At 47.6% G+C, this 71,431-nt stretch overlaps 1 long non-coding RNA gene across 1 annotated transcript; it reads left to right on the forward strand.

The window, feature by feature from the left end:
- Window positions 1-34,704: 34,704 nt before the first annotated feature.
- On the forward strand, window positions 34,705-46,563 carry LOC120638211. The gene is made up of 3 exons (XR_005659742.1): window positions 34,705-34,806; window positions 44,463-44,746; window positions 45,760-46,563. It is a non-coding gene; the product is annotated as an uncharacterized LOC120638211 (long non-coding RNA).
- Window positions 46,564-71,431: the final 24,868 nt, after the last annotated feature.

The following is a 71,431-nucleotide window of genomic DNA, read 5'->3' on the forward strand; positions in this document are numbered from 1 at the left end:
ATGCTCATTTTACAGATGAGGTAACTGAGGCACAGGGAAGTTAAGTGACTTGGCCAAAGTCACACAGCAGACAGGTGGAGGAGCTGGGATTAGAACCCAGTTCTTTATTCATTCAATCGTTTTCATTGAGCACTTACTGTATGCAGAGCACTGTACTAAATGTTTATGATTCCCAGGCCTGAGCCCAATCCACTAGGCCATGCTGTTTCTCAATTTGTAAACTGTACCTCAGAAATGTTTCATTCGTAGCCAGCATGATGCTGTGTGATAATAATTATGACATTCATGAAGCATGAACTTTAAGCCAAGCACTCTGGGTTAGACAGATAATAATCAGATTGGACACAGAGTTCCGGTACCATCAAGGACTCAAAACCTAAGCAGGCAAGAAAGAGGAATTTTATCCATATTTTAGAGATGAGGGAGCCGAGGTACAAAGAGGTGAAATAATTTGTCCGATGGGCACCTGGTGCCCAGAACCATGCTGTCTTTCTGCTAGGCTAAGCTGCATCTTCCCCTGAAAAGATGTTTTGTATCTTTGTTTTCATAGAGATGTTTTCATAGAGACAAACAGAACTGTAACCCGCTGCTTCAGGACAATATGAAGGCCTTTTTTTTAATCAGGAATTTGCATCTAATTCAATCCAGGACCCAGCCCCAAAGGCTGAGATCAACTATGATTGATTTATAAGAAAATCTTGCAGGAAAATCAAGAGAAAATGGTGTGGCCTAATGGAACGAATGAGGATCCGGGAGTCAGAGGATCAGAGTTCTAATCCCCGGTCTGCTGCTTTTCTGCTGTGTGATCTTGGGGAAGTCACTTAACTTCTCTGTGCCTCTATTCCCTCTTCTGTAAAATGTAGACCGTAAGAAGGTGTCCGATTGGATCAGCTTGTGTCTACCCCAGAGCTTAGTACAATGCCTGGCACAAAGGAAGCACTTAACAAATACCATAAAAAAGAAAAACGAAACAAAGAAACTTAAAAAATGTCAACAAAAATGAAATAGTGACAGGATCAGAGCTAAAACCTGCGGAGAGAAGTCCCATTCCATCAATCGCAATTGGTCATGATCAAAGCTAGATGACAGCAAGACAGGAATTCTCAACTTGGTGTCCTTTGAGGTACTCAGCAAGTTCAATGTTCCCTTTCCCTGTGAAATTCCCCATTTTGTCCCAAGATTAAAGCAAGTTTGCCAATAGTTCAGGCTCACTTTGTGAAGTTTCTGATTTTAGGTTCACAATTCTTCCAGGACAGGGACAAAATTGTTCAGTCAATGCCATTTGAGTGCTTACTGACTGCAGGATACAGAATAATCTCTTGGCAGTGTAAAACTCAATGAAAATCCATTTTCTCGGGTCTCAGGGAGTTTTCAGCCTCAAGGGAAAGACAGATGGACAGCAAATATTTACTGAGAATTTCAGTAGGAGAGGATTTAGGGTACTGTAATATGCCTCCCTGGGCTCTCTCTCCACAACGCAGATGAGCAAAACTACTGGCAACCTGCCACCTTCATATCATGACATCCAAGACTCTCAGCTTCTTTCTCTATTGGACCATCACACCATCTCCTTGGCATCCCACACCGCACTCTTCACTGTGACCGAGGAGCCTCCATCCCAACCAGTACCGCACCACGGGGAAAGAGAAAAGAATCCGCAGCATGGCGGTGTCTCTACAAAACCTCGGGGAGACTGTAGTCACGCCTGAAGGTGTAATGCTCACTTTGGTTGCAGTTTTTCTGTGGACTCTGAGCCATGATATTCTGCTCCTCTAGCCAGAGAAACTTACTGATCTTTATGGTCTTCATGTTCTCTCAATGGTGTTTCTCTGAACCGCTTAAAGACCCTCCTTGTGAACAAAAAGCAGAAACTGTGGTTCATTCATTCCTTGGATCGTATTTATTGAGGGCTTACTGTGTGCATAGCGCTGTACTAAGAGCTTGGAAAGTATAATTGGGCAACAGATAGAAACAATCCCTACCCAACAACGGGCTCGCAGTCTAGAAGGGGGAAGACAGACATCAAAACAAGTAAACAGGCATCAAATATAAAGAAATAGAATTATAGATATACACCTATATAGGTAAGTGCTGTGGGGCCTGGGGTGGGGGGAAAGAGCAAAGGTGAGGTGTTGAGGTGATGCGGAAGCGGGTGAGCTGAGGAAAAGGGGAACTTAGCCTAGGAAGGCCTCTTAGAGGAGATGAGCCTTCAGTAGGGCTTTGAAGGGAGGAAGAGTGATCGGCAGATTTGAGGAGGGAGGGCTTTCTGGGCCAGAGTTAGGATGTGGGCCAGGGGTCGATGGCTGGACAGGCGAGATCGAAGCACAGGGAGGTTAGAACCAGAAGAGCGGAGTGTGCGGGCTAGGATGTAGAAGGAGAGAAGGGAAGTGACTAAGAAGCGGCAAGGTGATGGAGAGCTTTGAAGCCAATAGTGAGGAGTTTTTGTTCAAGAAAGCAGAAATTTACTGCCAGAGTCTACCAGCAGACTGCCTGACCCAAGTTGTAGCCCAGCCTTATATCCACACCCTTATCCCCAGCTTCAGGTTATTACACCATGGTAGTGGCCTTATCTGGATTTGGTTGATTGTGTCTCAACAGTCTGTCTGGCCCTGCTCGAGATCACAGGTCCCTTCTCTTGACTCAGAAATCCTCTACCTCAACTCCATCCTCTCCACTGAGCAAAAGTCCCCAGCTCTCCTGTCCCTCCATACTAGCAGCTTATAGCCCTGGAAGCCCTCCACAGTATGCTTTTCTGCTGGAGCTGTCAAGTACTACTGGTGGAAATCCACACTTCAAGTCAAATGTTTTCCATCTCAATTTCATCCTCACTTGCTTTAATTTTATCTTCTTCCCTGCTCAGTGACAATACTTCTCCATTCTTGATTTCCATGCCCACTGCCTGCACTAGCTATTTGCGACTTTCAACTCCCTTCTCAAATTCTCTATCCTCCAGTATCCTCCATCCCTTTATGATCTTGCCACCTACTTTGTAAAAAAAAAAATAATAATTGACACTGTCAGCTGTGATCGCCCTAAAATCTCCCCTGGTCCTCCTACCTCCTTTTCTATCCTCTCATCCTTCCCAGCAATAGCTCAAGAGATCTCCCTCCCCCTGTCAAAATCCACCCCCTCCATCTTTTCTTCCAATCCCATCTCTTTGCACCTTTATTAAAACATCTTCTCCCTCCTTGACCTCCAGGATCAACTTCTCACTCTCCAATGTCTTTTTCCTTACTGCTTTCGAAGAGATTCTTTCATTCAATCGTATTTATTAAGCACTTGCTGTGTGCAGAGTGCTGTACTAAGCGCTTGGGAGAGTGCACTACAACAATAATCAGACACGTTCCCTGCCTACAATGAATTTACACTCTAGAGCGGAGAGACAGACATTAATATAAATAAAGCACAGATACGGACATAAACGCTATGGGGCTGGGAGGGTGGAAGAACTGGAGAGGAAAAGGAGGGTGAGTGGGAGAAGAGGAAAGGGGGGCTTAGTCAGGGAAGGTCTCCTGAAGGAGATGTGATTTCAATAAGGTTTTGAAGTGGGGAGAGTGATTGTCTGTCGGATTTGAGGAGGGAGGTTGTTCCAGGCCAGAGGCAGGAAACGGATGGCAAGATAGGTGAGATCGAGGTAGAGTGAGAAGGTTGGCATTAGAGTAGAGAACTGAGCAGGTTGGGTTGAGTAGGAGAATAGCGAGGTGAGGTAGGAGGGGGCAAGGTGATGGACCGCTTTAAAGCCAATGGTGAGGACTTTTTGTGGGACGCGGAGGTGGATGGGCAACCACTGGAGTTTTGAAGAGTGGGATATGTCCTCAACATTCTTGTAGAAATGTTTGGGATGTTTGGGATTACCACAGTGTGGAGTATGGACTGGAGGGGGAGAGGCAGGAGACTGAGAGGGCAGCAAAGAGGTTCATGCGGTAATCCAGATGGGATAGGATGATTAGATTCTAAGACTGTCATGGGGCAGGGATTGTCTGTATGTGTTACCGAATTGAATATTCCAAACAGTACAGTGATGTGCACATAGTAAGTGCTCAATAAATACTGTTGAATGAATGAGCGATTGGATTAATAGAAGCAGCAGAGAAGCAGCCTGGCGCAGTGGAAAGAGCACGGGCTTTGGAGTCAGGGCTCATGAGTTCAAATCCCAGCTCTGCCACTTGTCAGCTGTGTGACTGTGGGCAAGTCACTTAACTTCTCTGTGCCTCAGTTCCCTCATCTGTAAAATGGGGATTAAGACTGTGAGCCCCACGTGGGACAACCTGATCCCCCTGTGTTTACCCCAGCGCTTAGAACAGTGCTCTGCACATAGTAAGCGCTTAACAAATACCAACATTTATTTTTATTTATTTTTTTTATTAATAAGGTAGCAGTTTGGATGGAGAAGAAAGGATGGGTTTTAGCGATGTAGTGAAAGTGAGACTGACAGGACCCATAAATTCGTGTAATCTCTATCCTGAAAAAGAAGAAACCCTTCTATTACCCCAGGGCACCCTCCAGTTATCACCCTCCTACCTTACTAAACTCCTTTACACCTATTATCTCCACCTCCTTTCCTCCAGTTCTCTAATTGACCCCTTCCAAAATAGCTTCCTCCCCCTTCACTCTCTACCATTATGATGACCTTCTCCTTGTTCAAACCAAAGGCCACTGCTCCCTCCTAATCATTCATTCATTCAATCGTCTTTATTGAGCTCTTACTGTGTGCAGAGCACTGTTCTAAGCGCTTGGATGGTACAATCTGGCAACAGAGACAATCCCTAACCAACGGGCTCACAGTCTAGAAGGGGGGAGACAGACAACAACAAAACCAAACAAAGCAAGTGGATGGGCATCAACAGTATCAATGTAAATAAATGGAATTATATACACATCAATAATATAGTAAATAGAATGATAAATATGTACACAAGTGCTGTGGGGTGGGGAGGAGGAGCAGAGGAAAAGGGGGGCTCAGTCTGGAAAGGCCTCCTGGAGGATGTGAGTGCTCAGTAGTGCTTTGAAGGGGGTAAGTGTGCTAGTTTGGGGGATGTGAAGAGGGAGGACATTCCAGGCCAGAGGTAGGACGTGGGCCAGGGGTCGCCTCCTCGACCTTTCAGCTACCTTTGCATAGTGGACCACTCCCTTCTCCAACATTAGCTTCACTGTTTTCATCCCGTTCACCTCCTTTCTCTGTTGTAACTTCTTCTCACTCTCTTTCACCGGCTCCTCCTCTGTCTCCCACCTGCTCTATGTGGGAGTTCATCAAGGGTTAGTTCTAAATCCCCTTCAACACTCCCTCCCTTGGAGAACTCATCTGCTCCCACGGCTTCAACTACCATCTCTACGTGGATGATTACCAAATCAACTTCTCCAGTCCCAGCCCCTCTCCTCTGCAGACTCGCATTAGCTCCCGCCTTAAGGACATTTCTACTTTCCGAAGCAGTGTGGCCTAAGGGAAAGAGTGTGGGCCTGTAAATCAGAGGACTGGGTTCTAATGCTGTCTCTGACAGCTGTTTGTTGGGTGACCTGGGGACACTTGACTGCTTTGTGCCTCGGTTTCCTCATCTGTAAAATGGGGATTCACTCCCTGTTCTCCCTCCTACTTAGATGGTGAGCCCCATGTGTGACAAGGACTTAGTCCTACCTGATTAACTTCTATCTACCCCAGGGCTCAGAAAGGTGCTTGACACAGTACATTTTACAGAGACTACGCACTGAGGTTTAGGGGCACTGTGGCTGATACTGTGACACTTGAATTATCTACTCATAATAATATTATTGGTAGTTGTTAAGTGCTTACTATGTGTCAAGCACTGTTCTAAGCGCTGGAGTAAATACAAGGTAATCAGGTTGTCCCACGTGGGGCTCACGGTCTCAATCCTCATTTTACAGATGAGATAATTGAGTGACTTGCCCAAGGTCCCACAGCACACAGGTGGCAGAGGTGGGATTAGAACCCACGTCCTCTGACTCCCAGGCCCGGGCTCTTGCCATTAGGTCATGCTGCTTCTCTGTGTCTGGGGAATACTGGAAGGAGCAGGAGAATAGGGTGGAGCAGGCCGTCACTGGCAATCACACAAAAGGCAGCTTACTGGGCGTTTAAGTAGACAAGAGAGTCCACTCTTTTCTTTGGTCTAAAAGCAAGTCAAGTCTTTATTTGAGCAACTGTGGGGAAGGAAGAATCACACAGTGCTCCCCTTTTGGTATGCTCCCCCCACGAAATTAACAAGCAGGGATCTCTCTTATATGTGAACAAACAAGTCTTCCAAGGTCCTGTGGTATGTGGAGGGCGGTTACAACCAGTTACAAGAAAACAGGGTGCAGGTTCAGATAATGCAGATGTGACAGGGATTGGGCCATATCGTTGCTCGTGTGGAACAATGGACCCCTGAAGTGTAGGGGGCAAAATGAAGGAAGAAAACAGTTGGCTCAGGCTTATATACGTTTCCGTCAGGGGCGATTTCCCCTTGACAGCAGCTGGGGATGGGAGTATCCCCACGGTCGGCCTTATCTGGCCCCCAAGGTCAGCAGCTGCAGCCAGGAGTATCTCAACGGTGTCTGTCCGTCCTGAACAGTTCTCTGCTAGCTAAAGAATTTGAACTGAACCGGGGCGTTTTCTGGAGTTCAATGGAGTTCAGCCTCAAAGTGGCGGGTCATTAGCTTTCACACAAGAGCCACACAACAGTAAATAGAAAACAAACGGAGGATGGATTTCAGAATAGTTACCAGAACATCAGAGAAGGGGCAACGTGACTACAAGAAAGAATCGATAATCTCAACATCACCAGGGTAAGTACTGATTTGGGCAATATTGAAGGGGCAGAGAAACATTCCCCAGACAATCAGCCCAAGGACGTCATACTAGTGGACCCGACCATGACCCATTTACAAGAACTGCACAGACTCGCATCCAGGGGGCTCCCCAGAATATGCAGACCCACCTCAGGAATGCCTTGGACCACCCAGATTGATGCCAGAGTGGGACTGTCCACCTCCAGGGCACAATCAGGGAAGGGGAAGGAGTGTTGGAAAAGGATAATAGGGATCCAGGGAATAACGGTCTTTGCTCTGCAGACTGGAGTCCACTGGTTCCTCAACCAGTGTATAGGGGAGCTAGTAAATGGCATTTTTGTGGAATGTGATGTTTCATCTCATTCTTGGACTGGCAATCATACCAAGGCAATGGGAGGGTTCATTCCCTTTCCTCAGGGTGTTCTCTTATAGGAACACCCGTACATTGCTGAAGGGAGATGGTTGTCGGCAACTTCAAGTGCTTAGTAAATTTAATGATGATGATGATAATTACTACTTGGATGTCCCATTGACACCTCAAATTTAATGTTTAAAACAGAACTCATTTTCCCACCCAAACACTGTTCTTTCACTGACTTTCCTGTCACTGTAGGCAGCACCACTATCTTCCCTATCCCTCAGGCCTGTAACTTTGGCATTACCTTTAACTCCTCTCGCTCACTCAACTCACTCAAATCCTGTCAATACTACCTTCACACAATTTCTAGAATCGTCCCTTTCTTCTTCCTCCAAATAGCTACCATCCTGATCCAAGCACTCATCATCTCTTGCCTAGACCTCATCAGTCTCCTCATTGATGTCCTTGCCTTCCGTCTCTCCTCACTCCAGGCCGTACTTCACTCTGAATACCGACCTTTTGCTCACGTCCTCCCTCCGATCTGGGACTCCCTCTCCCTTCATATCTGACAATCAACCAGTGGTATTTATTGAGTGCTTACTGGGTGCAGAACACTCTACTAAGCACTTGGGAGAGAGCAGAGCATGGGCTTTGGAGTCAGAGGTCATGGGTTTGAATCCCAGTTCTGCCACTTGTCAGCTGTGTGACTGTGGGCAAGTCACTTAACTTGTCGGTGCCTCTGTAAAATGGGGATGAAGACTGTGAGCCTCACGTGGGATAACCTGATTACCCTGTATCTACCCCAGCGCTTAGAACAGTGCTCTGCACTTAGTAAGCGCTTAACAAATGCCAACATTATTAATACAACAGAATTGGTAGACACTTCCCTGGTCTACAATGAGTTTATTGTCTAGAGGGGCAGACAGACATTAATGTAAATAATTTACCACCCTCGCCCCACCTTCAAAGTCCTGCTAAATTCATATCTGCATTCATTCATTCAATCAATCATATTTATTGAGCGCTTATTGTGTACAGAGCACTGTACCAAGCGCTTGGGAAGTGCAATTCGGCAACAGATAGAGACAATCCCTACCCAACATCGGGCTCACAGTCTAGAGGGGGGAGACAAACAACAAAACAAAACAAGTAGACAAGCATCGATAGCATCAATATAAATAGAATTATAGCTACATATACATCATTAATAAAATTAATAGAATAATGAATATGTGCATATATACACAAGTGCTGTGGGGTGGGGAGGGGGGTAGAGGGGAGGGAGGGAGTCGGGGTGATGGGGAGGGGAGGAGGAGCAGAGGAAAAGGGAGGCTCAATCTGGGAAGACTTCCTGGAGGAGGTGAGTTTTCAGTAAGGCTTTGAAGGGGGAAATGTGCTAGTTTGGCAGATGTGAGGAGGGAGGGCATTCCAGGCCAGAGGTAGGACGTGGGCCAGGGGAGCCGGATGGGAATGAGGCCCTGTGAGGAGGTTAGCGGCAGAGGAGCGGAGTGTGCGGGCTGGGCTGTAGAAGGAGAGGAGGGAGGTGAGTTAAGAGGGGTCAAGGGGATGGAGAGCTTTGAAGCCAAGAGTGAGGCCTTTTAGCTTGATGCGGAGATTGATCGGCAACCCGTGGAGATTTTTGAGGAGGGGAGAGACCTTCCCTGGCGAAGGCTTCATCTCCCCATTTGCCCTCCATGTTGCCTGTGTACTTGGATCTGTAACCCATAAGCCCTTGATATTCACCCCATCCCCATCCCCACGGAAGTCCCGTTACAGATCTCTAAACTAACTCTCCCATTTGCACTGCTATTTATTTTCATCTTTGTCTCCCTTCTAGAAGGTATGATCCCTGAGGGTAGGGATTATGTCAAACGATTCTGTTTCATTGTACTCTCCCAAGCACTTAGTTCAGGTCTCTGTGTTACCCTTCCCCTCCTCAGGCTTGTGGTCTGAGGCAGAGAGGGGAGCCCTACCTGGTCTCCAATAACCCAGAGCCCCATGCCTAGATAGAGCCTTGGCTGCCTCAGGGCATCCCCAGGCTGCTTCTAATACAGAGATCTGCCCAAAGGTAGTTTTTCTTCACTGTTCCTTCCCCTTCCTGGCTCCAATCAGTCATCTGGGTTGAGCTCTGCTGAGGTGTGGGGAGGGAGATTCAAGCTGCCCTGTTGCCCCCACGCTCCAAGGTGGCCCCGCATCCCAGAGAGGGGGCTCCCCACTGACTTGATGACCCACCCAGGCCACATGGCTCTAAGGATGGCGGATCGGGCCATGAGGCGGAGAGCAATGGACCGCTGGAGGCGGGACTAAGAGTGATGAATAGAGGCCATGTGACAACAAGGGATGCCGACTCCGGCTCCACCGCCTGTGGGAAGCCCCGGAACCTGATGGACGGAACGGGGACTGACGAGGGTTCGCTCCTGTGGGAGCATCTTCGGGAAGGCCAAGGGGAGTTGTCTGTGTCAGCTGGGGCGGGATTATGCAAATGAGAAGATGTGTTAAAACCCCACCCGTGGAAGCGGCCTGCGCTCAGTATGTAGACCGCTCAGTTCGTGGGCTGGTCCATACCTGGGCAGGCGGTCATGTCCTGAACCCTCCTGAGAGGGAGTGCGATTAAAGGTGCCTGATTTGGAGCAAGCTACGGTCTTTGTGTTCTCTACACTTCAACTCCCACCCTGCCTAGATTACTGCATCAGCCTCCTTTCTGACCTCCCAACCTCCTGCGTCTCCCCACTCCAGTCCATACCTCGCTCCGATGCCCGGATCATCTTTCCACAGAAACCTTCAGGACAGGTCACCCCTCTCCTCAAAAGACTCCAGTGGTTGCCTATCCACCTCTGTCTCAAACCAAAACTCCTCACCATTGGCTTTGAAAACCTCCATCACCTCGCCCATCTCCTACCTCAACTTGCTTCTCTCCAACAACCCAACCCACCCGCTTTGCTCCTCTGATGCTAACCTTCTCACTGGGCCTCCATCTCGTCTATCTCGCCGCTGACCCCTGCCCTACGTCCTACCTCTGGCCTGGCACGCCCTCCCTCCAGACAATGATTCTCCTCCCGCTTCAAAGACTTACTGAAGGCCCGTCTCCTCCAAGAGGCCTTCCCTGACTCAGCCCCAATTTTCCTCATCTCCCACTCCCTTCTGCATCACCCTGACTCTCTCCCTTTGCTCTTCCCCCCCTCCCCGCCCCACAGCACTTTTGTATCTATCTGTCATTTTCTTTCTTTCTATTGATGCCTATGTATTTCTGTTGATGTCCGGCTCGCCCCCTCTAGGCTCCGACCTCGTTGTGGGCAGGGATTGCCACTCTTGATTGTTGGACTGTACTTTCCCAAGCGCTTAGTACAGTGCTCGGCACACAGTAAGTGCTTAATAAGTGTGAATGAATGAATTAATTAATGAATGCTTCTTCGGGACAGTCAGTCTCGCTACTGATGGCATCTCACCGCTGCCGCCCAGTGGCTATGGAGGGTGATGCACCCTCGCTGGTCTCACCGCTGCCGCCCAGTGGCCATGGAGGGTGATGCACCCTCGCTGGTTTCTCCGTTCCCGTTTGCCCAGGGCAAGGCCAAGCCTCCTACCAAAAACCTCCCCAAGCCAGTTGTTTCTTTGCAGCCAGCCCCGCCGTAAGCCATCAATCAATCAATCAATCAATCAATCAATCAATCAATCAATCAATCAATCAATCAATCAATCAATCGTATTAACTGAGTACTCACTGTGTGCAGCGCTCTGTACTAAGCGTTGGTTCGGCCGATTCATTGCTGAATAGAATGAGGGTGCTTGGGTGAACCTGGGAACCTCCTTCTCCGGGCCTAAATGCTCTTCGCGACTTCCTGACCTAATAATAATAATAATAACGGCGGCATTTGTTAAGCATTTACTATGTGCAAAGCACTGTTCTGAGAGCTGGGGTCGATCCAAGGTAAACAAGGTGTCCCACGTAGGACTCAAGGGCTTCATCCCCATTCTAAAGATGAGGGAACTGAGGGCCAGAGAAGTGAAATGTCTTGCCCAGAGTCACACAGCTGACAAGTGGCAGAAGCGAGATTAGAATCCACACCCTCTGACTCCCAAGCCCGGCTCTTTCCACTGATCCACACTGCTTCTCCAGCAAGCAAGATAAGCGTTAGCTCCGTCGATTAACTGCTGTAAACAAACTCTCCGGACATGTCACTCCCCTCCTCAGAAATCTCCAGCGGTTGCCTATCAACCTCGGCATAAAGCAAGAACTCCTCACACTTGGCTTCAAAGCTCTCCATCACCTGGCCCCCTCCTACCTCACCTCCCTCCTCCCCTTCTACAGCCCAGCCAGTACACTCCGCTCCTCGGCCGCTAACTTCCTCACTGGGCCTCGTTTTCGTCTGTCCCGCCGTTGACTCCCGGCCCACGTCCTACCTCTGGCCACGTCCTACCTCTGGCCTAGAATAATAATTATAATGATTAATTATGGTATTCCCTCCTCACATCCACAAACTAGCTCTCTTCCCCCCTTCAAAGCCCTACTGAAAGCTCACCTCCTCCAGGAGGCCTTCCCAGACTGAGCGTCCCTTTTCCTCTACTCCTCCTCCTCTCCTCATCACCCCGACTCCCTCCCTCTGCTTTACCCCCTTCCCTGCCCCACAGCATTTGTGTATATTTGTATATATTATTTATTACCCTATTTTATTAATGATGTATATGTATCTATGATTCTCTTCATCTATTTTTATAGTATTGATGCCTGTCTACTTGTTTTGTTTTGTGTGTTGTCTGTCTCCCCCTTCTAGACTGTGAGCCAGTTGTTGGGTAGGGATTGTCTCTATCTGTTGCCGAACTGTAGTTTCCAAGTGCTTAGTACAGTTCTCTGCACACAGTAAGCGCTCAATAAGTATGATTGAATGAATGAATGAATGAATGAATATCTGCAGCCTCCAATCATTCATTTATTCATTGTACTAAGCTCTTGGAAAGTACAACTGAGCAACAAACAACGGGTTCACAGTCTAGAAGGGGGAAGGCAGGCATCAAAACAAGTAAACAGTCATCGGTAGCATCAATATACGATAGTGGTATTTGTTAAGCACTTACTATGTGCCAGGCACTCTACTAAGCGCTGGGGTGAATGCAACCAAATCGGGTTGGCCACAGTGGGGCTCACAGTCTCAATCTCCATTTTACAAGTGAGGTAACGGAGGCTCAGGGAAGTGAAGGGACTTGCCCAAAGTCACACAGCAGACACGGGGGGCGGCTGGATTAGAACCCATGACCTTCTGAACCCGAGGCCCGGGCTCTACCCACTACGCCAGTGCTGCTTTTCAGCAGCCACTCAAAAGTCACCCTCGCCCAGAGAGCTGGATGCCCGCTCTGTCTCCGTTAAGTTGGGGACCTTGGGACGGATAAGGGTCTCGCTGAGTGTTCGTGGGTGGGACCTAGGCACTTTGCCACATGTGAGTAATGCATGGTCAACTCCCCAGTGGGAAGCAGCGTTTAGTACAGTGCTCTGCACAGAGTAAGCGGTCAATAAATACGACTGAATGAATGAAGCGTGCGAGGGTGGGAACGTCACGCTACACCACGTGCGAGTAATACATAGATGCATTCTTCAGGAAAGAGAACGAGCCATGTCGTCGGACACATCCCACACCATAGAGCTCGTCCTCTAGACTGTGAGGTCGTTGTGGGCAGGGAATGTGCCTGTTTGTTGTTATATTGTACTCTCCCAAGTGCTTAGAACAGTGCCTTGCACCCAGTAAGTGCTCAATAAACACAATTGAATATGGGTATAGTAAAAAAAAAGTCCGGGTGTCAGTTTATCTTTGATCTTTACCACTGTGTTTTATTTTTATGAGGCTTGAGAATGCTGCAAGCCTCTCTATCAACTGAAAATCAATTAAATTTATTGTACTTATTTATTGAATTAGTGCTACAAATTTCATTCACTTATTCAATCGTATTTATTGAGCGCTTACTATGTGCAGAGCACTGTACTAAGTGCTTGGGAAAATACAGGACAGCAATAAAGAGTGACAATCCTTACCCACAACGAGCTCACGGTCTAGCGGTCTAGGTTTCGACGTCCCTGAGCCCCACCTTGCTAGTTTTCTAGCTTGCTTGCTGGAGAAGCAATGTCGATCAGTGGAAAGAGCCCGGGCTTGGGAGTCAGAGGGTGTGGGTTCTAATCCCGCTTCTGCCACTTAGCTGTGTGACTTTGGGCAAGTCACTTCACTTCTCTGGGCCTCAGTTCCCTCATCTTTAAAATGGGGATGAAGCCCCTTAGCCCTACGTGGGACACCTTGATTACCTTGGATCGACCCCAGCTCTCAGAACAGTGCTTTGCACATAGCACATGCTTAACAAATGCCACGTTATTATTATTATTATTAGGTCAGGTGTCGTGAAGAGCATTTAGGCCCGGAGAAGGAGGCTGCCCAGGTTCACCCAAGCACCCTCATTGTATTCAGCAATGAATCGGCCGAACCAACGCTTAGTACAGAGCTCTGCACACAGTGAGTACTCAGTTAATACGATTGATTGATTGATTGGTGGCTCTCGGCAGGGCTGGCTGCAAAGAAACAACTGACTTGGGGAGGTTTTTGGTAGGAGGCTTGGCCTTGCCCTGGGCAAACGGGAACGGAGAAACCCTGGGCGGCAGCGGTGAGATGCCATGAGTGGCAAGCCTGACTGCCTTGGAGAAGCATTCATTCATTCATTCATCCATCCGTCCATCCATCCATCCATCCATCCATCCATCCATCCATCCATCCATCCATCCAACCAATCATACTTATTAAGTGCTTACTCTGCGCCGAGTACTGTACTAAGTGCTTAGGAAAGTACAATACAACAATAAAGAGTGACAATCCCTGCCCATAACTAGCTCATAGTCTGGGGAGTGGGGGTGGGGCATGGGGAACAGACATCAAGCAGGCATCAAGACAAAGAAATAAAATGACAGATATATACATGAGTGCTGTGGGGCGGGAAGTGGGGGGAAGAACAAAGGGAGCGAGTCATCGCGACGCAGAAAGGGGTGGAAGATGAGGAAAAGTGTGTTGTTCAGGGAAGGCCTCTTGGAGGAGATGGGCCTTCAGGATGGCTTTGAAGGTGGGGGGGAGTAATTGGTGGATTTGAGAAGGGAGGGCATTCCAGGCCAGAGGCAGGATGAGGGTCAGGGGTCAGCAGTGAGACAGGTGAGATGGCGGCAGGGTGGGAAGGTTAGCGCCAGAGGAGTGAAGTATGCAGTAATAATAATAATAATAATAATAGTACTTATTAAGTGATTACTATGTGCCAGGCACTGTCATAAACTCTGGGGTAGATACAAGTTGATCGGGTTGGACACAGCCCTGTCCCATATGGGGCTCACACTCATCCCCACTTGACAGATGAGGTAACTGAGGCACAGAGAAGTTAAGTGATTAGTCCAGGGTCACACCGCAGACGTGACGGAGCTGGTATTAGACCCCAGGTCCTTCTGACTCCCAGTCCTGCGCTCTATCCACTAAGCCACAGTGGGGAGTGAGGGAAGTAGGACGGGCTGCTGGGTAGGTCATTATCACCACCATCATTCTATAATCATTCTTTCCACACTTGGGTCCAAGGTGCTTTGGGAGTCTATAAACGGACCCTCAGTTTCCCAGGGAAAGTGAGGCCAAGCAGAGACATCGATAAGCAGCGTGGCTTGGTGGATAGAGCACGGGCCTGGGAGTCTGAACAACCTGGTTCCTAATCCCGACTCTGCCCCATATCTGCTATGTGACCTTGGGCAAGTCACCTTGCATCTCTTGGCCTTGGAAGTGGCGTGGCTCAGTGAAAAGAGCCCAGGCTTAGGAGTCAGAGGACGTGGGTTCTAATCCCATCTCCACCCCTTATCTGCTGTGTGACCTTGGGCAAGTCATTTAACTTCTCTGTGCCTCACTTACCTCATCTGTAAAATGTAGATTAATAATAACAATGATGACATTTGTTAAGTGCTTACTATGTGCAAAGCACTGTTCTAAGCACTGGATTTCAGCCCCACGTGGAACAACCTGATTATCTTGTATCTCCCCCAGTGCTTGGCACAGAGTAAGCACTTAACAAGTACCATAATTATTTTATTATTATCATCTCTAAAATGGGGGTAAAGATTGTGAGCCCCATGTGGGACAGGGACTGTATCCAACCTGATTAACTTCTTTCTACCACAGGGCTTAGAATGGTGCTTAGCACATAAAAGCACTTAAGTACCATAATAATAATTATTATTATTATCATTATAAGAACTCAGGTGACTGATACAGGGGCGTGCCTGGAGAGGTGGGATGACTGATCAGGTCCTTTCCACCCCATCCTACTGCTCCCCATGTCTCTAACAGTGTCAGGAAATGGGAAGATTGGATGAGGGGGTGGTCAGCAGAGCTTCCTCAGGGCTGAGGAGAAGAGCAAGAGCAGCATCCTGATGGGCCAAACTGCTTAGCCTCCTACTGGGAAAGTTGCAAGTTGCCCCTGCAGCCCGGATTTCCGGGATATCGACACGTAGTGTGCAACCCAGGTTGAGCAATGGCCGCTGTGGAGGATTTCAGAAAACAGATCTACACCAGCTCGCCCAGGGCATCCACCCAAGCTCCGCCAGGAAAGTGGCCCTGACCCTACTAAGAGGACATGACTCTCAGAGACCTAGAGTTTGCTCCCCTTCAGCCCCAGGCCCGGAGGATGGCAGTGTGCCCTCTGGGCATCTCCCCCGAAGGCCGCAGATCCTTCCCCAGCCACTCTGTGGGTCGGGAGATGCCCCAGTGCAGGTCTAGAGCCAAGAGGGGAACCCGGATCCTCTGACTCCCAGACCCCTGCTGTTTCCACCATCCAGCTAAGTTCACACTGTCAGTGTAGAGCACCACCCCCTTCGTTCTGGCTGGGCAGAGCTGGGAGTCGCCTCCTGGGCCCCTGGCTTCAGCGGGGCAGGAAGTCCTCCTTGTCTTGGCCGCGGATGGGGGAGAATCTGGGGGAGAAGCAGCATGGTGTAGTGGAGAGAGCACAGGCCTGGAGGCAGAAGGTCATGGATTCTAATCCTGACTGCTGTGTGATCTTGGGCAATTCACCCACATACATATATATATATGTGTGTGTGTGTGTGTGTGTATTTTTATGATTCTATTTATCTATTTTGATAATAATGATGCCTAACTACTTTTTTTGTTCTGCTGTCTCCCCCTTTTAGACTGTGAGCCCGTTGTTGGGCAGGGATTGTCTCTCTCTCTTGCCGAATTTTACATTCCAAGCGCTTAGTACAGTGCTCTGCACACAGTAAGCGCTCAATAAATATGATTGAATGAATGAATAGTCAAGCCATCACCAAATCCTGTCAGTTCTAGCTTCACAACATTGCTCTTCCGTTTCATCCAAACTGCTATCACATTAATAATAGTAATAATAATGATAATGATAATAATGATGGTATTTGTTAAGCTCTTACTACGTGCCAAGCACTGTTCTAAACGCTGGCATAAATAAAGGGTAATCAGGTGGTCCCACATGGGTCTCACACTTTTAATCCCCTTTTTACAGGTAACTGAGGCACAGAAAAGTTAAGTGACTTGCCCAAGATCACACAGCAGACAAGTGGTGGAGGCGGGATTAGAACCCACATCCTCTGACTCCCAAGCCCACACTCTTTCCACTCAGCCACGCTGCTTCTCTATGCAAGCACTTATCCTCTCTTGCCTTGATTATTGCATCAACTTTCTTGGTGACCTTCCTGCCTCCTGTCTCTCCCTACTTCAGTCCATATTCCGTTCAGTTGCCCGGATCATTTTCCTTCAAAAACAGTCAGATCAGGTTTTCCCACTCTTCAAGAAACTCCAGGGATTGCTCTCCTCTGCATCAAACAAAAACTCCTCACCTCTGGCTTGAAAGCACTCAATCACCTTGCCTGCTCCAACCTCACCTCACTACTCTCCTACTACAATCGAACCCGCACACTTCAGTTCTCACCTTCTCAGTGTACCTCGATCTCACTTATCTCACTGTCGACCTCTTACCCACATCCATTCATTCATTCAGTTGTATTTTTTAAGCCCTTACCATGTGTAGAGCGCTGTACTAAGCCCTTGGGAAAGTACAATACAGCAATAATGAGAGACAATCCCTGCCCAAACTCACAGTCTAGAGGCGGGGAGACAGACATCAATACAAGTAAGCAGACATCAATACAAATTACAGATATATACCTAAGTGCTGTGCGTCTGGGAGAGGGGGGAAAAGCAAAGGGAGCAAGTCAGGGTGACGCAGAAGAGATTGGGAGATGAGGAAAAGGGGGGCCTAGTCTGGGAAGGCCTCTTGGAGGAGATGGGCCTTCAGTAAGGCTTGAAGTCAGAGAGAGTAATTGTCTGGAAGATCTGAGAAGGGAGGATATTCCAGGCCCAAAGTAGGACGTGGGCTGGGGGTCAACGCCAAGACAGGCGAGATGGGGGCATAGTGAGAAGGTTAGCACCAGAGGAGTGAAATATGCAGCTTGGGTTGTAGAAAGAGAGAAGCGAGGTGAGGTAGGAGGGGATAAGGTGATGGAGTACTTTAAAGCCAATGGTGAGGAGGTTTTGTTTAATACGGAGGTGGATAGGCAACCGCTCGAGATTTTTGAGAATGGGGCGGATGTGTCCTGAAGATTTCTGTAGAAAGATGATCCGGGCAGCAGAGTGAAGAATGGACTTGTGTTGGGAGAGGCAGAAATTTGGGAGGTCAGCTAGGAAGCTCACATCCTAACTCTGGCCTGGAACGCCCTCCCTCCTAATATCGGACAGATAATTGGTCTCCCCCACTTCGAAGGCTTATTGAAGGCACATCTCCTCCAAGAAGCCTTCCATGACTAAGCCCTCCTCTCCTCTTCTCCCACACCCTTCTGTGTCACCCTGACTCGCTCCCTTTATTCATCATTCATTCATTCAATAGTATTTATTGAGCGCTTACTACGTGCAGAGCACTGTACTAAGCGCTTGGAAGGTACAAATCGGTAACAGATAGAGACAGTCCCTGGCCTCTGACAGGCTTATAGTCTAATCGGGGGAGGCAGACAGACGAAAACAATAGCAAGAAATAGAATCAAGGGGATGAACATCTCATTAAAAAAATAAATTAATAGAATCAAGGTGCAGTATATCTCATTAACAAAATAATAGAATCAAGGTGATGTACATCTCATTAACAAAATAAATAGGGTAATGAAAATATATACAGTTGAGCGGACGAGTACAGTGCTGAGGGGATGGGACGTGAGAGGTGGAGGAGCAGAGGGAAAGGGGGGAGAAGAGGGTTTAGCTGAGGAGAGGTGAAGGCGGGGGGGTAGAGGGAGCAGAGGGGAAAGGGGAGCTCAATCTGGGAAGGTTTCTTGGAGGAGGTGAGCTTTAAGTAGTGTTTCGAAGAGGGGAAGATAATTAGTTTGGTGGAGGCGAGGAGGGAGGGTGTTCCAGGACCGCGGGAGGACGTGGCCCGGGGGTCGTCGGCGGGATAGGCGAGACCGAGGGACGGTGAGGAGGTGGGCGGCAGAGGAGCGGAGCGTGCGGGGTGGGTGGTAGAAAGAGAGAAGGGAGGAGAGGTAGGAAGGGGCAAGGTGATGGAGAGCCTTGAAGCCCAGAGTGAGAAGTTTTCTGTTTTGTGTGGAAGTTGATAGGCAACCACTGGAGGTTTTTAGAAGGGGAGTGACATGCCCAGAGCGTTTCTGCGGGAAGATGAGCTGGGCGGCGGAGTGAAAAATAGACTGGAGCGGGGAGAGACAGGAGGAAGGGAGATCGGAGAGCAGGCTGACACAGTAGTCTAGCCGGGATATTACGAGAGCCTGTAGCAGTAAGGTAGCCGTTTGGGAGGAGAGGAAAGGGGTGATCTTGGCGTTATTATAAAGGTGAGACCGGCAGGTTTTGGTAACAGATTGGATGTGTGGGGTGAACGAGGGAGCCGAGTCAAAGATAATAATAATAATAATAATGTTGGTGTTTGTTAAGCGCTTACTATGTGCCGAGCACTGTTCTAAGCTCTGGGGTAGACATAGGGGAATCAGGTTCAAAGATGACACCGAGGTCGCGGGCCCGAGAGACGGGAAGGATGGTCGTACCATCCACGGTGATAGGGAAGTCAGGGAGAGGACCGGGCTTGGGAGGGAAGATGAGGAGCTCAATCTTGGTCATGTTGAGTTTTAGGTGGCAGGCAGACATCCAGGTAGAGACGTCCTGGAGGCAGGAGGAGATACGAGCCTGAAGGGAGGGGGAGAGGACAGGGGCAGAGATGTAGATCCGTGTGTCATCTGCGTAGAGATGATAGTTGAAGCCGTGAGAGCGAATAAGTTCACCGAGGGAGTGAGTGTAAATGGAGAACAGAAGAGGGCCAAGAACTGACCCTTGAGGAACTCCAACAGTTAGAGGATGGGAGGGGGAGGAGGAGCCTGCGAAGGATACCAAGAATGACCGGCCAGAGAGATAAGAGGAGAACCAGGAGAGGATGGAGTTTGTGAAGCCAAGGTGAGATAAGGTGTGGAGGAGAAGGGGATGGTCGACAGTGTCAAAGGCAGCTGAGAGGTCAAGGAAGATTAGAATAGAGTAGGAGCATCCTCTCTCCCATCCCCACAGTGCATATGTAATTTATTTATTTATGAATATTAATGCCTGTCTCCCCTCTAGACTGTGAGCTCAATATGGGCAGGGACTGTGCCTGTTGTAGTGTACTCTCCCAAGTGCTTAGTACAGTGTTTTGCACACAGTAAGTGCTCAAATACAATTAAATGAATGAAGTCACTTCACTTCTCTAGGCCTCAGTTACCTCCTCTGTAAAATGGAGATTGAGACCGTGAGCCCCACGTGGGACAGGGACTGTGTCCAACCTGATTTGCTTGTGTCCACCCCAGTGCTTAGTACAGTGCCTGGCACATTGAAAGCACTTAACAAATGTCGCAATTATTATTATTATTACTGTGGGTCATTGTGAGGAGGGAGACTCTGTTGACCGGGATGGGGTTAGGTGAACTTGTTCCTGAGGACGGCAATTGAGACTAAGGAATTGACTCAGCCTGGGACCCATTTAGGCCTTGCACTCGAGTGGTGTCTGAGCTGCACATGGTTGTATGAAGGCTTCCCTACCTGACCACTGCGTCCTCTGCCACTGGGACAGCGGGCCGGGGGTCTGCCTGGCTGGGATGCTCTCTGCCATGGAGACAGGGGGGAGAAGAGAGTCTGTGTCTGGCTGCTGTGCCTTCTGCCATGGGGAGTTGAGGGTGGGAGACAGTTCTTGGCTCAGACTTTCTCACCGGCACTTTCTGACCTTGTCACCTCCCCCAGCCTTCTGTCTGTTGCAAAACCCTGCCAACCCCGTTGCCACGGTCGGGACCACCGCTGTGGAGAAGGGAAGCAACTCTGAGATGGTCCTCTGCCTCAGAGCCGGTCCCAGAGGCCACCCTCTGGCCCATTGGCCTAATGAGAAGCCAGAGATGAGAAAGGAGAAAACTGACTAACTTATTTCCGGCTTGGGTTTTGGTCCCCAGAGGTTGGGCAAGGCACTTAACTTCTCTGTGCCTCAGTTAACTCATCTGTAAAATGAGGATTAAGACAGTGAGCCCCACGGGGGACATCCTGATAACTCTTTATCTACCCCAGTGCTTAGAAGAGTGCTTGGCACATAGTGAAGGCTTAACAAATATCATAATAATAATACTAATCATTATTATTATCCCTGGCCGAGGCTGTGTGCCTCAAGTGGGGGTCTAGAGGGATGGGAGACTGGGTCCTACCTTAGCTAACGAGAATCCTCTGGCCTGCAAAAACATTTCTTGAAGTGGAAGTATAATAGAACTTTCTTCACCAGATGACCCTCGGCCCTTATTCTGTGTCCTAAGGCCCAATTTTCATCTCTCCACCCGTCGGCTCCCTGGATCTTAGGTGGTCTTGTCTGATCCACTGTGTATTCAGAGGCCAGGAGGAGGTGACCTCCGTGGTAATAGCAGGAATCTGTTTCAACCCAGGGCTGTGGTGATGACCTTTCCAGAATAACAAGCAGCAGTATGGCCTAGTGGAAAACCACAGGCCAGGGAATCAGGGGTTTTATCATAGCTCGGCCGCTTGCTGGCCGCGTGACTTTGGGCAAGTCACGTAACTTCTCTCTTCTTCGGTTTACTCATCTACAAAATGGGAATTCAATATTTATTCTCCTTCCTACTTAGACTACTTAAATTGCGATATTGCGATACTGCGATATTTGTTCAGTGTTTACTACGTGTTAGCACTGTTCTAAGCGCTGAGGTAGAGACAAGGTGATCATGTAGGACACAGTCCATGTCCCTCATGGGGTTCACAGTCTTAACCCCCATTTACAGATGAGGTAACTGAGGCTCAGAGAAGTTAAGTGACTTTCTCAAGGTCACACAGCAGACGTGGCAGAGCCGAGATTAGAACCCATGACCTCTGACTCCCAGGCTCCTGCTCTTTCCACAAGGCCCCACTGCTTGGCATATGAGATTTCCCAGCATAAGCGTTCCCGGAGGCACACTGTCCCTTAGTAGAGGCTCAGTCTGCCCAGGGAAAATAATAATTTACTATTTATCATTTATATATTTTGATCCTATTTATTATTTGAATATTATAAATTATTTGTACTAATGCGTCTCTCCCCCTTTAGACTTTAAGCTCATTGTGGGTAGGGAATATGTCTAGCGACTCTGTTCTGTTCTCTCCCACCTGCTTCATGTAGTGCTCTGCACATAGTGAGTGCTCAATAAAGGAGAAGCAGCATGACCTAGTGTTTAAAGCACAGGCCCAGGAGTCAGAAAGACCTGAGTTCTAACCCCGGCTCTGCCACTTGTCTGCTGTGTGACCCTGAGCAAGTCACTTCTCTATGCTTGTGTGACCTCAACTGCAAAATGGGGTTTAAGACTGTGAGCCCCATTTGGGACAGGGACTGTGTCCAACCAGATTACCTTGTCTCTTCCCCAGCGCTTAGAACAGGGCCATGAAAACATTAAAAAAGCTTCTCCCAGGCCAAACCCACATGTTTCTGAAAGTTCAGCTGCTTCCACACCCCTCAGGTGGTTTCTAGCACCAGGAGCTATCTCTGCCATTCTGGGGTTGCCCGAGAGCCATTTGCTTCAGGTTGCGAAGAGGTGGCTATTGGCCGAGCGTTGTCTTACCCCTGTCGGACAAGGACCTGCCCACGTGACCGCTCGGCTCTGGGGTCTGGTTGCTCTTGGCTGTTCCCTTTGGCGCCTAGCTCCTTTGATGGTGAGCTTTGACATGTAACTTTAAGGGTCTTGGGGGGTAAGCGATGCAGCCAGAACCAACCCCGGGGGTTATGTGACTCCTGTCCAAGTTGCCAGCCATCCCCAGTCGATCTGCTGCCAGGATAGCAAAGACCCCTGACCACAGGAATGACAAGTAGACCAGGCCCCGTTCTCTCCAAGTTCTGGGCAGAGCCAAGAGTAAGTGTGGGGTCGTGGGGATGAGGGACCCAGAAATGCTTTAGTGTTTAAAACAGCTCAGGAAATTTGCCCCTTTTCTTTTCTTTGAGAATCTCTTGTTCATCTCATGCTACTCCCCTGTGTTTTCCTTTTCCGTCCTGGGATTTATGCTTTTATAGTTGTTGCCTATCATAATAATAATAATAAAAGTAATAATATTTGTTAAGCCCTTAATATGTGCCAGGCACTAGACTAAGCACTGGGGTGGATACAAGCAAATCAGGTGGGAAACCGTCCCTGTCCCATGGAAGGCTCACAGTCTCAATCCCCTCTTTACAGATGAGATAACTGAGGCCCAGAGAAGTGAAGTGATTTTCCCAAGGTCACACAGCAGACAAGTGGCAGAGCCAGAATTAGAACCCATTACCTTCTGACTTCCCTCAGGGTCACACCTTGAGAGTTTCCAGTACTCTACCAGTCAGGACTGCAGGAGGGAGAGTCAAACAGAAGCCTGTCGATTCCGTTCCTAGCTTGGGCAGTGGCTAGCAAGTGGAAGGCCATCTGCTACAAGTCAAAACTCACCTATGTTGGGCAGCAGCGACACGGAAGAGAGTCAAGGACAGAGACTCGTTTACTGTGCGGTAGGAGGTAATGGTGAATCACTTCCATATTTTCGCCAAGAAAACTCAATGGATAGGCTAATAGAATGATTGCAGATGGAAGTGGGGTTTTCTGGGAGAGACGCGTCCATAGCGTCGCTCTGGGTCGGAGGTGACTCAACAGCATAAGACAACAACCTTCTGACTCCCGGGCCGTGCTCTATCCACTTCATCCTGCTGCTTTTCTACTATGCTGCTCTACTATACTATACTCACCTTGAGGCTTCCTAAGCACTGTACTCCATGCTTGGGAGAGAACAATATAACAGACACATTCCCTGCCCACCCACAGTGAGCTTCTAGGCTCGAAGGGGAGACAGACATTATAAATAAATAAATTACAGAAACATACACAAGTACTGAGGGGCTGGAAGGGGGAATGAATAAAGGGAGCAAGCCCGGGTGATGCAGAAGGGAGTTGAAGAAAAGGAAAAGAGGCCTTAGTCAGGGAAGGTCTCTTGGAGGAGATGTGCCTTCAGTAAGAGGGGAGAGAGAGTAATCGTCGGATATGAAGAGGGAGGATGCTCCAGGTCAGAGATAGGATATGGGTGAGGAGTCGGCAGCGAGAGAGACGAGATTGAGGCACAGTGAGTAGGTTGGCATTAGAGGAGCAAAGTGAGTGGGCTGAACTGTAGGAGGAGGGTAGCGTTATTTTCATTAGGAGGGGGCAAGGTAATTGACTGCTTTAAAGCCAATGGTGAGTAGTTTCTGTTTGATGTGGAAGTGGATGGGCAACCACTGGAGGTTCTTGAGTGGGGAAACATGCTCTGAACGTTTTTGTGGGAAAAATAACCCGGGTAACAGGGTGAAGTATGGACTGGAGTGGGGAGAGATAGGAGGCTGGGAGATCAGCAAGGAGGCAGATACAGTAATCAAGGCGGGATAGGATGAGTGATTGGATTATCATGGTAACAGTTTGGATGGAGAAGGGAGGATTTTAGCGATGTCGTGAGGGTCAAACCGACAGGATTTAGTGATGGATTCAATAAGTGAGTTGATTGAGAGAGAGGAGTCAAGGATAACACCAAGGCTAAGGGCTTGTGAGGCAGGAAGGTTTGAGGTGCCATCTACAGTGATGGGAAAGTTGGGGGAGCACAGGGTTTGGGTAGGAAGATAAGGAGTTCTCTTTTAGACATGTTAAGTTTGAAGCGATGGGAGGACATCCAAGTAGAGAGAGATGTCTTGCAGGTAGGAGGACATGCGAGACTGCGGAGACGGAGACAGATAAGGGCTGGAGATGTAGATTTGGGTGTCATCCGCAGAGAAGTGGTAGTTGAAGCCATGTGAGTGAATGAGCTCTCCAAGGGAGTGGGTGTAGATGGAGAATAGAAGGGGACCAAGAACTGAACCTTGTAGAACAACTCAAGGGCCAAAGGGCCTGCCCTTGTAACTCTGTGCTCATGGATTTATGTTACCTTTGTGGACAACAGTTGCTCAAATGCACCATGGGCAATTGGTTACATAGAGGTGATGGCATCCTTTTATTTCCTCCTGCCTTAGAATATCTCTAATTCAATGTTTGCTGATATTTCCAACTTGATACACTCAAAACAGAACACCTCATCTTCACACCCAAACCCTGACCCTGGCTGATTTACTCATCACTGTGGACAGCACCATCATCTTCCCTGTTTTACGAACCCTTTAACCTTGGCATGATCCTCAAATCATCACTCTAGTCAACCCTCGTATTCAATCTGTCACCAAATCCTGTTAGTTCTACCTTCATAACATCGTTAAAACGTTAAGGAGCCCTTTCCTCTCCATCCAAACCGCTACTTTGTTGATTCAACCACTTACTCTATCCCACCTTCACTGCTGCTCGAACCTAATAATAATAATAATGTTGGTATTTGTTAAGCGCTTACTATGTGCAGAGCACTGTTCTAAGCGCTAGAGAGCTCCTCGCTCACCTCCCTACCTCCTTTCTCTCCCACTCCAGGCCATACTTCACTTTGCTGCCCAGAACACTTTTCTGGAGAACAATGCATGAAGTCAGGGAATGTCTTCTTGTTTCTCTGTCCTCCTGCTCAGTCAGTTATCCGAGAATGCTGGAGAGGGGGGCAGGCGGTAACGTTCCTGACGAACGTCATGTTAAGTAAAACATGGGCTGACAACACGATGTATTTGAGCACAGTCATTTCTTCCAACACACAGAAGTACTTTGTCCAGATAGACATGCGTTGCCGGGAGCACGTTTGCTAATTCTGCGATACTGTCCCAGCCAGAGCTCCTAATGAAAACATGCCTTCTGGAAGAACTGAGTGCCCTATGCTGGATGCACATTGGGTGACGAGTTGAATTTGGGCAGGACTGAATTTGAGAATCACAGCAGAGAAGGTCCAGGGGAGAATCAGCGTTAAGAAACTGACCCTGTCCAAGTGTTCTGGTGGTCTTCTGGGAGCTCTAATAATAATAATGATGCTGGTATTTGTTAAGCACTTACTGTATGTCAGGCACTGTTCTAAACGCTGGCGTGGATATAAGCTAATGAGGTTGGACGCAGTCCTTGTCCCACATGGGGCTCACCGTCTCAATCCCCATTTTACAGATGAGGTAACGGAGGCACAGAGAAGCCAAGTGACTTGCCCAAAGTCACACAGCAGACAAGTGGTTGGAGGTGGGATTAGAACCCAGGTCCTTCTAACTCCCAGGCCCATGTTCTGTCTACTAGGCCATGCTTCTCTCTCCTTCTCTTCCTCTTCCTGTTTCTCCTCCACCTCCTCACTGAATCTGTAAGGAGGCTGTTCTGTTCTGTCTTTCTCGACCACTCAGCTACACCTGACCCTGGGGACCACCTCGTTCACCCATAAACACTACGTGCTCTCAATTTCCCCAACATAATCCTTTCCTTGTCTTTCTTGTCTGGCCAGGCCACGGATAGTCTCCCAGATACCCACTACCTAGCCTCAGTCTTCTCCCCCGAGAATCAAGCCTACACACTTCATTCTTGAAGTGAGCTACTCATTAGACCTCTCTCTGTCTTTCTGTCGTGTGCTCTCTCACTCTCTCACACACTCTCTCTCTATCCTCCTGCTTACCCATTTTCCTTTACCCCTCGAATTCCTCCCTAACCTTCTTATGCGACAGACCATTATCTTCTATCTTTAAAGATCTTCTGCGATGACATATTCTCCAGTCCAGTCTTAACTTCTCCCGTCGTTTCCTACCCATAGCGACACCACGGACACATCTCTCCCAGAATGCCCCGCTCTCCATCTGTAATCGTTCTGGTAGTGTATCCATAGAGTTTTCTTGGTAAAAATGCGGTAGTGGTTTACCATTGCCTCCTTCCGCGCAGTAAACTTGAGTCTCTGCCCTTGACTCTCTCCCACGCTGCTGCCGTCCAGCACGGCTGAGTTTTGACTTGTAGCAGATTGCCTTCCACTCACTAGCCACTGGCCAAGCTAGGAATGGTATGGAGAGGCCTCTGTTTGCCTCTCCCCTCCCATAGCTGAGACTGATAGGGTAATGGAAACTCTCCAGATGTGACCCTGAGAGGGGATGTTCTCCAGTTGGTAGTGCGCAATGAATCTTTCATCTCTTCACCCTTTCTGCCCCCAAACTGTCACTTGAATGCTCTCATGGCTTAAAGTCTTGGGCATTCACTAACCCTAACTAACTGCTATGGCACCTAGACACTTTAAAATAACCAGTAGGAAGAAGTACTACAATATAACAGGTGCCTGCTTTTCCTGCTTGACTCTAATCTCCTGAAGGGCAAGGACTGTGCTTCCTTACTACACTGTACCCTCCTAAATACTTAGTAGCTGCCCTATAAATACTGTCCCCAACATACAGGTTGGACTGATAGGTCTGTAACTAATCCAAGTGCGATTTGGGGCTAGGACGCCTTTCCTCATGGGCAGGGGTCAGGACCAGTAGAGCAACATCAACCTCTCCCCTGGGGTGGACATTTTCTTATCCGCATCTCCAGAGGAGGCCCAGAGGGCAACGGTGAGTACTGAGGCCTACCTTGAACCAAAAAGATGCTCCCCAAAGGACTTGTCTTCCTTGACATTTGAGCCGTTCATTTTGGCCAACCATCACTCGTGTTCACAGGGGAGCTGGGATGAGAATGAAGATGCTCAAAGAATGGACTAGGACATGACTGACCACCTGCTGGCCGTTCCTTGGGAGGCAGACTGCACGGATCCATAGTGGCCATGAGGATCTTCACGGTGTAGTGTGGATCTCGGTCGCTTCTGGGTCTCCCTTGTCTCTGGCCATCTCCCATGGCTTAAACAAGACAGGATTTTTTAATTCCCATTCAATCGTTTTGAGCGCTTACTGTGTACAAAGCACTGTACTAAGCACCTAGAAAATACAATACAACAATAAAGGGAGATCTTCCCATGCAAACCCTATAACATAGCTATAACATATTTATTCATTTACTTATAATTTCTTTCTCCCCCTTTAGTCTGTAAGTTCATTATGGGCAATCAATTTGGTGATGGTTATGCTGTCATGCTATACTCTCTCAAGTGTCTTGTACTGTGCTCTGAACACAGTAAACTTTCAATAAAAACCCAGAGAGCAACGGTGAGTACTGCAAATGCCCTCTTGGTGTTTGTTTTTCTTTTCAGAAGCAGTGTGGCCTAGTGGAAAGAGCACGGTCTTGGGAGTCAGAGGTCATGGGTTCTAATCCTGGCTCCGCCACTTGTCAGCTGTGTGACTTTGGGCAAGTCACTTAACTTCTCTGTGCCTCAGTTACTTCATCTGTAAAATGGAGATGAAATCTGTGAGCCCCACGTGAACAACGTGAAAACCTTGTATCACCCCCAGCACTTAGAACAGTGCTTGGCACATAGTAAGTGCTTAACAAATACCATCATTATTATTACTGAGTTGGGTGGCCTGGATGGCGGCCTGGTGTTAGTGGGGTTAAATGGAGCAATGTGTGTTTGGCAATCCCATCTCTCCTAGGACATGATTTTCCCACTAGTGCTTCAGAGGGGACATGGGATTCCTGGGGGAAGGATGGTGGAGGGTGGAGCAGATAAGGGGTGGGGTGGGCGGGTGAGGGCATGGAGCTGTGGGGGGGATGGAAGGGTGGAGGATGGGAGTGTGGGTAGGAGGGATGGGGATGGTGGGAAGGGATCGGGAAGAGTGGGATTGAGTGGTGAGGTGAAGGATGGGGATGTCACTGAGGGGTGGAGTGGGGGTTAGGATTAGGGGTTGGTGGGGTTATGAAGCCTACCAATGGGCGGGGGAGGGTATCGAGTTGGTTATCATGCTTCCTGGAGGGGGCAAGTGAGTTACTGGGGTCCCCTGGGCCCCTAGTATGTCACTGGGGTCCCTGGAGACCCAAGTGGGTTATTTCACCACCCATCCTCTGAGGATATTGAGGGTTATTATACCACCCGGGGGGCAAAAGGTGTTATTTCGACCACCGGGAGGACAAAGTGGGTTAGTTGGCAAGCCGGTAGGGTCAAGCGGGTTTATTGACCCCATCTCTCAGGCCCGCAATCTCGGTGTCATCCTTGACTCGTCTCTCTCGTTCACCCCACACATCCTATCCGTTACCAAGACCTGCCGGTTTCACCTCTACAATATCGCCAAGATCCGCCCTTTCCTCTCCACCCAAACGGCTACCTTACTGCTACGGGCTCTCATTATATCCCGGCTAGACTACTGTGTCAGCCTTCTCTCTGACCTCCCTTCCACCTCTCTCACCCCGCTCCGGTCTATTCTTCACTCTGCTGCCCGGCTCCTCTTCCCGCAGAAACAATCTGGGCACGTCACTCCCCTTCTTAAACAACTCCAGTGGTTGCCTATCAACCTCCGCTCCAAACAAAAACTCCTCACTCTAGGCTTCAAAGCTCTACATCACCTTGCCCCTTCCTACTTCTCCTCCCTTCTCTCTTTCTACCTCCCACCCCGCACGCTCCGCTCCTCCGCCGCCCACCTCCTCACCGTCCCTCGGTCTCGCCTATCCCACCGTCGACCCCCGGGCCACGTCCTCCCGCGGTCCTGGAACGCCCTCTCTCCTCACCTCCGCCAAACTGATTCTCTTCCCCTCTTCGAAACCCTACTTAAAACTCACCTCCTTCAAGAGGCCTTCCCAGACTGAGCTCCTCTTCTCCCTCTACTTCCTCTACCACCCCCCCTTCACCTCTCCGCAGCTAAACCCTCTTTTCCCCCTTTCCCTCTTCTCCTCCCCCTCCCCCTTCCCATCCCCTCAGCACTGTACTCGTCCACTCAACTGCATATATTTCCATTACCCTATTTATTTTGTTAATGAAATGTACCTCGCCTTGATTCTATTTAGTTGCCATTGTTTTTACGAGATGTTCTTCCCCTTGACTCTATTTATTGCCATTGTTCTTGTCTGTCCGTCTCCCCCGATTAGACCGTAAGCCCGTCAAACGGCAGGGACTGTCTCTATCTGTTGCCGACTTGTTCATTCCAAGTGCTTAGTACAGTGCTCTGCACATAGTAAGCGCTCAATAAATACTATTGAATGAATGAATTACACCTCCCTGGGGGGATGAGTCGGTCATTATGTCTCTCCAGAGGCCAGCTGTGTTATTACTTCACCTCAGCAGGAGGTCCTAGTGTGTTATTACATCCCTGGGTGGACCGAGTAGATTATTATCCCTCCCAGCCCCGGGTTACAGGTGTGTTATTATGCCTCCCAGAGGACTGACTATGTTATTCGGATCCTTAGGGACCATAGTGGGTAACTGAGGCCCAAATGGGTTATTTGGTCCCCCAGTGCCTCATGTAGGCTATTTCACCCAACCTGGGCTAATGTGGGTTATTACAACCTCTGGGGGGTGAAGTGTTCTATTAATCACCCTACTGGTGGCTGAGTGGATTATTACACCTCTCCGAGGAGTTGAGTGTGTTAACATGCTTCCCTGGAGGGCCAAGTCCGGGACTCCCAGTGGGTCACTGGGGTCACCCCCCCCCGGGTGCCAAAGTGGATAATTCAGTCCTCCAGGGCCCCAAATAGGTGATTTCACCTCCCAGGAGGCAAAGGATATTATTTCAACCCCGTGAGGAAAATGAGTAATCAGGGCCCTCGTGGGTCATTGGAGTTCACTTTTGGACATGTTAAGCTTGAGGAAATGGGAGGACAAATGGGAGGACACCCAAGTAGAGATGTCTTGAATGCAGGAGGGAATGTCAGAGTGCAGAGAGGGAGAGAGATCAGGGCTGGAGATGTAGATTTGGATGTCTTCTGCATAGAGGTGGTAGTTGAGCCATGGGAGCCAATGAGTTCTCCAAAGAATGGGTAGATGGAGAATAGAAGGGAAGCCAAAACTGAACCTTGAGGGACTCCCACAAGACTCCTTTTCACAAGAACTTAATACAGTGCTTTACGCACAGTAAGTGCTCAATAAATATGACTGATTGATGGATTGATTATGCCACCCAAACTGCCCTCTCACCCTATGTCATCCTGAGTCCTCCTTCCCAACCTGTCTTGCTTCACCTTTGCGGGAAAGATAAGCAGCAGTCATGCACAACCTGGCCTCCCAAACCAGGACCCATAGCTGGTAACAAGCTTTGCTCTGTGCTGCCCTTCCCAACCACATCTTCCCTGGGACTCTTTTCTGACCTGCCTTTCTCCATCTCGGTGGGAGGACAGAAACAGCAGCGGAAGAAGCAGAAGCAGAAGCCACAGCATGCCATCTCCTTATAATATAGAATGGTGAGAAGCCTGCAGCCATGTCTAAGGGATCATGAGCCACAAGACATATGAAACTCTGTTCTTCTAACCACAGTACCCTAAAGCTTTTAAGTTTCCTAATTTTTGTATTCATCTCTGTCCTCAATTACATTCATTTTGTGTATTATTTTCTCATGTCACAAGCCTATTTCAACCTTTATTCTTAAACTGTGATTTCCTTGAATGTTAGGGATCATTCCTAATGCTCACCTGGATACTTTTACATTACTGTTTTCCTAAGAGATCCTTGTCCTGGCCATGGCATATACAAAGTCTAGGCATTCTCCACTTCATGTAGACACAGGCTTGGCTGACATGAATAATGTGAATGCTTGAAGAAGAGAATTGAGCTTATTATTGGATATCAAATTTGATGGCAAATTAAGCCAGTGTGATCTTTGGAAGGTCAAATTATTTGATTTAGATTAGCATATTTTGGACACATTACTAAGAGTACTAATTCTCTAGAGAAGACACTAATGCTAGAAAAAGTCTAGGGAAAATGTGGAAGAGGAAGACTAGAAGCTAGATGGATTGACACCATAACAGCGATAAAGGAAGAATCATTAGCACGGTTATGGATTATGGCAGAAGATAGGATGTTCTGGAGAAAATATATGCATACAGTGCTATGAATCAGAAGCAACTAGATAACATATGAAAATAATAATAATTTGATGTCAAGGATGAATAGAAAATGACTGTGGCTTGCATTTCATTTCCAAGTAGACTCATCGGTCATCAGCTGTGTTTCAGACAGTGCCGGTTTCAACTTATATTTCTTCTGTCGAGTAATTATATGGCACCCGGGGCCATTTTGTCTGGGACTTTTATTTTCAATACCCAGCTCCCCTCCTCCAGTCCTTCTTCTAGTCCTTCCCCACCACCAAGTTCTGAAGCTTGGAAACAGAGCTCCCATGCTCAGAGGGATTTTGGGAGGGGATACAAAAGTTCTGGAGTGGGGAAAGTTCATGGACACCCAAGGTTGCTCTAGGATAGGGAGACATGAGGAAGACTAGAGACAGCAGGAAAGAAGTTGTCAAGGATTGAGTGGTTGAACACGGCGGTCACAGAGGACAAAAGAGTTGGTGCAAATATTTTGAATAAGAGAGAAGTGGTAGATGCTCCCCCAGGGCCTCACGTAGGTTATTTCACCCCACCTGGGCCAATGTGGATTATTACACCTCCTGGGGGCCAAGTGTTTTAATACTCACTCCGGTGGTAGCCGAGTGGGCTATTACACCTCTCCGAGGAGTTGAGTAAGTTAATAATAATAATAATAATAATGATAATGTTGGTATTTGTTAAGCGTTTACTATGTGCAGAGCACTGTTCTAAGCACTGGGGTAGACACAAGGAAATCAGGTTGTCCCACGTGGGGCTCACAGTCTTAATCCCCATTTTACAGATGAGGTAAGTGAGGCACAGAGAAGTTAAGTGACTTGCCCAAAGTCACACAGCTGACAAGTGGCAGAGCTGGGATTCAAACCCATGATCTCTGACTCCAAAGCCCATGTTCTTTCCACTGAGCCACGCTGCTTCTCTTAATATACCCACTCAAGTGGGTTAAGGACAGGAGGGAGTGGAGAGGTTAGTTGGAAATTTGGGGAGAATTTATATCTGCTAGTTTCAATTCCGTCACCAAAATAGTTGGTAAAGACATAGGGAACGAGAGGGGAGGTAGGGGCATGAGGATTTCAGTAAAGAGTTGAAGTTCTGGAATAACTGGTAAAGTCAATGGGCACGGAGGTGGACAGAGATGGAGAAGTAATATTTTTGAGTGGAAGACAGGGAGGAGTTATAGCAAATTAAGATTAATTTGAAGTAATTGAAATTGATGAACAGCTGGAATTTCCATAAATAGGGTTCTTGAGTATGAATGCAGGACCGGAGGAAGCATACTGTGGGGGTGAACCAGAACTAGGGGATGGTGGTGTGATGTAAAGGGAATGAGTTGAATGCAGCAAAAGGTGTTGATTTTGATGTTGAGAACATGGGTTTATGCATCAAGAGTGGGAAAGTTAGGTAGGAAGTTCAAATAAGGCATGATGGCCTGGGATAAGTGGAAAGTGTCAGAAGGTCAAAGGGCTGTGGGGACTGCCCCAAGGTGAACTGGGCCACCCCCCATCTCGAGATCAAATGCTATCTTGTGACTGCCCAAGCCAACAAAGCGGAGCTCAGGGATCTCCCCTGCAACCGAAGCTGCTAGATAAATATCCCAGACCAGGAATACAGAAGGTTTCCCTAGCCCCCTTGCCAACCAAATAAAGTATGGAGGAGGGGGGAGGGGCAGAGATTAGACATCGGGAGGCTGGAAGCTGTAATGGCTTGGGAGCACAGGTAATGAACACCTGCCACCTCTTAACTTCTGGGAGGTCTTGGACCAGGACTTGCAGAAGTCGCTCACGTGCCACCCTGCCCAGAGCGCCAGACACCTTCTCTGTCTCTGGAACCAGTGCACTGAGTGAAGGATGGATGAGTTTCTTACTGAGCATTTGTGGGCAGAAGCTTGGTACTTCACTGCAGATGAGTCACGCATAAATGAATTCTTCCAGAGTGGGAAGCATTTGTGGGCAGGAGCTAGGTGCTTTACCACAGGCAGACGACCCAAAAGTGAATTCTTCCCGAATGTGGAGCTTTCGAGGGAGGGAGCTAGGTTCTTCACCATGTTGACCAACACATATGTGGATTCCTCCCTGGTGGGAAGTGTTTGTGGGCAGGAGTTTGGTGCTTGGCCACACACAAGTAACACATAAGTATATTCCTCCCAGGAGGGAAGCACCAAATTAATTAATCATAATGCTTCCTGAAAGGGAAGTTCACTTCACTACATTCAAAATAATTAAATAAGTATATCCTTCCTGAAAGGGAAGTTCAATTCACCATGTCCAAAATAATTGAATGATTATATCTTTCACACAAGGGAAGTTTAATTCATCATGCAGAATAAATCTTGTAGGGTTCAGGCCTTGACTATGGCCTTTTTCTCTCACTGCACTGATTCCTGAGTCAGTTCACAGGCAATGAGTGACAGGAACGAAATTGTTTTGGGGGAAGGATGGTGTTGGTGAGAATGTAGGTTAGGAAGTTCTGTTGGGGAATGAGATTTCTGGATTGGAGGGGTAAAAAACAGTACTATGACAAATGATCCTGAGATCCACCCTGTTTGGTTAGTGAGTGAAGGAGGGTGGAGCAGGAAATCTGTGAGTTGAGCACTGAAAGGAAGCAGGCTGCTGGGGGTTCGCTGAAGTCCCAGAGATCTGTGTAGAGGAGGACAAGGAGCGAAGAACCTAATCAAAATCATTCAGAGAAGTGGAGAAAGTGCACAGTTAACTATAGATAACTGTGACTAGTACTTGTAGTGATTGGTAAAGTCAGATGACGTGGGCTTCAAGGAAAGAGGAGAGGGATGGAAGCAATCGGGATGGAATTGAAGGGAGAGGACAAGGCCAACTCCTCCCCTTTTCTCTGTTAAATGGGGAAGAGTGAGAAGCCAAGGCCACCTTGGGAGAGAAGGGTAGGGAACATGGCATCATCTGTGCTGAGCCTGGTTTTGGTGAAAAGGAGAGCAGTAACTAGGTTAGGAAGAGACTAAAGGTGAATGGGAGTTTGGTGGTGATGAAATTGGGGTTCTATAGGTGGGATTGGGGAGGGCATGGCACTAGAAATTCCATCTCACTGGAATGAACAGTGAGAACCTTTTCTCTTGCCCCGACCTTCACCAGCCTTTCCCCATGTCATCTTGTCTCCCTCGACCCCCTCCCCGCCCTACCACCCCCTCCTTCAAAGTGAGTTCTGTTTGTGACATAGGCTTAGTGATGCATGTCCTGAGATCTTAGAATTCTGGTACCCTCAGGATCGTGACCCATTTGGGGTCATGACACCAGGTTTCCCTCTGATCAAACTCCTTAGGAAGGAAGATGAAGAGGATGTTATTTCCAAGGTAAATTTAAGGTTCTGGAGGATCAAATAGCTGACACTATAGTGTAGCTGAGGGATGAGAGAGAGAGGTAGGGTTATCCCCACAGATGTGGCAGTTGAACTGTATGAAGGAAAGAGCTCCCAGTGAGAGAGAGGGGAGAGGGAGAAGAGTAGAGCACCCAGAATAGTCAAAGGGTGAGATTAGGACAGGTTTTGTAATAAAATTTTAGCAGGAGCAGTCAAGTGTCTGGAATCAGGGGTTGTCCTGTGATTGTAAAAGATAGTCCCTGAAGAGATTCTAAGATGTCAGAATGTTAAACTATGACAACTGCATAAAGAGCAAGACCAGGAGGAAAGGGCAAAGAAGCAGTGATAATAAGTTTAGCATGTATACAGAACTTACAGAGCTTACTCTTTGCCACGTATTCTATAGTAAGCACTAGAGTAGGTAAAATATAATCATTCAGCATAGCTTAGTGGAAAAGGAACAGGACCTGAGTTCTAATCCCAGCTGGGCCACTTGTCTGCTCTATGATCTTAAGAAAGTGATTCAACATCTGCGTGCCTTAGTTTCCTCAACTGTGAAATGGGAGAATGAATATCCTCTCCTATCCCTTCAGGTGAATGGCTTCATTTAGGACAGTGTCTGAATAGATTGAATTTTGTGTACCCCAGTGATTAGCACAGTGGTTGCCATATAGAGAGTGCTTATAAATACCCTAATGATTATCTTTATTAATATAGATTTGCCCAGCAAAGGTCAAGAGGAAGCCGGGTGAATGCAGGCTCAGTGGAACAAAGAGGGTGAGATACAGACTGTAGGGGCACGATTGCACTGTAAGAGATCAGTAAGAGATATTGATTCCCAGGGACAGCTTCTTGGGATGTTGAGTATTTCCTTCAGTCAATCATATTTATTCAATTTTTACTATGTGCAGAACACTACACTAAGCGATTAGGAGAGTACAATATAACAGAATTAGCAGACATGTTCCCTGCCCATAAGGAGTTTACAGTCTAGAAGACAGACATTAATATAAATACATAAGTAATTTATAATATACAATTTAAAGATATACACATAAGTGTTGTGGGAATGGGGTGGGGTGAATTTCAAGTGTCCAAAGGTCACAGAAAGAAGTGCAGAGATAATGCAGAAGGGAGAACGAGCTGGTGAAGAGAACTCTTGATGAGGGAAGGCCTCTTGGAGGAGATGTGCCCTTTGTAATGCTTTGAAGGTGGCGAGAGTGGTTGTCTGGCATATACAGAAGGAGAGGGATTTCCAGGCTAGTGGGATGATGTGGGAAAAGATTGATTGATTGATTGATTGATTGAAGCAAATACTCAACATCCCAAGAAGCTGTCCCTGGGAATCAGTATCTCTTGGGCCTTTTACTATTGTTATTATTAATAGCAGTAGTAATAGTTGATAGTAGTAGGAGGAGGAGGAAGAGTAGCACTGCATTTGTTTAGCACATACTATGAGCTAAGCAATGTTCTAAGTGCTGGAGTAGATACGAGTCAATCAGGTCGAAAGCAGCCCCTATCCCCCACGGGGACTGTGAGGGTAACCCACAATCTAAGTAGGTCAGAGAGAGGGTATTTAATCCCCACTTTACAGTTGAGGAAATTGAGGCACAGAGAAGTTAAGTAACTTGTCCAGGGTAAGAGAGAAAGCATTTGGCAGAGTGAGGATTTGAACCCAGGTCCCCAACCCCCCTGGGTCGCTGCTCTTTCCACTAGTCGACACTGCTTCACACTGCACCTTCATGACACTGCCCCTCCTCAACGGATTTCTTCACCTTTTTATTCTTTCTCTTCCTCCTCAGACTCCTTGACCTCTTCTTCCTCCCAAGCTTCCTGCAGTGAGGCAAGAACCCTGCCTCCTTTTGGTGTCTCTTCTGATAGGAAGATTGATCAACTGCAGCTGGGAAAAGGATCAAAGAGGACAGCCAGCAGCCCTTGGAGCTTCCCCTTTAGGAAAGAGAACAGCAAAGCAGGCTCTGTCAGAGAGTCTTGGAATCATGGATGGAACTTTGGAGAGGAGAGAGACTCCCACATCTCCGAGGTCAAGTGACATGGAAGAGAGCTCCTCCCAGAGGTCGCTATTGGTCAGTCCTGCTCGTTCTGTCGGCACCCATGAGCTGGAAACCAAAAGCTCATATGCTGGGGAAAGGACATGCTGCTGTTCCACCTCATTACTCCCTTCTCACCGAGAAGTAATATCCAGGGCATCTTCAGCTGGAAACCCAATACCAGTCCCTAAGAGTAGAAAGGAGGCTGTTACAGTTTCTCAGACCTCTTCCTCCCCTTCTTCTCCCTCCTCTTCCTTTTCCACCTCGTCATGCTTCTTTTCCACCTCATCCTTCTCCTCTTACCACTACAGCTCCTCTTCCTCCTCGTCCTCTACCTCCTCCTCCTCCTTTTTCTCCTCTTCCCTCTCTTCTACTGTCACCTCTGCCTTGTCCTCCTCCTCCTCCTCCTCTTCTTTGTCCTCCTCTTCCCCATCATCCTTGTCCTCTTCCCACACCTCAGGCAGTTGGATAGGCACCCTGCTTCCCTCTGGGGAGTCTCCTCAAGATGGAGGGACTGAACACCAGCTTCTGAGCGGAAAGATCCAACCCGATGTCATCAAACAGCAGCTGGAGCTACACCTCCAAAACAGGATCATCTGGCAACAAAATCGTCCTCCAAAGAGAGTCCAGGAGTCCCTTAGCCTGCTGCTGCCCCAATGTGGAGACTGGGAGAAGGGAGGAATGACCCCATCCCAGAGTGCCAGCCAGACTGAGAAGAGTTGTGAGCTGCAACTCAGCTCAGACAGCCCTAAGTATTCCACCCGTAGCACCCAGGACCTGAAAACCAAACTCCTTTACTCTGGGGAAAGCTTCCCCTACTGCTCACCTCCTTCAGTCTCTTCTGCTCGAAAAGAGGAGACTACATCCAAAGCTTATTCAGAGCACGCCCAACATCCAGATACTGACCCTCCTAGAGAGCCTGTCCCAGGGCTCAGCACCATCTCCTACACACCATCTCCATCCTTCTCTCCTCCTTTCTTAGCCTGCTTGGCCTCCCCTTCCTGTGGATGCTCCTGTAGAATGACAGATATCCTGGCTCCCTCTGATATCTCCCCTGATGAGGAAAGGATAAAACAACTGAAGATGAAGACCAGGATCAGGGAGGATGACTTTGAACTGCCACCTGAGTTTCAACTTCAGAAAACGCCCTTGAAGCAGCAGAAGGATCTTCTTCTACAGAGAATACACAAACCTCAGATTCTCTTCTCACCCAAAAGTGGGGACCGAGAAAAGGGAGAGATGGGCTGGTCCCTGAAGCCCAGTCAGATATGTGGGAGTCCAGGATGGCCAGAAGCCAGTCTCTATGACCCGATCACCCTCCTGGAGACCAACATCAGGCAGAAATACCTGGCGTTCCTTCTGGGCCTGCACGACATCAAATAGACTCATAACCCGGCCTCATCCCCAATTCCAACTTGGGAGCCTGGCACAGAGGTCACACTCAACATGGTGTGAGCTCTGACCGTGGATCTGTCCCTCTGGTGGCTCCCGGGGTACTGATCCCTGAGCCCCAAATTACTACCCGCCATGGTGGCATTGGCTGGAAACTGGTGTCCGTAAGGCTCTTGACATCCCTCAGTGAATACCTAAAATAAAGTCCCCTTATGGTTTGTTTTATCTTACTTTCTTAATGAAATGGCAGAAGGATCATCAGCTTTCCTCCCTTCAGCGCCCCTCTTCTGCCACGTTCCCGAGCTGGGCATGTAATGCTGCAGAGTCGGGAATGGGCAGAGGCAGGGGCTGAAAGGGAAGACATGAGGCAATTTTGAGCTAGCAAGCTGCCTCAGTGAAGGCAGGAGTCTGATGATGCTTGGATCTGTGAGGAGTTGGTGGGTGTTCCACACAGCCCTGGGAGGGAAATTGCAGCCACTGTCTTCCAGTATGAACCACATGGAGCAGGAGCCAGAAGGACTAATACTATCCTTCCAATGTCCAGAAAGTGTCCCAGAGGCAGTTGATAATGATAATAATCATGGTATTTGTTACATGCTTACTGTGTGCCAAGAGCTGTTCTAAGAGCTGGGGTAGATACAAGATAATCAGGTTTTCCCACCTGGGACTTACAGTCTCAATCCCCATTTTACACATGAGGTAGCTAAGGCACAGAGAATTGAAGTGACTTGCCCAAGGTTACACAGCAGACACGTGGTTGAGCCAGGATTAGAACTCACATTCTCTGACTCCCAAGCCCGTGTCGTTCCCGCTACGCCATGCCGTTCATTCATTCGATCATATTTACTAAGCGTTTACTGTATGCAGAGAACTTTTCTAAGCTCTTGGAAAGTGCAAATCGGGTTCCTTCTGTTCCTTCTGCTTTAGGATGGCCTGAACAGCAGCTGTGGGGAAATGCCTACCAGCCCTGGCACCACCAGACTGTAGAACTCTAGGCTTTGTGTTTCATGTTGCCTTCGGGTTTCTAATGTCATTCATTCAGCATTCTTTTATTATATTCATGAAGCTTTTAGTCTGGGCAGAGCTCTGTGCTAAGTATTTGGTAAAGTACCATAGAGATAGTAGACAACGATCCCTGCTCTCAAAAACTTGCATTCTGGCCAGGGGGATGGGACGTGGACAAGATTTTAAATAAATAACAAATAATGGAAAGCAACTAAGTAAAAAGATACCTTCATAAGTGGTAAGTTGGTGGGGAGGGGGATGAGTATCCAAGTACTTAGGAGTCACAGCAGTACTGAAGTAGAGGTAAGGAAGAGGGAAGGGTGGGAACAAAAATTATTCAGGTCTAGCATGTGCTGATGATAAAATATTGGACCTAGCAGCTGTGCTTTACTAAGGTCTCTTGCTGATCTGAGGCCTGCTAGGGATTCTCTTCTCAATTTTTTTCTTTTTTACCTAGAAGTTGATGTCAGTTTCCTCCTCTGTTTCAGAATCCCTTTGTATTCTTTTCCCAAATCACAATAGTGATACTAATAATTTGGATATTTGTTAGGTGCTTATTTTGTACCAAACAATGTACTCCAGTGCTGGGGTAGATAGAAGATATTCAAGTTGTACACAGTTGCTGTCCCACCTAGGGATCACAATTGCTGTGCGAATCAAATTCCCAGTTTACAGATGACGAAACTGAGTCACAGAGGAGGTAAGTGACCTGCCAAAAGTCACCCAGCAAGCAAATGGCAGAACTGGGATTAGAACCCAAGTCCTTTGAATCTCAGACCTGTGCTCTTCCTTCTAAGCCATATGAAGAGTACAGTTTGCACCTTTCATAAACAATGTGTTGAACAGGATGACCGTCGGCCTATATTGCTTCCTGTGATCTCGACCGGCCAGACAGAAAGATCACCCTGAATATCTATTGACACCGAACACCTTACTGAGTAACTATTGACACTGCTACCGGGCCCCAGTTGAGAAATAGTCTAAAAATGGAACACAAGGGAACTTTGGTTGGTAGATTAAGGCAAATATGCAGAAGAGGCTCGATGTGACGATCAGCGAGTAGAATGTAAAGGCTGAGGGAAAACGGAAAACTCTTGTCGCTGCTGGTTGCTGTTAACCAAAGGGAGGCCAGAGACAGCCCCAACTAGAGTAGATCTTTTAGCCGGGGATGTCCGTGCTGGTCTCAGCCCTTACTCGGACTGAACACTGGCTGAGGCCGATCATCTTGTGGTAGGAGAAATCACATTGTCTCTGGGTTGAGGGCTTAATCTCTTTGCCCCTGGTTGGAGGTCTTAATGGTGTCTCATCACCATGGTGTCTCATCACCCCTTGGTTGGGGAGTTTAATGGAAGAAGGATCCTGTACTACTAATGATTTGTGGAGGTTAAAAAATGGTTTTTCTTACAATAATACTGAATACCATGGTTTGTTCCATCAGTAAAGCTGAGTCACAAACCCCCTGGTCCCTAATTGGACTTATCGGGATGTAACATTAAATTGGGGTCAGAAATGGGATTCTGTGTCTCAGAGTTTATGACTGAATGGACATGCAATCTCTCTCTCTCTCTAATAATAATAATAACACTGATGGTATTTGTTAAGCGCCTACTATCTGCCAAGCACTGTTCTAAGCGCTGGGGTAGATATAAGGCAATCAGGTTGTCCCACATGGGGCTCACAGACTGAATCCCTATTTTACCGATGAGGCAACTGAGTCATGGAGAAGTGAAGTGACTTGCCCAAAGGCACACAGCTGATGAGCAGCGTGGCTAAGTGGAAAGAACACGGGCTTGGGAGTCAGAGTCATTGATTCTAATCCCTGCTCCGCCGCTGGGATTAGAACCCATGATCTTCTTGCTCTATCCCCTAAATCATGCGGTTTCTCAGCCATTTGGACGTGGCGGCAGTATTGTATGGAGATGGTTCAGATTTCCCCATTGGACTCTGGGACCCCTCCAAAGATCCCCCCTGGCTCAGACCATCCCAAGGGCTTCCCCTTGCCGGGAGGGAGAAACCACGGTTGAGCATCCCTCTCCCATCGCCCCACTTTACCCGGTGATTAAGGAGGACAACTTCTATCTGGGGTGCTATGAAGTTCAAATTTTTCTCCAAGCAGCCACTGAAAGCCAGCTCGAGCAGGGCGACTGACTTGTAAAGGGAGTGCTGCTCTTTAAACTGCAGTGAACTGGGCAGCACAAGAGAGGGAGCCTGCTTGTCCCCAGGATTTCCATGAAAAATCTCCAGGGTCAATTAACCTCCCCACCAGTTAACTGGATTAAACTAGATTTACACAAATAGGTGCTAACTGTTGCCCTGCTGATAATGAACATGACAAGGAGTCAGATTTTCAGGAGGAAATAGTAAATTTTTATCTGGGACAATCAGCAAGCTTTCTCCCGGAAAATTGTCTTATATTGCTGAGGTCAAGCGATGAACAATAAACCATGACCCTTAGTTTGGCAAACCTCCTTTTATGGCTAGTTTCCCAGGCCCTTGATATGATATCACACCCTTACACACCTTCCCTTGAATGTCACTATTTACTTCAAGGGCAATTTATCTTAATCTGATCCACCAGGCGGCTTTCCTTTCCTTCTTGGCTTTCCTTTCTTGCTGCTCTTAGTAATTTTGTCTAGCTACATCTCCTTACTTGTGTTTCTTTATCGGAGGAGTTACACAAATAGTTTCACTCCTATGATTGGCTCTCTGTTTCTCCTTCATTTCAAATGATTCAAAATCATTCAGAAAAGTGGAGAAAGTGCTCAGGTAACCATAGATAACTCTGACTTGTAGTTGTAGTAATTGGTAGAGTAAGATGACGTGGGCTTTAAGGAAAGAGGAGAGGGATGGAAGCAATTGCGATGGAATTGAAGGGAGAGGACAAGGCCAACTCCTCCCCTTTTCTCTGTTAAATGGGGAAGAGTGAGAAGCCAAGGCCACCTTGGGAGAGAAGGGTAGGGAAGACGGCATCACCTGTGCTGAGCCAGGTTTTGGAGAAAAGGAGGAGCAGTAACTAGGTTAAGAAGAGATTAAGGGTGAATGGGAGTTTGCTTGTGATGAAATTAGGGTTCTATAGGTGGGATTGGGGAGGGCATGGCACTAGAAATTCCATCTCACTGGAATGAACAGTGAGAAGCTGCTCTCTTCCCCCGACCTTCACCAGCCTTTCCCCATGTCATCTTGTCTCCCTCGACCACCTCCCCGCCCTACCACCCCCACCTTGAAAGAGAGTTCCGTTTGTGACATAGGCTTAGTGATGCATGACCTGAGATCTTAGAATTCTGGCACCCTCAGGATCAGGACTTATTTGGGGTCATGACCCCAGGTTTCCCTCTGATCAAACTCTTGAGGAAAGAAGATGAAGAGGATGTTATTTCCAAGGTAAATTTAAGGTTCTGGAGAATCAAATAGCTGACACTATAGTGTAGCTGAAGGATGAGAGAGAGAGGTAGCGTTATCCCCACAGAGGTGGCAGTTGAACTGTATGAAGGAAAGAGCTCCCAGGGAGAGACAGGGAAGAGGGAGAAGAGTAGAGCACCCAGAATAGTCAAAGGGTGAGATTAGGACAGGTTTTGTAATAAAATTTTAGCAGGAGCAGTCAAGTGTCTGGAATCAGGGGTTGTCCTGTGACTGTAAATCCCAGTCCGTGAAGAGATTCTAATATGGCAGAATGTTAGACTGTGACAACTGCATGAAGAGCAAGACCAGGAGCAAAGGGCAAAGAAGCAGTGATAATAAGTTCACAATGCATACAGAATTTACAGAGCTTACTCTTTGCCATGTATTCTATAGTGAGCACTAGAGTAGGTAAAATACAATCATTCAGCATAGCTTAGTGGACAAGGAACAGGACCTGAGTTCTAATCCCAGCTGGGCCACTTGTCTGCTCTATGATCTTAAGAAAGTGACTCAACCTCTGTGTGCCTTAGTTTCCTCAACTGTGAAATGGGAGAATGAATATCCTCTCCTACCCTTTCAGGTGAATGGCTTCATTTAGGACAGTGTCTGAAAAGATTGAATTTTGTATACCCCAGGGACTAGCACAGTGGTTGGCATATAGAGAGTGCTTATAAATACCCTAATGATTGTAATTATTAATATAGATTTGTCCAGCAGAGGTCAAGGGGAAGCTGGGTGAATGCAGGCTCAGGAGAACAAAGAAGGTGAGATACAGATTGTAGGGGCAGGATTGCACTGTAAGAGATCAGTAAGAGATATTGATTCCCAGGGACAGCTTCTGGGATGTTGTGTATTTCCTTCAATCAGTCAATCATATTTACTGAATTTTTACTATGTGCAGAGTACTATACTAATCGATTAGGAGAGTACAATATGACAGAATTAGTAGACATGTTCCCGGCCCATAGAGAGTTTACAGTCTAGAAGACAGACATTAATATGAATACATAAGTGATTTATAATATATAACTTAAAGATATACACATAAGTGTTGTGGGGATGGGGTGGGGTGAATTTCAAGTGCCCAAAGGTCACAGAAAGAAGTGCAGAGATGATGCAGAAGGAAGAGCGAGCTGGGGAAGAGAGCTCTTGATGATGGAAGACCTCTTGGGGGAGATGTGCCCTTTGTAATGCTTTGAAGGTGGAGAGAGGGGTTGTCTGGCACATATAGAAGGGGAGGGATTTCCAGGCTAGGGAAATGATGTAGGAAAAGATTGATTGATTGATTCATTGACTGACTGCTTGATTGAAGCAAATACTCAACATCCCAAGAAGCTGTCCCTGGGAATCAGTATCTCTTGGGCCTATTATTATTGTTATTATTGATAGCAGTAGTAAGAGTTGATAGTAGTAGTAGTAGGAGGAGGAAGGGTAGCACTGCATTTGTTTAGCACATACTATGAGCTAAGCAATTTTCTAAGTGCTGGAGTAGATACGAGTCAATCAGGTCGAAAGCAGCTCCTAACCCCCATGGGGACTGTGGGGGTAACCCACAATCTAAGTAGGTCAGAGAGAGGGTATTTATTCCCCATTTTACAGTTGAGGAAATTGAGGCACAGAGAAGTTAAGTAACTTGTCCAGGGTAAGAGAGAAAGCATTTGGCAGAGTGAGGATTTGAACCCAGGTCCCCAACCCCCCTGGGTCGCTGCTCTTTCCACTAGTCGACACTGCTTCACACTGCACCTTCATGACACTGCCCCTCCTCAACGGATTTCTTCACCTTTTTATTCTTTCTCTTCCTCCTCAGACTCCTTGACCTCTTCTTCTTCCCAAACCTCTTGCAGTGGGGCAGGCAACCTGCCTCCTTTTGGTGTCTCTTCTGATAGGAAGATTGATGAACTGCAGGTGGGAAAAGGATCAAAGAGGACAGCCAGCAGCCCCTGGGGCTTCCCCTTTAGGAAAGAGAACAGCAAAGCAGGCTCTGTCAGAGAGTCTTGGAATCTTGGATGGAACTTTGGAGAGGAGAGAGAGACTCCCACATCCCCGAGGTCAAGTGACATGGAAGAGAGCTCCTCCCAGAGGTCGCTATTGGTCAGTTCTGCTCGTTCTGTTGATACCCATGAGCTGGAAACCAAAAGCTCATATGCTGGGGAAAGGACATGCTGCTGTTCCACCTCATTACTCCCTTCTCACCGAGAAGTAATACACAGTGCGTCTTCGGCCGGAAACCCAATACCAGTCCCTAAGAGTACAAAGGAGGCTGTTATAGTTTCTCAGACCTCTTCCTCCCCTTCTTCTCCCTCCTCTTCCTTTTCCACCTCGTCATGCTTCTTTTCCACCTCATCCTTCTCCTCTTATCACTACAGCTCCTTCTCCTCCTCCTCCTCCTCCTCCTCCTCCAACCCTCCTCCTCCTCCTCCTCCTCCAACCCTCCTCCTCCTCCTCCTTCTTCTTCTCTTCCTCCTCCTCCTCATTTTCCTCCTCTTCCCTCTCTTCTACTGTCACCTCTGCCTTGTCCTCCTCCTCCTCCTCTTCTTTGTCCTCCTCTTCCCCATCATCCTTGTCCTCTTCCCACACCTCAGGCAGTTGGATAGGCACCCTGCTTCCCTCTGGGGAGTCTCCTCAAGATGGAGGGACTGAACACCAGCTTCTGAGGGGAAAGATCCAACCTGATGTCATCAAACAGCAGCTGGAGCTTCACCTCCAAAACAGGATCATCTGGCAACAAAATCTTCCTCCAAGGAGAATCCAGGAGTACCTTAGCCTGCTGCTGCCCCAAAGTGGAGCCTGGGAGAAGGGAGGAATGGCCCCGTTCCAGAGTCGCAGCCAGACCGAGAAGAGTCGTGAGCTGCAACTCAGCTCAGAGAGCCCTAAGTATTCCACCCGTAGCACCCAGGACCAGAAAACCAAACTCCTTTACTCTGGGGAAAGCTTCCTCTGATGTTCGCCTCCTTTGGTCTCTTCTGTTCAAAGAGAGGAGACTACATCTAAAGCGTATTCAGAGCACGCCCAACATCCAGATACAGACCCTCCTAGAGAACCTGTCCCAGGGCTCAGCACCATCTCCTACACACCATCTCCATTCTTCTCTCCACCTCTCTCAGCCTGCTTGGCCTCCTCTTCCTGTGGATGCTCCTGTAGTATGACAGATATCCTGGTTCCCTCTGATATCTCCCCTGATGAGGAAAGGACAAAACAACTGAAGATGAAGATCAGGATCAGGGAGGATGACTTTGAACTGCCACCTGAGTTTCAACTTCACAAAATGCCCTTGAAGCAGCAGAAGGATCTTCTTCTCCAGAGAATACGCAAACCTCAGATTCTGCTCTCGCCCGAAGTTGGGGACCGAGAGAAGGGAGAGATGGGCTGGTCCCTGAAGCCCAGTCAGATATGTGGGAGTCCAGGATGGCCAGAAGCCAGTCTCTATGACCCGATCACCCTCCTGGAGACCAACATCAGGCAGAAATATCAGGCCTTCCTTCTGGGCCTGCATGACATCAAATAGACTCATCCGTGTCAGTGGCAGGGGAAGGAAGAACCAACCCGGCCTCATTCCCAATTCAACTTGAAAGCCTGGCACAGAGGGCATATTGAACATGGTGTGAGCTCTGGCCGTGGATCTGTCCCTCTGGTGGTTCCCGGGGTACTGATCCCCGAGCCCAAAATTACCTCCCTGCCATGGTGGCATTGGCTGGAAACTGGTGTCCTTAAGGCTCCTGACATCTCTCAGTGAATACCTAAAATGAAGTCCCCTTATGGTTTGTTTTATCTTACTTTCTCAATGAAATGGCAGAAGGATAAGGATCATCGGCTTTCCTCCCTTCAGCCCCCCTCTTCTGCCACGTTCCCGAGCTGGGCATGTAATGCTGCAGAGTCGGGAATGGGCAGAGGCAGGGGCTGAAAGGGAAGACATGAGGCAGTGTTGAGCTAGCAAGCTGTCTCAGTGAAGGCAGGAGTCAGATGATGCTTGGGTCTGTGAGGAGTTGGTGGGTGTTCCACACAGCCCTGGGAGGGAAATTGCAGCCACTGTCTTCCAGTATGAAGCACATGGAGCAGGAGCCAGAAGGACCAACACTACCCTTCCAATGTCCAGAAAGTGTCCCAGAGGCAGTTGATAATGATAATAATCATGGTATTTGTTACATGCTTACTGTGTGCCAAGAGCTGTTCTAAGAGCTGGGGTAGATACAAGATAATCAGGTTTTCCCACCGGAGACTTACAGTCTCAATCCCCATTTCACACATGAGGTAGCTAAGGCACAGAGAGTTGAAGTGATTTGCCCAAGGTTACACAGCAGACACGTGGTGGAGGCAGGATTAGAACACAGTGGCTGCAATTTCCCTCCCAGGGCTGTGTGGAGCACCCACCCACTCTTCACAGACCAAGCATCATCTGACTCCTGCCTTCACTGAGGCAGCTTGCTAGCTCTACACTGCTTCATGTCTTCCCTTTCACCTCCTGCCTCTGCCCCTTCCCTTCTCTGCAGCATTACATGCCCAGCTCGGGAACATGGCAGATGGGGGGATGGGACGGGGACAAGATGCTAAATAAAAAAGAAATGGTGGAAAGAAATTAAGTACAAAGATACGTTCATAAGTGGTAAGTTGCTGGGGAGGGGGATGAGTATCCAAGTACTTAGGAGTCACAGCAGTACTGAAGTACTGAGGTAAGGAAGAGGGAAGCGTGGAGAACAAAACTTGTTCAGGCCCGGCATGTGCCGATGATAAAACATTGGACCTAGCAGTTGTGCTTTACTAAGGTTTCTTGCTGATCTGAGGCCTGCTAGGGATTTTCTTTTCAAACCTTTTCCTTTCTACCTAGGAGTTGATGTCAGTTTCTTCCTCTGTCTCAGAATCCCTTTGTATTCTTCTCCCATATCACAGTAGTGATACTAATAATTGTGATATTTGTTAGGTGCTTACTGTGTATAAAACACTGTACTCCAGTACTGGGGTAGATAGAAGATATTCAAGTTGTACACAGTTGCTGTCCCACCTAGGGATCACAATCGCTGTGCAAATTGAATTCCCAGTTTACAGATGATGAAACTGAGTCACAGAGGAGGTAAGTGACCTGCCAAATGTCACCCAGCAAGCAAATGGCAGAACTGGGATTAGAACCTAAATCCTTTGAATCCCAGACCTGTGCTCATCCTTCTAAGCCATATGAAGAGTGCAGTTTGCACCTTTCACAAACAACGTGTTGAACAGGATGCCCGTCGGCCTATATCGCTTCCTGTGATCTCGACCGGCCAGACAGAAAGACCATGCTCAATATCTATTGACACTGAAGACCTTTCTGAATAACTACTGACACTGCTACCAGGCCCCATTTGAGAAATAGCCTAAAAATAGAACACAGGAAAACTTTGGTTGGTATATTAAGGCAAATATGCAGAAGAAGCTCGATGTCAGGGTCAACGAGTAGAGTGTAAAGGCTGAGGGAAAACTCTTGTCACTGCCGCTTGCTTTCAACCAAAGGGACGACAGAAACAGCCCCAACTAGAGTAGACCTTTTAGCCGGGGATGCCTGCGCTGGTCTCAACCCTTACTCGGACTGAACACTGGCTGAGACTGATCATCTTGTGGTAGGAGAAATCACATTGTCTCTGGGTTGGTAATCTCTTTTTCTCTGGTTGGAGGTCTTAATGGTGTCTCATCACCCCTGGGTTGGGGGGTTTAATGGAAGAAGGATCCTGTACTACTAATGATTTGTGCATGCTATAAAATGTTTTTTCTTACAATAATACTGAATACCATGGTTTGTTCCATCACTAAAGCTGAGTCACAAAACTCCTTATCCCTAATTGGACTTATCAGGATGTAACATTAAACTGGTGTGAGAAATGGGATTCTGTGTCTCAGACTTTGTGACCGAATGGACATGCAATCTCTCTCTCTCTCTCTAATAATAATAATAATGCTGATGGTATTTGTTAAGCGCCTACTATGTGCCAAGCACTGTTCTAAGTGCTGGGGTAGATATAAGGCCATCAGGTTATCCCACATGGGACTCACAGTCTGAATCCCCATTTTACAGATGAGGTAACTGAGGCACGGAGAAGTGAAGTGACTTGCCCAAAGTCACACAGCTGATAAGCAACATGGCTCAGTGGAAGTGCACGGGCTTGGCAGAGTCATGGGTTCTAATGCCGGCTCCGCCGCTTGTCAGCTGTGTGACTTTGGGCAAGTCACTCTACTTCTCTGTGCCTCAGTTACCTCATCTGTAAAATGGGGATGACGACTGTGAGCCCCATGTGGGACAACCTGATCACCTTGTATCCCCTCCAGTGTTTAGAACATTTCTTTGCACAAAGTAAGCGCTTAACAAATACCATTATTATTATTATAAGCAGATCCAGGATTAGAACCCATGACCTCAGACTCCCAAGCCCATGCTTTTTCCACTAAACCTCTCTCTCTCTCTCTCACTTGCTCACTGTCTCTGGAGGTCAAGTTAACTGGGCACCCTAAAACCCGTTTCTGGGTCGCCCTGAGTAGGATCCACTGGGTCCAGATGCAAAAGACTTGGGAGGTGCATTGTTCTCACACGCCGGATTTATTTTTATCGCCCATTCTAGATTGTAAGCCCGGTGTGGGCAGGGATTGTCTGTCTATATTGCTGAATTCTACTTTCCAAGTGCTTAGTACAGTGCTCCGCACACAGTAAGCACTCAATAAACACAGTTGAGTGAATGAATGCATATCCTCCAATCTGACTCTCATTTGTCACTGTAATGTTTGTTCTTACTAAATAACTTGGGTTAATTGGCAGAAATGGAGACCGTCTCGGGAGAGTGCAGGGCCTCATGAAGAAAGATGGGTGGACTGACATTCGCTGAGAGTGTGGGAGGACCAGAAAGTCTTAACTGCAGAACAAAAAACTTGGAAGAAGGTGGCCAAGGTTAAGCCTGGAAAGAGAACTGAGGTCGCCATTAGCCTCCTTTTGTTCGCCTTATCTACGGATAGGGGAGAAATTGAAAGTTAAAGAGCCCACCTATACAAGGCAGGGGAAAGAATAAAAGCCATGGAATGAGACACAGCCACATGGCAGTCGAGCACTTAGGTCTTAAAGGGGTGGGTGGGCAAACTGGAAAAGACACTAGAGCCCTTAGTGAAGCAATCATTAGAACAAGCAGGTTAGAAGAAGAAGCCAGTTATAATAATAATAATGATGATACTTGTTAAGCACTTACCTTGTGACAAGCACTGTTCTAAGTGCTGGGGTGGATCCAAAGTAGTCAGGTTGGACACAGTACCTGTGCCACATAAGGCTTGCACTCTTAATCCCCATTTTCCAAATGAGGTAACTGAGGCCCAGAGAAGCGAAACGACTTGCCCGAGGCCACACAGCAGACATGTGGAGGAGCTGGGATTAGAGCCCATGATCTTCTTACTCCCAGGTCCTTGCTCTATCCACTATGCTGCTTCTCAGCCATTTGGATGTGGCGGCAGTTTTGTATGGAGATGGTTCAGATTTCCCCATTGGACCCTGGGACCCCTCCAAAGTACACTGCCCCCCCGCCCCCGGCTCAGACGATCCAGAGGGCTTCCCCTTTCCGGGAGGGAGAAAGCACATTGAGCGTCCCTCTCCCATCGCCCCACTTTACCCAGTGATTAAGGAGGGCAACTTCTCTCTGGGGTGCTATGAAGTTCATATTTTTCTCCAAGCAGCTACTGCAAGCCAGCTCGAGCAGGGTGACTGACTTTTAAAGGGAGTGCTGCTCTTTAAACTGCAGTGAACTGGGCAGCACAAGAGAGGGAGCCTGCTTGTCCCCAGGATTTCCTTTAAAAATCTCCAGGGTCAATTAACCTACCCACCAGTTAACTGGATTAAACTAGATTTACACAAATAGATGCTAACTGTTGCCCTGCTGATAATGAACATGACAAGGAGTCAGATTTTCAGGAGGAAATAGTAAGTTTTTACCTGGGACAATCACCAAGCTTTCCTCAGGAAAACTGTCTTATATTGCTGAGGTCAAGTGATGAGCAATAAACCGCGACCCTTAGTTCTGCAAACCTCCTTTTATGGCTAGTTTCCCAGGCCTTGTTAGGATATTACACCCTTACACACCTTCCCCTGAATGTCACTATTTACTTCAGGGGCAGTTTATCTCCATCTGATCCACCAGATGTCCTTCTTGGCTTTCCTTTCTAGCTGTTCTTAGTAATTTTGTCTAGCTACATCTCCTTACTTGTGTTTCTTTATCAGAGGAGTTACACAAATAGTTTCACTCTTATGATTGGCTCTCTGTTTCTCCTTAATTTTAAACTGTTGCGGTGCTATGGGAGCCGAGCCCATGATGATGACGATGATCGTCATGAGGAGAAGGAGGCAGGGAGGTCAATGAGGAGGTTGATGCAGTAGTCAATGTGGGATATGATATGTGCTTGATATGATATGATCATATGATATATGATTATCATCATCCTTATTATTATCATGATTCCTAAATTGATCTTTCCAGCCTTGATCTCTTTCCTTCTCTTCAGACTCGTACTTCTTTCTGACTTCAGGACATCGCCACCTGGATGTCTCACCAACACCTCAATCTAAACATGGACAGTGCCACCATCCTGCCTGATTTACAAGCCTTTTAACCTTGGTATTATGCTCAGATCATCACTCTCATTTAATCCACATATTCAATCATATTCAACCTGATTAACTTCCATCTACTCAGCGCTTAAAACAGTGCCTGACACACAGCAAGTGCTTAACAAATATCATCATTATTTTTATTGTCATTATTATTATCACTTGTCACCAAATCCTGTCAGCTCAGTCTTCATAATGCCACTGAAATTCAACCTTTCCATCCAAACTGCTACTTCGCTAATCCAAGCACATATCATATCCCACATTGACTACTGCATCAACCTCCTCATTGATCTCCCTGCCTCCTTCTCCTGTCTCTCCCCACTTCACTCTGCTGCCCAGAAGAAACTGCGGCACATAGAAGTTGAATGACTTGCCCAAGTTCCCAAAACCAGTAAGTGTCACAGTTGGTATTAGAACCCAGGTCTCCTGATACCCAGGCCCATGTTCTTTTCACTAGTTCACACTGCTCCTCACTAGGCCACACTGCTCCACCCCTAGCTCTTCATCTCCCTGAGGAATCTTAATGAGTTCTTGGTTGGAAGAAATAATTAAACTGATAGGGAATAAGAAGGGGATATTTAAGATTGATTTTTAAACAGGGAAAAGGTGACACTTGTATGTGTTTTCTTGATTATGGAGTGGCTCCCCAGTGAGGGGTATCACTCTGATGGGGTTGGGAGAGGACAGGCTGTCACCTCTTTCAACTCCCCCACCCCACAGTGATCTTTGTTTTAGGAAGCACACGCCACAGGGTTCATCAGGGAGAGGGAGGGGAGAGGAGAGCCCCTCCTGTAACCCAAATAATGATGGCAGGGTCCTTCTGATTCCAGACTCCTTCTCTCCATCCCTCCTCCAAGTCCCCAGAAGATGAAAGACCTTCTTTCTCCCCCGCACAGTTACCAAGGCCACACACAGCTCCCTCACATTTCTGCCCTCACTCTGTCTGGTGGGGTTCTAATAACATCATCGAGTACCATGTGAGGGACCCCACCCCACTGACCCCAGTCAATCTGGCTTCTGTCCCCTTCACTCGACAGAATCGCCCTCTTACCATTGTTATCAATTATCTCCTTCTTGCCAAATCCAATGGCCTCTACGCCATCCTAATCCTCCTCAACCTCTCAGCTGCCTTTGACACTGTCGACTATCCCCTTCACCTAAAATATTATCCAACCTTGGCTTCACTGACACTGACTTCTCCTGGTTCTCCTCCTATCTCTCTGGCTGCTCATTCTCAGTCTCTAACTGTTGGGGTCCCTCAAGGTTCAGTTCTGGATCCCCTTCTATTCTCTATCTACACTCATTCCTTTGAGGAAATCACCTGCTCCCATGGCTTCAACTACCACCTCTATGCGGATGATAACCAAATCTACATCTCCAGCCCTAATCTCTCTCCTTCTCTGCAGTCTCACATTTCCATATGCTTTCAAGATATCTCTACTTGAATGTCCTCCCAACTCCTCAAGCTTAACATGTCCAGAACAGAACTCCTTTATCTTCCCACCCACATCTTGTTTTCCCCCTGATGGATGGGGGTAAGGCGACCGTCAAACCCCTTTTCTTTAACTACCTTCAATTTCTCTTTATGTTTTGAATTTGAATCTTTGAGGCCTCCTAAAACTGAATTTTAATTTCATTTGGACACTTCCTCATACCAATTCAAAGAAAACGTCCCACTGAAACTGCACCACTCGGCTTCCTCGTGATTGTAACTCTCCTTTTAAGAGCACTACTTTTCCTAAGTCAAAGGAAACTGGAGAAGCAGCGTGGCTCAGTGGGAAGATCCCGGGCTTGGGAGTCAGAGGTCATGGGTTCTAATCCCGGCTCCGCTGCTTGCCAGCTGTGTGACTTTGGGCAAGTCACTTAACTTCTCTGTTACGGTTACCTCATCTGTAAAATGGGGATTAAAATCGTGAGCCCCACGTGGGACAACCTGATCACCTTCTATCCCCCCAGCACTAAGAACAGTTCTTTGCACATAGTAAGCGCTTAACAAATACCACCATTATCATTATTACCTCTGAAAACTGTTTCTTTGGATCATCCCTAATGTAACAGTGCCAAGAATCTAGATAGTTACATCACTTAGACCCCTAATGGGTATGTATAAACTGAGCTGGTGAGCCCTTGACAGCATCTCTTCAGAGCTTCCTGCTCCCATCACACACACACACACACACACACACACACACACACACACACACAAATTATGGAAACAGGACAAGACATGGATAAGAAGGGTAAAGCGGGTATTGGACTAGGGATATCAAGGGATTTCAGCGGTTTATCTTAGGAGCCAGCAGGGAGTCTTTCTCCTGGCAAGCCAGAGGTAAGGTTCCCACTTGGTCTTCCGATAGCCTCAGCAATCACAGGGATCACAGGGTTCACAGTGGCCCACTTGCATTCGAGGTCCTGCTGGTCATGGACGTAGCTAGCAGATGGGGTCTGGGTGTCCTGACCACTTACCACCTGGACCTGGTGTGGTGATTTATATTCAGACCCTCGGGGCAACTTTCACACTTACACACTTGAGTGGGGTCTACGCAAGCGGCCTAGCATATTCCCCCATTTCCACTCACATGTTTGGCTAGCAATCTTTCACACTTACATGCATACTGAAGTGGGGTCGGGGGCAAGCAGCCCAGCATATTCCCCCATTTCTCTAGGGATCTTATTTGGTTCTTGAGGAGTCTGTCCCCTTTTAGGTTCTTGAGGGCGTCTGCCCCTTATGGGGTCCACCCCCCCAAAAAAGTTTGGATCTTATGGGGTCTGCCTCCAAGAAAAAAATTGGTTCCCCCTTCTCTTGTAGTGCTGGACTGAATGGGATCCACGGTAGCCAGGGATACCCTTAACCTGGGGCCTGGTGGACCAGGGATTTCTCCATCAAAGGATTTCAAAAATTATGCACTGCTGAGAGTCCTTGGTCCAGCAGGTCCCAAGTGGGCCTTTCCCATGAACTCACGTGGATCCTGGAAGACCCCCTAAATGTCCAGTCCAACAGAAAAATCAAGACACAGCAACACAGCAAAATGAAGAGGGAAAACAAAGTGGAGTAAGACTGGTTAAGAATTGGTTTCTATAAGGGTTCTGTCACCTTCACCATGCTGTAGGTCACCACTAGTCCAGGAATTCTATAACCTTCACCAGGATGTGGGACACTATCAGTCGAAGACTTCTGTCAATGTGGACCACCATCATTCCAGGTGTTCTGTCAATGTCACTGTGCTGTAGGCCAAGACTAATCCAGGGAATCTTTCACCTTCACCAGGATTTGCACCTCCATCTGTCCAGAGGTTATATCACTCTCATGTGGCTGTAAGCCGCCATGAGTCCAGAAGTTCTGTCAAACGCACCAGGCTGTGAGACACCACCAGTTCCGCTGTTAACCAATCAATCATGCACACAGTAAGTGCTCCATAAATAGGATTGAATGACTGAATCACATTTTTTGAGCACTGTGTGTAGAGCACTGTGCTAAGCGCTTGGGAGAGTACAGTATGACAGAGTAGGTAGACTCTGATCACAACTAGTTCACATTCTAGAGAGTGAGCTGGATATTAATGTAAATAAAATTACAGATTTGTACATAACTGTTGTTGGGCTGAGGTTGCGAGTGAACAAAGGGAGCAAACCAGGGCAGTGCAGAAGGAAATGGGAAAGGAGGAAATAAGGACATAGAAAGGGAATAACTCTTTGAGGACATGTGCCTTCAATAAAGCTCTGAAGTGGGGGGAGAGTAATTGTCAGATAATAATAATAATGATAATGTTGGTATTTGTTAAGCGCTTACTATGTGCCGAGCACTGTTCTAAGCGCTGGGGTAGACACAGGGGAATCCCGGTTGTCCCACGTGGAGCTGCCAGTCTTAATCCCCATTTTACAGAGGAGGTAACTGAGGCACCGAGAAGTTAAGTGACTTGCCCAAAGTCACACAGCTGACAAGTGGCAGAGCCGGGATTCGAACCCAGGACTTCTGACTCCAAAGCCCGTGCCCTTTCCACTGAGCCACGCTGCTTCTCTATGAAGAGGGAGGGCATTCCAGGCCAGAGGCAGGATGTAGGGCAATAGGTCAGCAGTGAGATAGATGAAATTGAGGCACAGTGAGTAGTCTGGCATTGGAGGAGTGAAGTATGCAGTCTGGGTTGCAATAGGAGAGCAGTGAGGTAAGAAGCAGCAAGCTGATTGACTCTTGCAAAGACGATATTAAAAATTTTCTGTTTGATGAAAGTTTCTGTTTCTGTAGAAAAATGACTCAGGCAGTGGAACCAAGTAAGGACTGGAGTGGGGAGAAAGAGGTGGCAGGGTAGTCAGCGAGGAGGTTAATCCAGTAACCAAGAGGGGATAGGATAAGTGCTTTGATTAACATAGTAGAAGTTTAAATGGAGAGAAATGGGCAGATTTTGGAGTTGTGAAGATTGAAACAATAGGTTTTAGGGATAGATTGAATATGTGGATTGAAGGAGAGAGTTGAGTCAAGGATAATGTTAAGGTTATGGGCTTGCAAGACAGGAAGGATGGTGGTGCTGTCTACAGTGAAGGGGCTTTGACTACCATCTCTACACAGATGACACACAGATCTACATCTCTGCCCCTGTCCTCTCCCCCTCCCTTCAGGCTCGCATCTCCTCCTGCCTCCGGGATGTCTCCACCTGGATGTCGGCCCGCCACCTAAAACTCAACATGAGCAAGACTGAGCTCCTCATCTTCCCTCCCAAGCCCGGTCCTCTCCCAGACTTCCCTATCACCGTGGATGGCACGACCATCCTTCCCGTCTCTCGGGCCCGCAATCTCGGTGTCATCTTTGACTCATCTCTCTCGTTCACCCCACACATCCTATCCGTTACCGAGACCTGCCGGTTTCACCTTTACAATATCGCCAAGATCCGCCCTTTCCTCTCCTCCCAAATGGCTACCTTACTGCTACGGGCTCTTGCTATCTCCCGACTAGACTACTGTGTCAGCCTTCTCTCTGATCTCCCTTCCTCCTCTCTCGCCTCGCTCCCGTCTATTCTTCACTCCACTGCCTGGCTCATATTCTTGCAGAAATGATCTGGGCATGTCACTCCCCTTCTTAAACACCTCCAGTGGTTGCCTATCAACCTCCACTCCAAACAAAAACTCCTCACTCTAGGCCTCGAGGCTCTCCATCACCTTGCCCCTTCCTACCTCTCCTCCCTTCTCTCTTTCTACCGCTCACTCCGCATGCTCCGCTCCTCTGCCGCCCACCTCCTCACCGTCCCTCGGTCTTGCCTAACCCACCGTCGACCCCTGAGCCACGTCCTCCCGCGGTCCTGGAATGCCCTCCCTCCTCACCTCCGCCAAACTAATTCTCTTCCCCTCTTCAAAACCCTACTTAAAACTCACCTCCTCCAAGAGGCCTTCCCTGACTGAGCTCCCCTTCTCCCTCTACTCCCTCTACCGCTCCCCCTTCACCTCTCCACAGTTTAACCCTCTTTCCCCCGCATTTCCCTCCGCTCCTCCCCCTCTCCCTTCCCATCCCCTCAGCACTGTACTCGTCTGCTCAACTTTTTATATTTTCATTACCCTATTTATTTTGTTAACGAAATGTACATCGCCTCGATTCTATTTAGTTGCCACTGTTTTTAAGAGATGTTCTTCCCCTTGACTCTATTTATTGCCCTTGTTCTCGTCTGTCCGTCTCCCCCGATTAGACCCTAAACCCGTCAAACGGCAGGGATTGTCTCTATCTGTTGCCGACTTGTTCATTCCAAGCACTTAGTATAGTGCTCTGTACATAGTAAGTGCTCAATAAATACTATTGAATGAATGAATGAATGAATGAAAATCACGGGGAGGACAGAGTTTGGGTGGGAAGATAAAGAGTTCTGTTATTGGACATATTAAGTTTGAGGTGATGGTGGGACATCTTAGTAGACATTTCATGAATGCAGGAGGAAATGTGAGACTGCAGAGAGGGAGAGAGATCAGGGCTGGAGATGTAAATTTGGGAATCATCTGCATAGAGGTGGTAGTTGAAGCTATGGGAGTGAATGAGTTCTCCAAGGGAGTAAGTTTAGATGTAAAATAGAAGGGGTTCTGTGAGCCTCAGGCAGCATCACTGACCTTTCACCCAGATCCGACAACACTAGGGTCTCCCTTCGCCCTGGCTAATAGAGAGTTTATCCCTGGGAGTCATGACCAGGAATAGGAGGGAGCTGCCATGGTTGGGGCAGGGTAGGGCGAAGATGACCCCAGCGAGCGATCAGGGCCCAGGTAGCACAGGGCATGACAGATAGAAGAGCAGGCTGTGGGCAAGAAATGGGCAGTGAAGCAGCATGGCTTAGTGGAAAGGGTCCGGGGCTAGGAGTCAGAGGACCTGTGTCCTAATCCTGGCTCCACCACTTGTTTGCTGTGTGATCTTGGGCAAGTCATTTGATTTCTCTGTGCCTCGGTTTCCTCATCTCTGATTTGGGGATTTAATCCTCTTTCTTCTTAGACTGTGAGCCCTATGTTGAACAGAGACTCTATCTGACCCTAATTCACTTGTATCTACCCCAGCAGTTAGAACAGTGATTGACACACAGTAACAAATTAATGAATGCTATAAAAAAAATAACGTCTGACAACGGGGCATATCCACAGCTGCCCTCCCCTATTATATCCCTTTTCGTCCTTTTTCCTTCAGTCTTGGTAGAACAGAGGCAGGGAGCTGCAATGGGGACAAGGTTGGGATGCTGTTCCTACCCTATCCTTATCCTTGGAACCCAGGAATTTCTCTAGCAGAGGGTGCTCCCAGTTATATTTTCAGAATGGTATCAATCAGTAGTATGTAGAGCACTATACTGTATTTGGGAAAGTATAATACAACAAAATTGACAGACAGGTTCCCCGCCCACAGTGAGCATACAGTTTAGAAGAGAAGACAGACACTAATATGAATAAATGATGTATATAATATGTATTTAAAAATATGTAGATAGGTGCTGTGGGTTAGATCCTCAAAAATCTCCAGTGGTTGCCTATCAGCCTCCGTATCAAGCAAAAGTTCCTCACCATTGGCATCAAAGCTTTCCATCACCTTGCCCCTTCTTTCCTCACCTCCCTTCTCTTCTATATTTCAGTCCGCACACTTGGCTCCTCTGGTACTAACCTTCTCACTATGCCTCATTCTTGCCTGTCCTGCCATCGACCCCTGGCCCACGTCCTACCTCTGGCCTGGAATACCCTCCCTCCTCAAAACCACCAAACTAGCACACTTCCCCCTTTCAAAGCCTTACTGAAAGCTCATCTTCTCCAGGTGGCCTTCCCAGACTAAACTCCCCTTTTCCTCTGCTTCCCCTCCCCTCCCCATTGCCCCAACCCACTCCCTTTGTTCTACACCCGCCCCCCCCACCCAGTCCCACAGCACTTGTATATATATATATATATATAATTATATTTATCTTTATCAGTGATGAGTATATATCTATAATTCTACTTATTTATAATGATGCTACTGATGCCTGTTTACTTGTTTTGATGTCTGTTTCCCTCCTCCTTGACTGTGAGCCCATTGTGGGCAGGGATTGCCTCTATTTGTTGCTGAACTGTACTTCCCAAGCTTAGTACAGTGCTCTCCGTACCGTAAACACTCAATAAATATGACTGAATGAATAAATGAATGAATGAGCCTGGGCACAGGAGTCAGAGGACATGGATTCTAACTCCCACTCTGCCACATTCCAGTTGTGTGTGACCTTGGGCAAGTCATTCAAATTCTCCATTCCTTAGTTGCTTCATCTGTAAAATGGAGATTCAATACCCGTTCTCCTTCCTACTTAGATGGTGAGCCCTGTATGGGACAGGAATTGGTTCTGATCTGATTATCTTGCAGCTTCTCCAGCATTTAGAACAATGCTTGACACATAGTAAGCATTTAACAAATACCACAGTTAATTGGACATTTCCTGAGAAATCACCACCACTCCCCCATCCTGCCATTTTGCTCAGACTCATGTCTTCCCATTTGCATCCTGCCCCAGCCCTGCCTCTTTGCTCCTCTCTACATCCTAACAGCACAGTCCTGTTCACGAGCAGCCCAGCTTCAGAAGTTCTGACCTCACAGGGAGGGGTGGGTCTTCTTCCTCAGAGTAATGCAGTCATCCACCTCACGGGTATGGGAGGAGTCCTGGCCTATTGAATGGCACCAGCTCTCAGAACATCATCTGATTGGTCCAACTTCCTGAGAGGTGGGCCCAATTATACCAAGAAGAAGGCAGAGGTGGAGGGTGGAATATCTGCATCTCTTCATGCACGTTTGGACCCTAATACCATTGGGAAGGAGAAGAAAAGGGCAGTGGGTGCTGGGCAAAAATCAGTGAGAGTCGAATGAAACATTTTCCTAAGGGATATGGGCCCAGAATGTTTCTGCTGTGCTTCACGATTGCTGACGTGACATCCTTGCATTAAACAAAAACTCCTTACCATCATCTTTAAAGCACTCAGTGACCTTGATCCTGCCACCTCACTTGGCTACTCTCCTACTACAACCCAGCCCACACACTTTGCTTCTCTAATGCTAACCTTCTCACTGTACCTTGATCTCATCCATCTCACCGCTGACCTCTTGCTTACATCCTGTCTCTGGCTTGGAACTTCCTTCCTCTTTCTATCAGACAGACAATTACTAACCTCACCTTCTCCCAAGAGACCTTCCCTGACCAAGCCCTCCTTTCCTCCTCTCCCACTACTCTCTGCATCACCTGACTTGTTCCCTTCATTCACCCCGCCATCCCAGCCCCACAGTACTTATGTACATATCTGTAATTTTGTACATTCATATTACTGCCTGTCTCCCACTCTACTCTCTAAGCTCATTGTGGGCAGGGAATGTGTCTGTTATATTGGTATACTGTACTCTCCCAAGCACTTGGTGGAGTGCTCTGCACACAGTAAGCAGTCAGTAAATATGACTGACTGACTGACTGACTGACATCAGGACTGCCCACTCCACCCCACTACTGACTCAATCAACCATAACCCCCACCCCTCACCCTTTCCCCACCTCACCCCGCCTCAGACTCCATAAACCAAAACCCCCTCCCCTACCCAGCCCTACTCCACCCCACCAATGACTCCATAAACTATAACCCCTGCCCCCCATCCAGCCCCAATCCACCCCACCACTGAGTCCATAAACCCTAACCCCCCTCATTGTGGCCCAACACTACCCTGCTACTGACTCCACAAATTATAACTCCCACTGCCCACTCCAGTTACCCTCCCTCTTGATTCAGACTCCTAAACCCAATACTGCCTCGTCCCCTGACTGGACTGTCCTAGAAATCCCTGATGAACCAGGGCAAAATCAGCTCTGAGTAGTGGTATTATCTTGGAGACATTTGCCTGAGAGCAGGATAGCTTTCTGTCAAGATGCACTTTCATTGGTAAACAAACTCCTGACTCTGCCCCATCCTCTTTCTACTAGGACATACAGTAATATTTTTTGAGAGCCTATTGTGTGCTGAGCACTGTTGGAGAGCCAGTGTGGGCTACCATTCTTTTTTGTGTAATGGTATTAGTCAAGCACTTACTATGTTCCAGGCACTGTTTGCACACTGTTAGGCACTGTACTGAAGCACTGGAGTAGATGTCATATGTCTGTATGTTTTACTCACTTATTAAGTAAAAATAACTCAACTTGAATTTCAGTCCCATTTCTGCTCCTCTTCAAAAGCTTTACTACTATTAACCTCCACCTTCTGCCCACTCAGACCCCAAAACAGCCAATCTCAGGAAGCCTATACAATGTCTGAGGCCCAGTTGTTAATCCTCACCCCTGTATACAGGAGATTATAAAGTCTGATCAATTGATCAATCAGTCAATCAATCAAATGTATTAAGTGCTTCCTATGTGCTGAACACTGTACTAAATGCTTGGGAGAATACAATATATCAGAGTTGGCAGAAATGTTCCCTGCCCACAACGAGCTTACAGTCTTCAGGGAGAGATAGACATTAATATTGATGAATAAATTGTGGATGTATACATAAGTGATGTTGTGTTCAGGAAGGTTGTAAATGCAAATACAAAGAAAACACGGAAGGGAATGGGAGAAGAGAAAATGAAGATCTAGGCAGGCAAGGCCTCTTAGAGGAGATCTGCTTGTAATAAAGGCTTTGAAGGCAGGGATAGTGATCAGTCAGGCAAAAGTATTTATTGAGGGCTTAATGTGCGCAGTGTACTAAGCTCTTGGGAGATTACAGCACAACTTAATGTGTGCAGTGTACTAAGCTCTTGGGAGTGTACAGCACACCAATAAACAGACACATTCCCTGCCCGTGACAAGCTCACAGTCTAGAAGGGGAGATAGAAATTAATATAAATAAAAAAATTACAAAAATGTACAGAGGTATCGTGGGGCTGAGAGCAGGGGATAAAAAAAGGGAATAAGTTAGGGCTCTGCAGAAGGCAGTGGAAGAGGAAAGGTGGGCTTAGTCAGAGAAGGGCTCTTGAAGGAGATTTGCCTGTAATAATGCTTTGAAGTGGAAGAAAGTAATTGTCTATTGACTGTTGGATATGAAGAAGGAGAACATTCCAAGAAGGAGGCAGGCCATGGGCTAGAGGGTCTGTGGTGAGATAATTGATATCAAGGTACAGTGAGTAAGTTGGCATTAGAGGACAGAAATATGCAGGTTGGGTTGCAGTAGGAAATTGAGGAGGTGAGTCAGGAGGAGGCAAGGTAATTGAGTACTTTAAAACCATTGCTAAGAAGTTTCTGTTTGATGAAGAGTTGGATGGGCAAATATTGGAGGTTCTTGAAGAGTGGGGAAATGCTGACTGAATGGTTCTGTAGAAAAACCATCGAGTAGCAGTGTCGCATAATGGATAGAGCACAGGGCTGGGAATCAGAAGGATCTGAGTTCTAATCCCAGCTGTACCTTTTCTCTGTTGTGTGACCTTAGGCAAGTCACTTCAGTTACCTCATCTGTTAAATGAGAATGAAGATTTGAGCCTCATGTGGAACTAAGACTGCGTCCAAACTGATTAACTTGTACATACTCCAGTGCGTAGTACAGTGTGAGGTACATGGGAAGTGCTGAACAAATACCATTTAAAAAAAAAGGAGTTTTGTTTTGGATGTGCTTAATTTCAGGTGTTGGTGGGATACCCAAGTAGAGATGTCCTAAAGGAGGAAGGAAATCTGAGACTGCAGAGATGGAGAGATCAGGGCTGGAGAAGTGGATTTGGGAAACTTCCGCATAGCGATGGTTGTTGTAGTCAGAGAATGAATGAGTACTTCAAGAGAGTGGGTGTAGATGGAGAATAGAAGGACCCAGAACTGAACCTTGAGGAACTCCCAAAGTTAGAGGTGGGGGGCACAGGAGGAGCCCATGAAAGAGACCAAGAAAGAGCGACCAGGGTAATAGGAGGAGGCCCAGGAGAAGACAGTGTCAGTGCAGCCAAGGTTGAATTATGTTTTCAGGGGAAGGTGGTGGGTGACAGTGTCGAAGGCAGCTGAAAGGTGGAGGAAGATTAGGATGAAGGAGAAGCCATTGGATTTGGCAAGAAGAAGATCATTCTTTACTGTTAAGAGGACAGTTTCTGTGGTGCCCGGGGAGTGAAAGTCAGATTGGATAGGGGCAAGGAGAGAATTGGAGGAGAGAAAGTGGAAACAACAGGTGTAGACATTTCCTTCGAGTTGGGAGAGTCATGGTAGGAAGAAAATAGCTGGAGAGAATCGTGGGGTCAAGGGAGGGTTTGTTTAGGATAGGGGAGACATTAGCAGGTTTGAATGAATCAACCAGTGAATCCACCGGTTTTATTTATTGAAAGCTTACTGTGTGCAGAGCACTGTACTAAGCAATTGGTACAATGTACAGAGTTGTCAACATGATCCCTGCCTACAAGGTGCATACAATCTTTAGGGATAGACTGTAAGAACCAGAGGGTGATGTCTGTATTATTCATTTAATCATATTTACTGAGCGCTTACTGTGTACAGAGTTGCTGGAAGTGTTGGGGGTGAGGGAATCAGGGTTACCCCTCACAACTCCAGCCACACCAAGAATCTTCCCCTCCCCACCTTGCCCCGTGTGTTAGGGGGTTGCCCGTACTGGCTGCAGCATCCTCTGCTGGGGTGATGGGGAATGAGAATCAGGAAGTTCTCAGCTTAGCATTCTCACTGAAATTTTCTGAACTTTTCACCTCTCCCGGCCTCCTGCCTGATGCAATCCCTGCCAATCTCATCATCAAGCATGGGACTGACACAGCTGACAAGGGAAACAACTCCCTCCCACTCCCATCCTCAGCCTCCTGAGGAGCCAGAGTCGGCAGGGGAGATGACAAGATTATTTCCAGTCTGTGTTTTGGTAGAAGTTTCAGGGACGCAGGTGAGGAGCTCCCGGACAGGAACAGTCCCCAGAGATCCCCGGCACAACTGAGGCCACGTGGCTCAGCCTGGGACCTGATAAGATGGTAAGGGGAGGGGGAGATTGCGTCCTTCCTCAGAAAACAACAAAACTTGGTTTAGTTTTGCTCCAGGATCAAGGATCAAGTTAGAGATGGGAGGAACCTCTCAGCAGTATTTCCCTTGTCACCGGTGTCTATCCAGGTTGTCACAGCGAGGTCAGTGGGGTGGCATCAGGCAAGAAGCTGGAAGAGGTGATAAGTTCTGTCCAAAACAGAACTCTCTGTCTTCACACCCAAACTCTGTTCCCCCCAAATTTTCCCATCACTTCAAGACAGCCCCACCATCCTTCCTGTCTCACTAGCCCAAAACCTTGGTGTTACCCTTGCCTTATCTCTCTCATTAAACCCATATATTCAATGTCACTAAATCATGTTGGTTCAGCCTTCACAGCCATCGCTAAAATCCTCCCTTTCATCTATATCCAAACTGTTACAACAGTAATCCTTGGTAATTACCATGGCAAGCCTACCCTGTTTTAATTTCTGTGTCAGCCTCTTTATTAAACTTCTGGTCTCCTGTAAACTCCCACTTCAGTCCTTACTTCACTTTGCTGCCTGGATCATTTGCCTGGATCAAGTTCATCCTTGCATGCTTTAACTCTGCCCTCTCCTCTGCCTGGCAAAATTATTTCTCCACCCTTATTGACATTCATGCCTGTTGCCCTCACCAGTTGGTCCAGACATTTAACTCCCCTCTCAAATTCCCTGTTCCCCAGCTTCCCCCATCCATCGACCCTAATAGCCTAGCTACCTACTTTATTGAAAAAATGAAATCTCTCAGACTCAGAGAAGCAGTGTGGCTCAGTGGAAAGAGACGGGGCTTGGGAGACAGAGGTCATGGGTTCAAATCCCAGCTCTGCCACTTGTCAGCTGGGTGAGTGTGGACAAGTCACTTAACTTTTCTGTGCCTCAGTTACCACATCTGTAAAATGGGGATTAACAGTGAGCCTCATGGGGGACAACTTGATTACCCTGTATCTACCCCAACACTTAAAACAGTGCTCTGCACATAGTAAGCGCTTAACAAATACCAACATTAATTCATCTCCCTAAATTGCCTTTCCACCTCTGCATCAAACAGAAACTCCTTACCATTGACTGTAAAGCACTCAATCAACTTGCTCCCTCGACCTCATCTCTTCATCTCCTACCTCATCTCTCTGCTCTCTTACTACAGCTCAGCCCACATACCTCACTCCTCTAATGTCAACCTACTCACAGTACCTTGATGTGGTCTATCTCGCCACTGACCACTCACCCACATCCTGCCTCTGGCCTTGAACTCCCTCCCTCTTCATATACAACAGACAATGACATTCCCCATCTTCAAAGCCTTACTGAAAGCAAATCTCATCCATGAGGCCTTCCCTAAGTCCTCATTTCTTCTTCTCCCACTCCTTTCTCCATTGCCCTTGCAGTTGGATTTCCTCCCTTCATTTAATGCCCCCCTTCAGCTCCACAGCACTTATGTACATAGCAGTAAATCATTTATTTATATTAATGCCTGTCTCCCTCTCTAAAATGTAAGCTTGTTGTGGGCAGGGAATGTATCTACCAGTGCTGTTATACTGTTTTATTGTTCTCTCTTAAAATGCTTAATACAGTGCTCTGTACAACAGTAAAGCACTCAATAAATGACTGATTGATTACGTTTTACAAAAAAAGGGTTCATGAAATCAACATTTAGTTAACCCATCACAGAAAACTCATGGTTCCCATTCAAATTACCTGCTTCTCATCCCATGCCACTCCTGGTCTCCTTGGCCAAGGTTCTTTTGGAACTTATCAGCTCTGTCATGTTCTGCTTCAGACAGTTCTGCTCTCAGGAGGTAGACAAAATCATGAGACTTACAACAGTGCTGATGCCAGGGGGACACACAGCAGGACAGTTGGTGGAGTTGCAGGAATGGGTCCATTTCTGAATTGCCTGTGACTTAGTGCACCTGGATGGAGAACCACAGACACTACACCCAGCTGCCAGACTCAGGCAGAGCCCTTTCAGGTGGGGAAGGTAAGGGAGCCCGGGAATAAACCTTGCCAACTTGGAGAAGAATATGGCTGGACCCTTGGGGAATTTTTTTTTTAATGGTATTTGTTAAGCATTTACTATGTGTCGAGCTTTGTATTAAACACTGAGGTAGATACACCATACTCAGATTGGACACACTCCCTGTCCCAGTGGGGCATCACCAGCTAAAATGGAAGGAGTAGGATTTACTTCCCATTTTATAGATGAGAAAACTAAGGAACAGAGAAATTAAGTAACTTTCCCAAGGCCACACAGCAGGCAAATGGTGGAGCTGATAATAGAAACCAGGTCCTCTGTCTCCCAGGCCCAGGCTTTTTTCCATTAGACCATCATGATTCTCTGAATTGCCTAAATGGATAATGAATGAGGAAATTGAAGTTAATCTCTCTCTCTCTCTCTTCTTCCCCTCCATACCAAAGCTGGAGTCTTGAAAGGGGTCTCTCAGAGTGGTGGAAAGGGGCAATCAAAATGGGATGGGGGAGAGGGAGCTAAGAAGATGAAAGTGTCCCCAAGTCCCTCAGATATGTCCAGCTAGGACTCCAGCCATGCAGGCCAGGTTCTAGACCATATCATTGAGAAACTAGGTGACCGTTTCCTTCCCTCAAGGAGGTGGTGCTTGTGGGACCCTGGAGGGGGCCTGCCCGATATCTTTTCAACTTCAATCTTTTTGTTACCAAACAACCAGAGCCAGATGTTCAGGCAAGATCTGACACCACCCACAGAAACAGTTGAGGAATTCAACAAATGAACTTGAATCACAGCAGTACACTAACCCCAGGTATGGAGATTCCCAAATTTATGGAAAAGTGCCACTCGCACCCTTCAGGGGATAAACTGGCTGGTGGTTGGAGTTAACTTGGCCTGAAGTAGGATCATTCTAGAAGGCTGGAATTGTGTCCCAGACTCAACAAGAGAAACTCCCCAAACCAGTCTCCTACACAGGCAAATGCTCTCTTGGAGAGAAGAAAATTGTCCCAGCTTCCCTGTTGCCTGAACATGTTGCCTGTTGCCTTACATTATTCCCTCAACAACTGGGGCAAGGAAAGCACTCCCTGAATCTTCATTCATTCATTCATTCAATCCTATCTATTGAGCGCTTACTGTGTGCAGATACTAAGCGCTTGGGAAGTACAGTTCAAAGCAGAGACAATCCCTGCCCAGAATGGGCTCACAGTCTAGAAGGGGGGAGACAGACATCAAAACAAGTAAAGAGGCATCAGTAGCATCATTATAAATAAAAAGAATTATAGACACATACACGTCATTAATAAAAATAGATATAATTATGATCACAAATATGTACATATATGAATAAGTGCTCTGGAGCAGAGAGGGTGGTAGATCAAAGGGAGCGAGTTGGGGTGATGGGGAGGGGAGGAAGAGCAAAGGAAAAAGCAGGGCTTAATCTGGGAAACTTAGTTCCTGAAGCTTTCTCACATGCCTCCCCTCCTCTAAACCATGGGCAAGACGGGACATCATTCCCCATAGAAGTGAATCTCCCCAAACCATGAGCAATTGGAGGTTGGTTCATGTTCCCCAAAATGCATTGCGCTGCCCTTACTGACAGTCATGCTCACCTGTCTCTTTTCTGGCCATTCTCTCAGCTGAATAAGGTTTCCCTGCAGGTTCTCCCACCAGCCCAGCAGGCTAAAATCAGCAGCAGTTACTGCCAACTGCAGAGAGGCCTCTTCCAGTCCAGGGCCAATAGGATTGAGACCAAACAGATGGTGCTGCTTTTGCAGACTTGTGCTGTGGAACTGTGGGATTCTGACTTTTGGAGGACCACCAGATGAACCAAGGTCAGGCATGATAGAGAACTGCTGCCTCCAGCCCCAGATCTGACACCAGGTTGCTGCTTCTGGAACCATCAGCTGAGCTTGCCTGCTGCTCCAAGGACATGAGGTCCCACAGACCCTCAGAAAGTCACCCAGATATGAGATGTGAGAGAATGAAATTCTCCTCTAGACTGTGAGCTCGTTGTGGGCAGGGACTGTGTGTCTACCAACTCTATTGGAGAGTCCTCTCCCAAGTGAGAGCTCACCTCCTCCAGGAGGTCTTCCCAAACTGAGTCCCCCTTCCCCCTGCTCTCCCTCCCCTCCCTCCCCCACCCTCTGCTCTTCCTCTTTCCCCTCCCTCAGTATTGTGCTCATTGTATATATTATTTATTACCCTATTCATTTGTGAATGTATAATGTGAATATATATCTCCTTGATTCTATTCATCTTGATGTTATCTTGTTTCTGTTTTGTTCTATTTTGCATTGCTGTCTGTCTCCCCCATTTAGACTGTGAGCCCATCATTGGGAAGGGATTGTCTCTATCTGTTGCCAAATTATATATTCCAAGTGCTTAGTACAGTGCTCTGCACATAGTAAGTGCTCAATAAATACTATTGATTGAATGAATGAAGTGCTTAGTGCAGTGCTCCACACCAGTAAGAGGTGAAAAAATAAAATTGGTTGATTGGACCATTCAGAGCAGCTGACATTCTGGGGAGCAGTGGACCTTGCCAGGAGGGGCATCTGTCTGAAGAGGCCCCACCAACCCCTTCTGTGATAGTTCCTCAGTAGGATATGTTTGACCCTGGAGTTCCAAGGAGAGACCAATCTGCATCAGAAACTGCCATCCTCCACATACCCTGAGCCCCAGGAGCATTTAGGTGGGATTCAGAGAAGAATGGCTAGGTTGGAAATGGATCGTAGACCTGTGGCCTCAGAGCTAGAGTCTCCCATTATGCTGAAGATGTGGGAGGAGGAGGAAGAAGGGATCGCACACTGGATTTGAGTGTATTTACTATCTCCATGCTGTCCAATCTTGTCTGAAGATAGAGCTTCTGATCTTTGGATGTATCCTGGACTGTGGGGATGGTCTGGCACTGACCACGCCCAGGGTTCTTTGCTCTGGGTACTGGGAGTAGGTATGTGTGAGGCCTATGAACTAATTTCTCAGGATCATTTTCTGTCCTTGTCACCACTCCCAGCCTCCTGCCTGATGCAAGAGCTGCCAACTCTGCAATTGCTGTGGGGACTGGCCTTATTGTGTGGGTCTGGATGGGGAGGGCAGAGCTCTGCGAGTCTCCCCTAGTTCTAGAATCATCCCCTAGCCCCCAGACCTCTCTACCCTTTCAAACCTCCTGGGGACCCATGAGGGAGGGCAATTTCTAACTGTTTTTTCCTCTTGTGTTGGTGAAAAAGTTTCAGGGTTGCAGGTGCAGAGCTCCAGGCAAGGGTAATCCCCAGAGCCCCTGCATGGCCTATTTCTCTTGTCCCGTAGTGGGCACAGGAGAAGCAACTCAGTGTTCTGCCCATTCCCAATTACAGGCAAACCATGGTATGAGACCAGAGCCATCTTTCTGACTCATAACCCTTCCCTCCCAATTTTCACCAGATTGCAGTTTGTCCTGAATGTGTGCTGCCCCACATCTTATTGACAGCTTCCTTCTGAGAGGAGTGGATACTGGAGTCCTAGTCCCTGTGCCCATGGAGAAGAGTCAGCCTCCTAATTCTGGTGGTCCCTCACTGCTTATCCTAGACTCGCCTCTCCTGATGCTCTCCCTGCTTACCTTGTTGCTATTCCTCCAGCTTCCCAATTGCACAAGTGGGGAAGAGAAGACTCCCTGCTGCCTGGACAGACATTATCCAGCCACCTACTACAGGGATGGGGACCTGGTCATCAGAGGGATGTTATCTCTGCAGACGATGACTGTTTTTCAGCGGGGAATTTTCCAATTCGTCGACAGTAATTACTGGAAGAACTATCTTACTGAGTAAGTTTTTTTGTGTGTGTTAATGGTTATATTGAATATATTTAATTGAATTATGGTAATTGCTAAGCATTTGCTATGCAAAGCAATGTCCTAAACACTTGCTGGATACAGTTTCTGTCTCCCATGGGACTCACACTCTAAGTAGATTTTAATCTGCATTTTACAGATGAGGTAACTGAAGCACAGAGAAGTTAAATGACCAGCCCAAGGTCACACAGCAAAAATGTGGCAGACCAGGGATTAGAACCCATGTCCCATGACTCCCAAGCCTGAGCCACACTACCTCTTTAGTTTTCTTTGTTTAGATGGCACGTGATGATTGGGCAGGGGCTGTATTCAACACGGAGTTTCTGGCATCCTTCCTGAGACAGGTCCAGCCTGTACTCTGAGCCTCCAGCATCACTTCCCAGTCTGGATTCTCTTTCCTTCCTTCTTTCCCTTCAGGTTCTGTCCCTCAGATTGTCCTTCTGGGTTTGAAGGGAAAATATTTCCCTCTGCTCCCTCCCTATCCTTGTACCCATCGGAGCAGTGACTTAGAGCCAGGGAGGACTTGGGGCTGGGTGATGCGGGAAAGGATGCAGAGTGGCCAGTGTCGGAGGTGATGTGATTGAGGGTCCCAAGCTGGATGATGCTGCCAGTGGACTTTGTACCAGCTCTGTTCTCTTGGTAGAACGTGTCCCCTGGAATGCGGAGTCAGGCACGGGCTTGATCCTGGGGTCTTACACTGTCTTTCTCATTTCAGTTGGGTTCACAAAGACTTCCAGCACTTCCTGGCCCTGCTGTTTGCCACGGATGAGATCAACAAGGATCCCAGCCTTTTACCCAATATATCACTGGGCTTCCATGTCCATGAAATCTACCACAATGCTGAAAGAGCCATGGAGGGTGCCTTTATGGGGATGTCAGGAGGTGGACAGACCATCCCTAACTACAGCTGTGGGAAGCAGGAAAACACTGTGGCTGTTGTTGGAGGAGCCACGTCTACCCTGTCCATCTCCATGGCGACCATCCTGGGACTCTACAAGTTCCCACAGGTAGGAGACCATTCCAACAGTCTGGTTGGTTCCTTCCCCGTGTAGTTAAGAAATGACCAGATTGGAGATTTGTCTCAGGGAAAGCAGTTTCCGTTTACTCTTTCAAACCCACACTGCCCACTGAGAAGGGATGCTCATGGCTAGGAGCAGATTTTCAGTCAAAAGCTAGGGCTGTGTGTCCTTTAAGGACAAGCCAGGTACTGGGGTTCACTTATCGAGGGGATGAAACTATCCAAGTGAATTTCTATCAGAGTCAGTTTCTTTGTTGCTTTTTGCTGGCTCCAAGAGCACTCCCTGTCCATTCTGCAAATTTCCCTTTTAGAGGGGTAAAAAGAAATGGTAAAAGAAAAGTTATAAATATGGGGCACAGAGTCATGGGGTGTGAAGGAGCCAGGTACAGGAACACGAGGTCACTTTCACTCACTACAGTTCTGGGTTTTCTACCTCTTAGTAGGGTTACAGTGGTGTTTGTCACCAGGATTCCAGGGGGATTTCAAAGCCCTCCTGAAGCCCCATTTCCCTCTTCACTTGACCCCTTTAAGAACCACTGCTATGATCCACCTTCTATCCTCCCTTCTTGCCAGCTTCAACTGTTCCCTCTCTGAGGGTTCCTTTCACTCTACCTTCCATCATATGCAAATCTTCCTGAGTCGCAAAACACTTTCCCTGGATCCATTATGCCCAGCACATATTACTCCATCTTGTCCCTGCTCCCTTTCTTGTCAAGTCTCCTCGATCAGATATTTTGCCCTTCTACCTCCATTATCTCTTCTCCAACTCCCCTCTTGACCCACTCCAATCTGCTTTCTGCCCCTTTCTTCCCCTGAGGAAGCATTCTATAAGAACCCTATTTTACCTAATACTCCTCGACCCTTCGGTCACCTTGGATTCCATGGACCACCACCTCCTTTGGAAATATTACTGATACTA

The sequence above is a fragment of the Ornithorhynchus anatinus genome, unplaced genomic scaffold (genome assembly GCF_004115215.2).
Source record: "Ornithorhynchus anatinus isolate Pmale09 unplaced genomic scaffold, mOrnAna1.pri.v4 scaffold_88_arrow_ctg1, whole genome shotgun sequence".
In the NCBI taxonomy this organism is placed as follows: Eukaryota; Metazoa; Chordata; class Mammalia; order Monotremata; family Ornithorhynchidae; genus Ornithorhynchus; species Ornithorhynchus anatinus.